General features: G+C 39.1%; 1 long non-coding RNA gene across 2 annotated transcripts; it reads right to left on the bottom strand.

Moving 5' to 3' along the window:
* Positions 1 to 39,076: 39,076 nt before the first annotated feature.
* LOC117974334 (uncharacterized) lies at positions 39,077 to 61,287 on the bottom strand. 2 transcript variants are annotated; one of them, XR_010110056.1, is made up of 6 exons: positions 60,753 to 61,266; positions 60,089 to 60,271; positions 58,503 to 58,572; positions 44,166 to 44,291; positions 43,327 to 43,384; positions 39,077 to 39,169 (listed from the first exon to the last, which is right to left on the bottom strand). It is a non-coding gene; the product is annotated as an uncharacterized LOC117974334 (long non-coding RNA). The 2 variants fall into 2 exon arrangements; XR_010110057.1 differs by lacking the exon at positions 60,089 to 60,271 and having other exon boundaries at positions 60,753 to 61,287.
* Positions 61,288 to 72,089: the final 10,802 nt, after the last annotated feature.

The following is a 72,089-nucleotide window of genomic DNA, read 5'->3' as shown; positions in this document are numbered from 1 at the left end:
ATCACAAAGACAAAAAACCAAACACCCGCATGTTCTCACTTATAGGTGGGAATTGAACAATGAGAACACGTGGACACAGGAAGGAGAACATCACACACCAGGGACGGTTGAGGGGTATGGGGATGGGGGAGGGATAGCATTAGGAGATATACCTGATGCTAAATGACGAGTTAATGGGTGCAGCACACCAACATGTCACGTGTTTACATATGTAACAAACCTGCACGTTGTGCACGTGTACTCTATAACTTAAAGTATAATAAAAAAAAGAAACAAGCAAAACAACTAATAAAAACTCTATACTGCCATTCTTTTCAACTTTTTGTTGTTTCTCTTCATTCCCTATTTTACAGTCTATGTATTGGAAATAAATACGTTGTAGTTATTATTTTTATTGGTTTATTGTTTACTCTTTCTATTTGAGATTTTTGCACCCCATAATTACCATATTATAATATTCAGTGTTTTTCCATGTGCTATTGCTAGTGAGTTGTGTACTTTCAGATGATTTCTTATTGCTCAGTAACTTGTTTTCTTTTAGGTTAAGATATCCCTTTTGCATTTCTTGTAGGACAGGTCTGGTGTTAATGAAATCCCTCAGTTTTTGTTTGTTGGAAAAAGTTCTTATTTTTCTGTCAAGTTTAAAGGACGTTTTTGCCAGATACATTATTCTAAAGTAAAAGTCTTTTTTTCCTTCAGTTTTTTAATATGTCATGTCAATCTCCAGCCTGTAAATTTTCCCCTGAAAAGTCTGCTGTCAGATGTATTGGAGTTCCGCTGAATGTTATTTGTTTCTCTTCTCTCGATGCTTTTAGAATCATTTCTTTATCCTTAACTTTTGGGAGTTCAGTTTAGTGCCTTGAGGTGGTCTTCTTTGGGTTAAACCTGCTTTATGTTCTGTAACTTTCTGTTACTCGAATGTTGATATCAAATGTTGAGGAATTATTTAATATTATTTAATATTATTTATTTAAATAAATATTCAACTCATCTCTTTTTCTATCTCCTCTTTAAGGCCAATAACTCTTAGATTTGCTATTTTGAGGCTATTTTTAAAATTCTATAGGCATGCTTTATTTTTTATTCCTTTTTGTCTCCTCTGACTTTGTATTTTTAAATAGTCTGGCTTCAAGTTCACTAAATCTATCTTCTCCTTGGTCAATTCTTTTAAGTAATTCTGATCCATTCTTCAGTATGACAATAGCATTTTAACCTCAGAATTTCTACTTTATTCTTTTTATTTCAATCTCATTGTTAAATTTATCTGATAGAATTTTGAATTCCTTCTCTGTGTTATATTGTACATTTCTTTGAATTACCTCAACCAGTTATTTTGGATTTCCTGTATGAAAGGTCACATATCTTTGTTTTTCCAGGATTTGTCCCTGGTACTTTATTTAGCTTATTTGGTGAGGTCATGTTTTCCTGGATGGCCTTGATACTTGTAGATATTCATCTGTATCTGGGCATTGAAGAATTCAGTCTTTATTGTAGTCTTCACAGTCTGGGCTTGTTAGTGCCCATTATCTTCGGGAACACTTTCCAGGTATTCAAAGAAACTTGGGTCCCAAACCCAATAGCACAGTAGTTTATGCAAACACGTAGAGGTACTGCCTTGGTGGCCTTGGATTAACATCAAGAAAAATTCTCTTGATTTATCAAGTAGAGAAGCTTGTTCTCTTCCCTTACTTTCTCTCAAATCAGCAGTCTCTCTTTCTGTGCTGAGACATGTGGAGCTGGGGTTGGGGTAACAGAAGAACTCCTGTGGCAGCCACCACTGAGACTGTGCTGGTTCACACCTGAAGTAGGCACAGAACTTGGTCTCACCCAAGGCCCACTGCAACCACTACTTGGCTACCATATAAGTTTATTCAAAGCCCTAGGACTCTGTGATTAATAGTTGGCAATGCCAGCCAGGTTTGTGTCTCTGCCTATAGGGTTGCAAGTTCCCCTAGCCATGAGTGGGTCCACAGATGCTATCTGGGAGCCAGAGATTAAAGCATAGAATCTTCAAAATTTAGCTGCTCTTCTATTTTATTGTAGCTAACCTGGCACTTAGGGAATAAGACAAAGTATTTTCTACTCTTCTTTCCCCTCTCTGCAGGCAGAAGAGCTTCTTCTATGACTGCCAACACTACTGGCCCATGGGAGGTTTCCACCAAATCATCATCACTTTCTCACTTAAAGCCCAAGGACTCTTTAGTTAGCTTGTGATAAATTCTGCAATGCCTGGGACTCGACCTTTGGCCCAGGGCAAGTGCAGAAATGCTGACCAAGAAGACCCTAGGCCTGGACTCAGGGACTCTAAGAATCTGCTTGGTGATCTACCCCACTGTGGTTGAGCTGGTATACCAGGTACAATGTAGAGTTCCCTTTACTTTCCCCCCTGCCTTTCTCAAACAGAAGTCTTTCACCATAGCTACCATGGCTAGAAATGTACTGGGTCACACCTGAACTTAGCACTTCTCAGAGCCCAATGCCCATGGTGTATTACCTGGTTGTCACTGTTTTTTATTCTGGGTACAGGGGTTCTTTAGTCAGCAGGTGATAAATTCTGCCAGGTCTTTACTGACATGGCAGCACTGAGTTTGATGTAAAGTCCTCCAGTCACTGTGCTCTCCCTCTCCCAAATTCACAGGTTTCTGTGTGTTGTGTGGCTGCTGCTAGGTGGGGGGTGGGGGAGTGGTGTTGTGAGCACTCCCTCAGCTGCTCTGGCTGCTGTCTCGGTAGACCCCATACTCCCCACCCTCCACATTCCACTGGCTCTGAGCCCAGCTCGGAATATGACTTGCCTAATAATTGAAGTCCCTGTGGCCTGCACTGCCCCTTAAGTTCTCTTAGAGTCCAATAGCACGTCAACTCATGATGGCAAGACTTGTAAAAACTCAAGCTCCCAACACTAGGATGGGAGGTTTTCCTCTTTCTAGGGCCAACACACATGCTCCTTCCATTGGCAGATGTCAGCTGAGTACAGTCTGGTTCTGCTTTTCACTGTGACAGGGTAGTACTGAGTTTATTGCAAAGCCTCACAAACTATGCGCTCCCTCTCCCAAACATACTATCTCTGCACGATGTAGCCACTAGTGGTGGTTGAAAAAGAGGTGGCATCCGTGCTTCTAGACCGTCTTTTATTTTTTTGTCTTCTCCAATGTCTGTTTCAGTGATATGAAGTTAATACCAGGTACTGTGATTGCTCACCCAATTTTTGGTCCCTTTGACAGTGCTTCTTGAATGTAGTTAGTTGTGAAAATTTGGTGTTTTTGTGTGATGGATGAGAATGTAGGCTTCTATTCTGCCCTCTTACTCTGTCTCTGCCTTAAATTTTTTAGATTCGGGGAATATATCTGCAGGTTTATTACATGGATATATTGTGTGATGCTGAGCAATGTGGGACATTATTGATCCCATCACCAAGGTAGTGAGCATATATTGTGGGATATAATTGATCCCATCACCTAGGCAGTAAGCATAGCACCTATGGTTTTTCACCCCCTGCCCTCCTCCTTCCCTCATTCATCTGGTAGTTCTCAGTGTCTATTGTTGTCGTCTTTATATTCATGAATACCCCATGTTTAGATCCTACTTATAGGCAAGAACATATGGTATTTGGTTTTCTGTTCCTGTATTAATTTCCTTATGATAATGGCCTCCAGACGTATGCATGTTACTGCACAGGACTTGATTGTATTCTTTTTAACGTGTGCATAGTGTTTTATGGTGTATATGTGGCACATATTTCTATCCAATTTATTGATTCACACATAAGTTAATTCCATGCCTTCCCTATTGTGAATAGCAATATGACGCATATACAAGTGCATGTGGGGTTTCTTTTTGTAGAATTCTTAATTTTCTTTTGGATATATACTCAGTAATGGAATTGCTGGTTGAATGGCACTTCTGTTTTAAATTCTTTGAAAAATCTCCAAACTGCTTTTCACAGTGGCTGAACTAATTTACATTCTCACCAACAGTGTATAAGCATTTCATTTTCTCTGAAGTCTAACCAGAATTTGTCATTTTTTTACTTTTTAATAGTAGCCATTCTGACTAATATGAGATGGTATCTCACATTGACTTGCATTTCTCTGATGATTAGTGATGTTGGACATTAGGAAAACAACCCCATTAAAACATTGACAAGGGACATAAGCAGACACTTCTCAAAAGAAGACGAGCCAGACACAGTGGCTCACGCCTGTAATCCCAGCACTTTGGGAGGCCAGGATGGGGGGATCACAGGGTCAGGAGATCGAGACCATCTTGGCTAACACGGTGAAACCCTGTCTCTACAAAAAATACAAAAAATTAGCCAGGCGTGGTGGTGGGCACCTGTAGTCCCAGCTACTCGGGAGGCTGAGGCAGGAGAATGGCGTCAACCCGGGAGGCAGAGCTTGCAGTGAGCCAAGATTGCAACACTGCACTCCAGCCTGGGCGACAGAGAGAGACTCCGTCTCAAAAAAAAAAAAAAAAAAGATACAGAAGTGGGATTCTTATTCTATCACATTAAGCTGCCTTTCCTTTGCAAATACAAAATCAAACCATTCGAAAAATCACTTTAATTGTAGAGATTGACAGTATCTTTCCCCTTCCCTATCTCCTTTCCTCTTTTGTGATTTTTTTTTTTTTTCTGATCACTATGAATCCACTCCACAGAGTAACCTCCTTTCTTAATCTGTGTGAATTGTGGTGATGAGCTAGTCAGCTCTCTTAAAACCACTAACAAAAAAGTTTTAAATTTCCTAGTTAGTAATACATTTTTAGCATGCCACAAGATACTCTTAGAACAAGGACTTCTGGTCCAGGCATTATGGATTATGATGATTAGTTCTCTGGATTTCTATAAGCTTTGAAATTATGAGGTAAAAATCTAAAATAAGTCAGACTTCATGCTATTTATACATTTATTGGGTTTGTTAATTATTCCATAGGAAAACAGATGAAAGACTTTTGTAGAATTCAATTCTGCTTCACTATACTTAGGGTTACAAGAAGGCAATTATATTGATGTAATTGACAGACTGAATTAACCTCAGTCATCACATGTGATTTTTCTAGAGTTTTTTTTAATGGTGCTGACATTCTCTTCAATATGTCCATGCTTAGCTTGGGTTTCTGGGGGACAGATGAGTAGCTAGTACTACCAATCTAAAACATAATGTTCATTAGTTTTAATAATGGTGTGATATGATAGTCTTCAAGGTGATGCCCTCAATTTCTTTCCTCCCTGCATGCACATGCTGCTGTTTACATTGACAGGTAGAGTCGAATCTCCCATTTCTTGAATCTGTGCTGGTCACAATGACTTGCTTTTCCAATAGGATGGAGCAGAAGTCGTATTCTAGGACCTCCAAGGCTAGGTCCTAAGAAGCTTTGTAGTATTTGCCTGTGTGTCTTGGGACAAACTACCACGTTGTGAGCACTCCAGGTAACATGGAGAGGTCAGATAGGCATCACACTCAGCAGCCAATACGCACTGCCAGCCATGTAAATGACCCGTCTAGACTCTTTAGCCTAATTGAGCTTTCAGGTGACTTCAGCAGCAGCCAACCAACCGCAACTGCAAGAAAGACTCCAAAAGACAACTTTTGTAGTGCCCATCAACCCACAAAACCATGAGAAATAACGTTATTAAAATTACTAAACAAATAATAACAATAAACAATATTAAACAGTAAATAATTCCTTAAGTTTTGGAATGGCTTACTATTCAGCAAGAGATGGCTAGAACAAGTACTAAATATTGCACAATACTGAATAAGTATAAGTTTATTTGTATAATATACTTCTATATTTCAAAGCCATTGACATTTCTGGAAAGAGTGCAAAAGTGAGCACTGGTTAAATGGTTCCCAAGAGAAGTTGTCTGTTGTGTCTCAATAGCATCATTTACCAATGGGAGCTGTATTTTGTTTTTGGAAAATATACATTTTAATGTTCATTTTAAAAAATATACTAACCATTGTTTAGAAAGGCATATGCTATTTTGAAAAAAATTTGAGCGAACCAGAGAAGTGTAAACTTTAAGGCTCTAATCATATTTATATGCTATTTAACACATAAGTCCAAAGTCTGATGACAAATATGTTTATGTAATACTGATATTTGGATAAATAAGTTAAACTAACAGCTTTCTTTTTAAATGATAGGCTTATAATTGGTATGATGTTGAGATGGCTGCAGTGGATGGGCTCATCACCAGAATAAAATTTTCTCTTTAATACTTTTTTAGAACATTAAGTGAGGACCAGAGAGTCTAAAACTGGGTTACACAGCAGCAATAAAATCAGAGTGACACTTACGTTGCAGCAGCAGGACTGGAATTCTTGCTGTTGGGGTTGGTGGCAGCAAACTCAATTATGGGTGTCTCCAGCTTCATGCTTAGATGATGTGTTGGAATATTTCCTGTTTAGAACTCTCTAACACTTCCTGACTAGAGCTGTTTAAAATAGAAACAAACTCCTCTGATTTTGAATTTAGCCTATTTATTGTTACAATTTGTTCATATGTTTCTACTTTTTAGACTGTGGCTTTCTTGTAGACAGAAGTTATATCTTATACCTCTTTTTCTTCAGCAGCAGTGTGCCTGGCACCTAGTTGAATTGTCAGGTTCGTTGAATGAGTAAAGCAAAATTATACTAGACTTAAATTATTAACTTTATCAATTTTACTCAGAAAATATATAGCTAAGTATGACATATGAATCAATTTACTCACTTATTCAACAAACTTTTTTAAGTGACTACAATATGTTATGAGCTAGGAATATGACAGTAAACAAATCTCACCTTGTCTCAAACTTCAGTGGATCCAGGAGTCTCTAGAAGCTTAATTCTTGCTCAATCAGCAATTCCATTTCACTGAAGACTTGACAAGAAGGTTTGAGAAGGCAAGAGTGTGTGAACTCAGCAGATGTTTGTGATGCACCTACCTACTGTGTGCCAGAAGCTGTAGTGTCACAGGCTCTGCCTGTGTCTCCTAGGAAAGGTGAAAACTAAGGACAATATTTTACACAACAAATAATGGCAAGTATGTCATGTGATGGAGAGGGAAAGTGCTGGCTCCCAAGAGTATAACAGGCACTGAGCCTAGCGTGGGGTCCAGGCGTCTCTGGCATGGTGCCCTCCTAGGTCCTGGTTGTCCCTCCTTGTTGCTTCTGCTGTCTTCTTCAGTTACATCTGCTTCTCTGCATTTCCTCATTTTACAGTATGTGGGATGCAGTCATCTCTGAACAGCAGTAGGCAACTGTGCACCTGTTACACCATGCTTGATGCTCTGCATTGACGTACACTGGGCCCAGGTTTCCCTGGTGGACTGCTTGGGCCATTCTTGTCATCTGGCTCTGAAGTCTTTGCTCACAGAGGTGCACTTGCCAGATGGGTAAGCCAGAGATCTGGGGTCCTCTGATGAGGCCACTCTCACCCTGCTTATATTCCCTGACATACATAACAGATGAAGCTCAGGTGGGCTATGCACCTCAGGCCACAGTGTGGACTGTTGTAACCAAGCGAGTTATAGAGGAACGCCACACTTTGAGACAAATAAAGGAGTCCTTTATTAGCCGGCAACCGAGAGGCATGTAATGCTCAAAATTCTCTTGGCCCCGAGGAAGGGGCTGGTTTTGTTTTTATACCGTGGTCTAAATAGGGGAGGGGGGAGTTTAGCTGAAACAAGTTTTACAGAAGCAGAGCTGGCAAATAGTTAAAAAATTAATTGGTTACAATAGCAGTTACAAAACAAATAAACAGTTCCAGGTGCAGGGGCTTAAACTATCACAAAGAGAGAAATGCAGAGGTTTTGCGTGACATTCACCGAGTGCGTACCCAGGAGCAGCTGGTGCAGCTTGCCTCAATATCTTATCAGTAAGTGCATTCCTGGACCTGCTTTGAGTCAGTTTACACTAGTTATGCAATTAAGGGTGGGAGGTAAAGGGGGCTGCACGTGAAGAAACTAAAATGGAGTCTGTCCGGCTCTCTCTCCGCTAGGAGAGAGTCACTCAGGTTAAAACAAGGCAGGGTATCACAGGACCATGTACAATTCTTCAAACTGCAGCTTCAACTCTCTTTCTTATTGCTGTCTTAGGACAGTATATTTAGATCAGAGTAAATGAAAGTAATGTTATTAGGAGATAAGATTAAAATTGATCCCATTTGTAAAAAGGGAAGTAGATTATTTGTGAACTGTAATACTTTTTTTTTAGTGAAGAATCACCTTAAAACTTGGAACCTGGATACAAGATAATTCCTTCATTCTGTAAAAGTTTAGTAGCAAACTATATGCCAGGACTGTGCTAGGTACTAGGGATACATGGTTGAATATATAGTATAAGATGCCTTGGAATGTCAGATAGTTTCATATAAATGGCTCATGCAGTATATAGACAGTGTGGTAAAAAGAGACTACTGAGATGCACAGAGGACAGACAATAAAGCGTCTTTGAATGGTAGATAAATGTGTTTGGACTTTTCACTCAGGGCTGTTGAAGTTTTTGAAGGTCAGTGGTCTCAGAGTTTTGGTGTTTTCAAGCCCTGCTAAGCACTTTCTTTCTAGCTGATGATTGGCCACCATTACTGATCATCTATTGGCTCTGTCTGATTCAGCAATCCCACCACTGAGTATTTATGCAAAGGAAAAGAAATCAATGTATCAGAAAGATAACTGTACTTGTGTATTTGTTGCAACACTATTCACAGTAGCACAGACGTAAAATGAAACTAAATACCCATCAACAAATGATTGGAGAAAGAAAATGTAGAAAATATACACAATGAAATACTATTCAGGCATAAGAAATAATAGAATCATAACTTTTGCAGACACATGGATGGAACTGGAGGCCATGGTTGTAAGTGAAGCAAGCCAGACACAGAGTAAACATCGTATTTTATCACTCATAAGCGGCTGCTAAAAGATGTGTAGATATTGACGTAGAGAGTGGGATGATAATGGAGACTCAGCAGGGTGAGGGGATGGAAGGGGTGAACAGTGAGAAATTACTTAATGGGTACAATGTGCATTATTCTGGTGATGGATACATAAAAGCCCTGACTTCACCACTATGCCATCCACGCTTACAGCAAAATTACACTTGGAACCCATAAATTTGTACACAAAAAAGTCTTAGACCTCTCTCTCTTCTCTCATAAGACTCAGAGCTCAGTGATCCCCTTGGATCCCCTCAGGCTGCTGAGTTTCGATTTTCCTACCTAAGGTGATTTTGGGCAGAGACAAGGGAGTGTTTCTGGAAGATGTTCTCGGGCACACGCTTCTAAAGAAACATTGGAGACTCTTCTACTGGCCTTTATCGAGTCACTGCTTTAAGCAAGGAATAAAACATCTGTGGCTAAAATTTGTAAAACTGTGTTTCCCACCCACCCTTCAGACCTGACAGAAGAGATTTTAGGATTTTAAGGGAACAGCTTTTTCCTGACTTAAAAGGGCACAGTAGTGCAAAGGCCAATGTCACGTAAGTACCTTTTCCCCATCTGTAAAATAACTTTCAGATACTATTCCCACAGCTGGAATCAGTACAGTGTTTTGACTGAGGTATTGGAAAAGCCTATGAGCTCATTATCATTTGAACATATGAGTAATGTAAAATTTAGGCAGAATTTTATTTGAAAGGATTATTTATGCAATTTTTAATTAACTGATTTATATTGCGGTTATTTCAAACAATAAAAATCAGGTCGTTGTGTTGTAAGCTAGAAATATTTACAATAACACATGGTCTTGATTATCTCACATGATGAAGACTAAAGCAAAATAATTTATCTTAGGGAATTCTGTGACAGTTTCTCTTTCACTTTGCTTTAATAATGACTTCAAACTGTTGTACATATATAGAGAACTCCTGACTAAAGAGAATATTTTGTCTATTGTGCTATGTTTCTGTAACTTTTTAAGATCTAGAGGAACATATATTTAGTCTCAGTTGGCCAACTAAATGTTATGGAGTCAGCTTCTGTGTTATGTGCTGAGAATTGAAGGAATGGTGGAGACAAGCCTGCTGCCCTCACAGAGTCTGCGGAGAAAACCTGATGGAGTGTGGCAGGGAACATGCTGGGAGCATCCCAGGATGCCAAAAGCACACACAGATGGAACACCTGCCTTAGAACAGGGGTGGGTCAGACAAGGAGAGGTGTCAGGAAAAACAAGGAAAGTTTAAAATGCAGGAATAGAAACGCACTTGAGAAATCCATGGGGAATGAAAAGAGAATGGCTGAGCAGCAGCAGATTTTCAAAAAGGAAATCAAGAAGGATCAGCCAAAGAGGTTGATGGAGAACCAGGAGAAAGAAGGTGACACTGAAGCCAAGGGAAGGAAAGTGTTTCAGCATTTCTGGGAAAAGATGACATGCTCTGTCTTAACCTTGCTGTTTTATGAGTCATATAGCCACATCCCAGGTTCTGAGAAGTCCAGCACTAAAGATGTTTCTTTTAGTTTGCTTAACCCAGCATTTGCCAGAATAATCTGGGCTTAGTGTGAGTGTGTGTCCGTGTGTGTGCCTGTGTGTTCTACTAATATCTCACTGAGGCTAGTGCTCTATACAACATAATTTTTAAAACACTGGTTTTATCCATCTTTTTGTTCAGCTGCAGCAACACTTACAAAGGGCAACTTTGATCATGTGTCTTCATTACTAAAAGAAACAAAACAAACTAATGAATAAAGCCCACCTGGCAGTGACTCCTCACTACCTGTATGATGGAGCCCACCTGGCTTGGCCTGGGTGCCCTGTGCTGATGAGGCCGTGCTGTCTTCTGCCTGCTGCTTTGCCTCCCCTTTCCTCCTGGAGAAGGTAGAGATGTTCTGAGCTTTGGCTCGTCTGGAACATGTGTCCTTCCGCTCATGTGGCCCATGTTTTCCTGAGTCCACTTTAATCTCGTTTAAGGGTATAGAACTTTCCTTAAAGCTTTTGGTCATGTCTCACTCTCTATGCTGTCTTCCTGCCACTTCTACAATGTACATACTTTACTGATACATTAATTATGCTATACTAGCCCAGGTTTTTACTTCTATATCATTTTATATCATCATCTTTTTTTCTTAGAGCTTAGTTCACTTATTTATTCAGTCTTTCCACAATATAATTGTATGTCATATAATTTCATATTGATTTTCATTGGTGTTTATATATCTTTTCTGCAAAAATGGAGGCTTTCTAAATAGATCTTCATTAATGTTGAAAGAACAAGGTTTTAGGTCTTGGTCTCAGCCAAAAGGAGTTCCCCGCATTACCAGGAGGGAAAGAAACACTTGAATTGTTGCATTAGATATTCTTACAGAGAAAGAGAACCACGTGTAATGGAAAATTGCTAACTTGGCCTCAGGGAGTCCAGGTTGATTCACTGAGAAAGTTTGAATTGGTTTAGAAAGCATAGTTCTGAGTTTTCTAGAAGAACAAAATTTAGAGTCGGGCACAAGAAGTAATGCCCATATCAAAAAATTAGAAATATCTCAAATTAACAACCTAACATCACAACTGAAAGAATTAGAGAAGCAAGGAGAACTCAACCACAAAGCTTATAGAAGACAAGAAATAACTAAAATCAGAGCTGAACTGAAAGAAATTGAGACATGAAAAACTGTTCAAAAGATCACTTAATCAAGGTTTTTTGAAAAAATTACTAAGATAGGGCACTAGCTAGATTAATAAAGAAGATGAGAGAAGATTCAAATAAAGAAAATTAGAAATGATGAAGGGAATGTTACCACTGACCCCAGAGAAATAAAAATAACAACCAGTAACTACTACGAGCACCTCTATACACACAAACTAGAAACCCTAGAAGAGATTAATAAATTCCTGGACACATATACTCTCTCAAGACTGAACCAGGAAGAAATTCAGTCTCTGAGCAGACCAATTATGAGCTCCAAAAATTGAATCCATAATAAATAGCCTACCAACCCCCCAAAAAGCCCAGGACCTGATAGATTAACAAATTTTAACAGATGTACAAAGAAGAGCCAGTACCAGTCCTACTGAAACTATTTCAAGAAATAGAGGAGGAGGGACTCTTCCCCAACTTGTTCTATGAGGCCAGAATCATTCTGATACCAAAGCCTGGCAGTGACAAAACAAAAAAAGAAAACTTCAGGCCAGTATCCTTGATGAACATCCATTCAATAATCCACAACAAAATACTTGCAAACTGAATCTAGCAACACATCAAAAGGCTAATTCACCATAGTGAAATAAGCTTCTTCCCTGGAATGGAAGGGTGGTCCATCATGGGCAAATCAATAAAATGTGATTCATAACATAAATAAAACTAAAGAACCACGTGATTGTCTCAACAGATGCAGAAAAGACTTTCAGTAAAATTCAACAAAACTTCATGTTAAAAATTCTCAATAAATGAGGTATCAAAGGAACATACCTCAAAATAATAAAGGCCACCTATGACAAACTCACAGCCAACATTATACTAAATGGGCAAAATCTGGAAGCATCCTCCTTGAAACCCGCACAAGACAAGGATGCCCTCTCTCACCACTCCTATTCAACATAGTATTAGAAGTCCTTTCTGGAGCAATCAGACAAGAGAAAGAAATAAAGCGTATTTAAATAGAAAGAGAAGTCCAACTACCTCTGTTTGCAGACAACATAATTCTGTATCTAAACCCTATACTTGTGACCCAAAATTCCTTAAGCTGATAAACAACTTCCACAAAGTTTCAGGACACAAAATCAATGTACAAAATTTGCTAGCATTCCTATACACCAAGAAGAGCCAAACTAAGAGCCAAATCAGAGAGGCAATTTTATTCACAATTTCCACGAAAAGAATAAAGTACATACGAATACAGCTAACCAGGGAGGTGAAAAATCTCTACAATGAAAATTACAAAACACCTCTCAAAGAAGTCAGAGAAGACACAAATAAATGAAAAATCATTCCATGTTAATGGAAAGAAAGAATTAATATCATTTAAATGGTTGTACTGTCCAAAGCTATTCCTATTAAACTACCAATGACATGCTTCACAGAAGTAGAAAAAAGCTATTTAAAAATTCATATAGAACCAAGAAAGAACCTAAGTAGCCAAGGCAATCCTAAGCAAAAAGAACAAAGTTTGAGGCATCACAGTACGCGACTTCAAACTAACCTGCAGCACCACAGTAACCAAAACAGCATGGTACTAGTACAAAAACAGACACATACACCAGTGGAACAGAATAGAGAGGTTAGAAGTAAGACCACATACCTACAACTATGTAATCTTTGACAAAGCTGGCAAAAACAATCAATGGGGAAAAGATTCCCTATTCAATAAATGGTGCTGGGATAACTGGCTAGCCATATGCAGAAGATTGAAGTTGGACTTCTTCCTTATACCATATACAAAAATCAACTCAAGATGGATTAAATACTTAAATGTAAAACCCAAAACTATAAAAACTCTGGAAGACAACCTAGACAATACCATCCTGGACATAGAAAGAGGCAAAGATTTCATGATAAAGACACCAAAAACAACAAATACAACTATTGACAAGTGGGATCTAATTAAACTTAAAAGCTTCTGCTCAGCAAAAGAAATTATCAATAGAGTGAACAACCTATAGAATGAGGAAAAAATATTTACAAACTATGTATCTTACAAAGATCTAATATTCAATATGAGGAACTTAAATTTACAAGAGAAAAACAAAAAACCCTATTAAAAAGTGGCCAAAGCCCTGACTTCTGAATAGCACTTCTGGACCCAGCCAGGGACTGAGGGATCTCACTGCCCTAAAGGAAAGAACACAGGCCTGTCTGGCTTTGCCACCTGCTAATTGTAGAGACCAAAGGCCTTGAGTGAACATAGGGAGTCGTCAGAAAGTGCATGCAGCAGGACTTGAGCAAGACCTGTGCTGTGATAGCTTCAGGTCTGATCCAGGGCAGTCATAGTGGTGGTGGCCAGAGGTGCTTGTGTCTTTCTTCTCCCAGCTTTAGGTGGCTTAGAACAGAGAGAAAGACTCTGTATCTTTGAGGGAAAATAAGGGTAGGGAAAGAGTCTGTGGCTAGTAATCCAGAAAATTCTCCTGGATCTTGTTGAAGGCTGTCAAGGTGGTACATCTCTGAGTCTGGAAGAATTACAGCATTATTGGGTATAAGGTGCCCCATAAAGCAGATATGGCTTAGATCACAACACCCAACTCTTTTCAAATATGTGAAAAGCCTTCCCAAGAAAGACAGCTACAAATAATCCCAGACAGTGAAGACTACAATGAATACTCACCTTTTCTCTCTTTAAATTTTATTTTTTAAACTTCTCATATGGTGCTGCATGCCCAAGATTTTAATGTCCAGACACTGAAGAACATCTACTAGCATCAACACCATCCAGGAAAACATGACCTCACCAAGTGAACTAAATAAGGCACTGGGGACAAATCCTGGAGAAAAAGAGATATGTGATGTTTCAGACAGAGAATTCAAAATAGCTGTATTAAAAAAAAAACTGAAAGAAATTTAAGATAACAAAGTAAGGAAATTCCAAATTTTATCAGCTAAACTCAACAAAGAGATTGAAATAGTTACAGTAAATTAAGCAGAAATTCTGAGCTGAAAAATGCAATTGGCATGCTGAAGAATGCATTACAGCCATGTAATAGCAGAATGGATCAAGCAGAAGAAATAGTGAGCTTGAAGACAGGCTCTTTGAAAATACATAGAAGAGACAAAAGAAAAAGAATAAAAACAACAAATCATGCCGACAGGATCTAGAAAATAGCCTCACAAAGACAGATCTAAGAGTTATTTGTTTTAAAGAAGATGTAAAGAAAGAGGCAGGGGAGGATCTAGAAAATAGCCTCACGAAGACAGATCTAAGAGTTATTGGTTTTAAAGAAGATGCAGAGAAAGAGGCAGTGGTAGAAAAATTTAGTCAAAGGGATAATAACAGAGAACTTTCCAAACCTAGAGAAAGACATCCATATCCAACTACAAAAATGTTATAGAACATTAAGCAGATTTAACCCAAAAAAGACTACTTCAAAGCATTCAATAGTCTTCCAAAGGTCAAAGATAAAAGTTCTTAAGGAAGAAAGAGAAAAGAAACAAATAACCTACTGGGGAGCTCCAACACGTCTGGCAGCAGACTTTACAGTGGAAACTCTACTGGCCAGGAGAGAGAAGCAATAAATATTTAAAGTACTAAAGGAAAGAAACTTTTACCTTAGAATAGAATATACAGTGAAAATGTTCTTCAAAAAAAAAAAAGAATACTGACTTTTTCAGACAAACAAAAGCTGAAGTATTTTATGAATACCATACCTGTCCTAAAGGAATGCTAAAGGGAGTACTTCAATCAGGAAGAAAAGGACATTAATGAGTAATAAATGATCACCTAAAGGTAAAAAAAATCCTCACTGCTAATAGGATACAAAACAAAACAGAATATTATAACACTATAGCTGTGTGGTGTGCAAACTACTCTTATTTAAAGTAGGAATACTAAATAATATCCAATCAAAAGTAATAGCTATAACAACATTTCAAGACATAGCACAATAAAATATAAATAGAAACAACAAAAAGTTAAAAAGTTAAGGGATGAGCACGACCCGTCCTGAGCCGGCAGATGTGGTGGAAGCCCCGGAGCTCCGGAGCTCCCGGAAGGACTGGAGCGTGGGCGGAAAGGAGGCCGCCCCTAGAGCCGGAAGCCTGCGCAGGGGACAGAGGCCTCCGGCGGCGCCCCCCAGCAACAGCAGGGCGGTGCCACATTGGTCCTGAGCCAGGCTTGGCCGCCGGTGACGGCGGGACTCTCTGGGGGGCCGGCGGTCCTCGGGTGTAGAGGGAGACAGCTGCCCGGGGGCACGGGCGAGCGCCTCTGGGGGTCCTGGATCCGAGACCCGCGGCCCCGGGGTGGCGGTGACGCCTGGAGTCATGCGGGCTTGGCTGGGCCGGGCTCTTGGGGCAGCCAGGCGCCACTGCTGGCGTCTAGGCCACACCACCCTGAACGCGCCCGCTCGCCTCTGATCTGTTGAAGCTAAGCAGGGTCGGGACTCGTTAGTACTTGGATGGGATTCCGCCTGGTAATAGCGGTACCATAGGCTTTTGGCTTCCCGCTCCCTCCTTCTTTCCCCCTTTTGTCTCCGTGCTTCCCAACTGCCCCCCGCCTCTGCTCCCCGTTGACCGCCCCCGTGCCCGAGCCGAAGCCCAGGACCTCCTCCTGAAGATCCGCCGCTGCAGCACCGCCAGGCAGCAGCATCCCACCTCTTCCGACTCGCGGCAGCCCCACCCAACCCGGGCGGGACGGGACCGACCCCGAGGGTGCAGGCGCGGGTTCCCTGAGGTCCCGGGTGTCTTCACGCTCCCCGGACTCCCAGGCAATTGTATTCACTCATTCAGCGTCACTGCAACCGTCCAAGCCGGTGGAAGGGGCGAGCAGGGGCAGCGGGTGCCACAGACCCCAGCCAAGACCTCAGCTCCAGAACCCGAGGGCTGCTTTCTCCAGAGGAAGGACATTTTCTTCGCCAGCCACGAGGAAATCCGTCCCTGTGCACCCTGTTTCCCAATGCCACTGACTTCGTGTAAACTCCAGTCCGGAGGACAGGAGAGAGACCCAGGCCTCGCCCCGTGGACAGGCTCGGCGCCACGGCTCCCGCCAGACACACGAGCACACTCTACAAATCTCGGGGCCCACCGCATCAAGGAGACAGAAAGAAGCAAACAAAGGAAGGACCTTATGAAACGCACCCCCAAAGCAACCAACCAATCGAAGAAAAAAAAAACACGTCTCAGGGCTCCATTGGTTTTCCTGGGTGGGGGGCCCTGATCCCCTGTTCTAGCCCGGCCCAGGAACCCTCCACCCCACCCCGGCCTGCTGAAAGGTGCCCTGTCTACCTGAGCAGAGCCTCCCTCTCCAAGGCTCTGTCGCTGTCACTCCACAACTCCCTCACCCTCTCCCTTTCTCTACTTCCCCCTCCACCTCGCGCTCTACTGTGGTGCTCTCTCTTCCCCCCTCTCTCTCTCCTCCCCCTTTTTCTGTCTCTCTCTCTCTCTCTATCGCTGTCTCTCTCTCTGCCTCTGGTTCTATTTCTCCATCCCTCTCTCCCTTGCTCTCCTTCTGCAGCAGGAGGAGCTGCAGACAGAATCCCTCGGACACCAAGTTGTAGAAAGAGGGGCTTTATTCAGCTGGGAGCATCCGCAGACTCATGTCTCCAAAAACCGAGCTCTCCGAGTGAGCAATTCCTGTCCCTCTTAAGGGCTTACAACTCTAAGGGGGTCCACGTGAGAGGGTCGTGATGGATTGAGGAAGCAGAGGGTACGTGACTAGGGGCTGCATGCACAGGTAATTAGATCAGAACAAAACAGGACAGGGATTTTCACAGTGCTTTTCTATACAATGTCTGTAATCTATAACATAACCGAGTAGGTCAGGGGTCGATCTTTAACTACCAGGCCCAGGGTGTGGCGCAGGGCTGTCTGCCTGTGAATTTCATTTCTGCCTTTTAGATTTTACTTCTTCTTTCTTTGGAGGCAGAAATTGGGCATAACACAATATGAGGGGTGGTCTCCCTTCAAGCGCTCTGTGTCTGTGTCTTTGTGTGTCTGTGTGTGTGTGCCCGGGTGTGGGGTGTGTGTGTGTGTGTGTCTGCGTGCATGCACCCGTGTGTATCCGTGTGTGTCAGGGTGGATTTGCTCGTGGTAGTGGTGGGGTGTGTCTGGGTGTCCGTCAGCCCCTCTTTCCCGGGATGAGGCTGCCGGGGCTCTAGTGCCAGGGCGGGGCAAAGCAGAGCCTTCTTGCCCCTTTGGCCATGGCGGGTCCTCATCAGAACAAGCGACGATGGTGTGAGCATTGTGAGAAAAAGGGCCCGTGGGGCTGGGCCGGCTGTTCGCCCCTGGGCAGCCCTGGCGGCTCTGGGTGTGTGGGGCAAGAGGGGGCCTTGCAGGAGGGGCGGCGAGGAATCCAAAATAAATTTTCCGCGGCAAGGCGGAGGACCGGAGGGGACCCCAGGACCGTGGGCCCCGGGCCCTGACGCCTCGGAGCACACCCCGTCCTAAGCGGGCCCCAGGTGTTGGAAGCTCGGGAGCTCAAGAGCATAGAGAAGGCCTGGAGTCTCAGCGAGAGGGTGGCTGCCTGGAGAGTCCAGAGCCCTGACAGGGGATGGAGGCCTCTGGCGCCTGGGCTGTCTCGCGCATGGTCTGGCCGCCGGCGACATCGGGACGCTCTGGGAGGTCGGCGGAAAGCGCAGCGCGGCGATGGTGGTGCTTGGGCGTAGAGGGGGAGAGCAGCCCAGCCACAGGCAAGCGGCTCCGGGGTGCCTGATCCCAGCCTCGCGGCCCCCCGGGTTGGTGGTGAGGCCTGGAATCAGGCAGGCGCAGCTGGACTGGGCTCTTGGGCCAGCCAGGCGCCACTGCCATTGTCTACGGCCATACCACCCGGAAAACGAGAGAGACCCAAGCCGCGGCCCGTGGGCACGCTCAGCGCCACTGCTCCTGCCACAGTGAGGGGCGCACTCTACAACTTTCAGGGCCCACAGCACCAAGAGGACAGGGAGGAGCCCTTGCTGCCTGGCTCACGAAAGCCCCTTGTGGGAGAGCCCCAGGAGCGCAGGGCATGTGGGGTGCAGGAAGCACCTTTCCCCAAGCCCCGGTGTAGGTGAACTCAATAGAGGAGGGAGGAGGGTGACACCCACCAGGGGTGCTAATTAGTAACCACAGTGGCCTCAAAGAACTCAAATGAAAGGAAGACTTGCAAGTCTCTCACTTTAAGTCCAGAGCTAGAAATGATTAAGCTTAGTGAAGATGTAGAATTTTCATAGCTAGAGAGAAGTCAACGCTTGGCTTCAAAACTTCAAAGGATGGGCTGACTCTCTTTGAGGAGCACAGCAGCTGGTGACTTTAAGTTACAGCCAGTGCTCATTGACCACTCTGAAAATCTCAGGGCCCTTAAGAATTATGCAAAATCTATTCTTTCTGTGCTCTAGAAATGGAACATCACTGTCTGGGTGACAGCACATCTGTTAATAGCATGGTTTACTGAATATTTTAATCCCACTATTGAGACCTACTGCTCAGAAAAAAAAACCCGATTCTTTTAAAAAGATTGTTGGTTGGCCAGGCATAGTGGCTCATACTTGTAATCCCTGCACTTTGGGAGGCCGAGGATCACCTGAGGTCAGGAGTTCAAGACCAGCCCAGCCAAAATGATGAAACCCCATCTCTAATAAAAATACAAAAAAATTAGCCAGGCATGGTGGTAGTACCTGTAATTTCAGCTACTCGGGAGGCTGAGGCAGAAGAATGGCTTGAACCCTGGAGGCAGAGGTTGCAGTGAGCCGAGACCGCACCACTGTACTCCAGCCTGGGCAACAAGAGCAAAACTACGTCAAAAAAAAAAAAAAAAGAAAAGAAAAGAAAAGAAAGAAAAAGAAAAAATAAAAGGAAAGAAAAGGAAAAAAGAAAAAAAGATTGCTGCTTATTGACAATTCACCTAGCCACCCAGAAGCTTAGATGGAGATGTACTTGGAAATTAATGTTATTTTCATGGTTGCTAGTACAATATTTACCTTCAGCCTGTGGATCAAGGAGTGGTTTTGACTTTCAAGTGTTTTTATTAATTAATAATTGCATTTTGTAAAGGTATAGCTGTCATAGATAGTGATTTCTTTGATGAATCTGGATAAACTGAATTGAAAACCTTTTGGAAAGGATTCACCATTAATCCTTTCATGATATTTGAACATCCTCCCGTGAATCACAAATGTCCTTAATAGCAATCCTTAAATGCCATTAAGGACATTTGTGATTGATGTGAGGAGGATGAAATATTAACATTAACAGGAGTTTGGAAGAAGTTGATTCCAGCCCTCATGGATGACTTTGAGGGCTCAGGATGTCAGTGGAGGAAGTCCCTGCAGATGTGGTAGAAATCACAAGACAACTAGAATTAGAATTAGGGCCTTAAGGTGAGATGAAATTGCTGTAAACTCATGATGAAACTTGAACAAATAGGGAGTTGCTTCTTATGGACGAGCAAAGAAAATATTTTCTTGAGATGGAATCTAATCCAGGTGGAGATGCTATCAACATTGTTGAAATGACAACAAAGGATTTAGAATATTCCATAAACCTAGTTGATAAAGCAGCAGCAGGGTTTGAGAGGGTTTACTCCAATTTTGAAAGAAGTTCTACTGTTGATAAAATGCTGTCAAACAGCATCACATGCTACAGGGAAATCTTCTGTGAAAGGAACAAACTTCATTGTTTTAAAAAATCGACACATGCTTCCAACCTTCAGCAGCCCCCACACTGATTAGCCAGCAGTCATCATATAGAGGCAAGACTCTCACCAGCAAAAAGATTATGACTTGGTAAGGCTCAGATATTCATTAGCATTTTTTAGCACTGACGTATTTTAACTTAAGGTATGTACACAGTTTTTTAGACATGCTATTAATTACTAATTAATAATTATTAAATACTCATTAGACTACAATATAGTTTAAGCATAACTTTTTTAAGCACTGGGAAATAAAATGTTTATGCAACTAACTTGATTGTAACATTTGCCTTATTGAAGTGGTCTGGAACAAAACCCACACTATCTCTGAGGTGTGCTTGTAGGTTTTTGTTTGTAACATTTGCTTTACTGCAGTTGTCTGGAACCAAACCCACACTATCTCTGAGGTGTGCTTCTAGGTTTTTGGTTGTTCTTTGTTTTGAGATGCGGTTTCGCTCTGTCGCCTAGGCCAGAGTGCAGTGGCATGATCATAGCTCACTGCAGCCTCAAACTGCTGGGTCAAGTGATTTTTCTACCACAGCCTCCTGAGTAGCTGGGACTACAGGCATGCAGCACTATGCCTGGCTATGTTTTTTTAATACTTTTTTTGTAGAGACGGGATCTCACTATGTTGCCCACCTGGTCTTGAACTCTGGGGCTCAGGCAATCCAGCCACTTCAGCCTCCCAAAATGCAGCCATTACAGGCTTGAGCCACTGCACCCAGCTTGTCTGCAGTTCTTAAAACAAAAATGGCCAGGTGCGGTGTCTGACACCTGTAATCCCAGCACTTTGGGAGGCCAAGGCAGGTGAATCACAAGGTTAGGAGTTCAAGACCAGCCTGGCCAAGATGGTGAACACAGTCTCTACTAAAAATACAAAAATTAGCCAGGCGCAGTGGCGGGCACCTGTAGTCCCAGCTACTCGGGAGGCCGAGGCAGGAGACTCGCTTGAACCCGGGAGGTGGAGGTTGCAGTAAGCCGAGATCATGCCACTGCACTCCTGCCTTGCGACAAAGCAAGACTCCATAAAAAAAAAATGTAATTTAAAAGATTAAAAGTTACGATAGATTTTTACAAATGTATATATCTACCATTATAGTATCATACAGAATGCTTTTACTGCCGTGAAGATTCTCTGTGCTCTGTGTATCCATCTCTTCCTTCCCCTTGGTCCATGGCAACCACTGATCTTTCTACTGATCCCATAGTTTCACCGTTTCCAGAACGTCATATAACTGGAATCGAACAGTACGTAGACTTTTCGGATTGGCTTCTTCTTTTAGCAATATGCATTTAAGTTTCCTCCATGTATTTTTTTTTGTGGCTTGATAGTTCATCTCCTGTTAGCAGTGAATAACATCCTGTTGCCATTATACTTTTGTCAAGACTCAGAACGTACAACGTGAAGAGTAAACGTGAATGTGCACTGTAAGCTTTGAGTGATAATGAAGGATCAAGGTAGGTTCCTGGTTGTCACAGATGTGCTCCTGTGAGGCAGGAAGCTGTAGTGCGGAGGCTATGTGTGGGGAAAGGGACATATGAGAAGTCTGTACTCTCTGCTCCGTTTAGCTGTGAACCTGCACTTCTCTAAAAAATAAAATTAGTTAAAATTAAAAGCAAAAAATTAGAAAAATTAAACATTACAATGTGTCATATAGTTTTCAAATCACAAGACAGAAAAAGACATAATAAAAGAAACTATAGAAAACAACAAGGATAGGAATAAAACATCAGTGATAGAAGGCAGAAGACAGAAACGTGGAGCCAAACACATTAATTTATTTTAATCATTAATTATACTCATTTATACTAATTTATATTGATTTAACATATTAATTCTGACTAAATGGCATTAAAAGAGGTCTGAGGAATTTGCATGTCACATTCTGGATGACAGGACTCGATAATATTAACTCTTTAGTTTGCTGTAAATCATTTAAAAATATACTCAAATTCCAATAAAAATTCCAAGAAAAATATTTTCGAACAAGAACATGTGATTTTAAATCCATATATTGAACACACATATACAATGAGAGCCATTATTATAAAATTTACTATATTTAAGATTATTATCACTATCCAAAATTAAACAAATTTGAAATGGCACAAAAATAAACACATTAATGAAAGAGAATTAAAAACACAGAAATTGAGTGTAATTTTATCTAGTAACAGGGTAACATTTTAAACCCACAAAACAGAGAGATTTTTCCATTTGTGGTATTAAAATATTGGGTAATAATTTGAGAATATAAAATGACAGAATTGAATCATGGTCCTACATCTTACATAAAAGTTAATTCCAGTATTAAATATAAAAAAAAAAAGACAGAGAAAAAAGAAAATTAGATGTGTGTGTGTTTTATGACTTTGAGAATGAATGTCTTCTAAAATAAAAATTTCAAACAGAAACCATATAAAAAGGAATAAACCTAACGTACCTAAAATGTAAATTCTTATACATTTTAACACCAGGTAAATAGCACAAAACAAACTGGGGAAACTTTTACAGCAATTATGTTACATGAAAGTTAAAATCCTTATGACATATACAATGTATAAAACAGTATGATTACTGCTATTATTAATAGCATTATGATTACCTGGTCTTCCCGCGCACCAGTCCTCTTCTGGTGCCCTGTGGTGAAGCAGAGCCCTCCCTCTCTGGCCACAGTGAGGGATCCAGCAGGAACCTGTGCCTAAACCCACAGAGGGTGTGAGCCAAGCCAGGACATCACATTCCCTCCTGCGAAATGATGCAGATACCCACTCACGACAGAGATTTGGTCCCTCACTGGAAAAGCTGTGTAACAATTATTGCAGAAACTTGTTTCTTATGTTTCCAGACACATGGAGAAAGCTGGTCTGGAAGACTGATGTCCACATGCTAAGAGAAGCAGTCACTCATAACACACACACTGCACACACCACACCGTGTGCACATGCACACACACCCCACACACAGACACCACACAAACAGCACACACACCATGTGCACATGCACACACACCCCTCACACCCACTGCCCACACCCCACAAACACACCTACTGCACACACACCATGTGCACATGCACACACCCCACACAGACACCACACACACTGCACACACACCACACATAGACACCACACACACTGCACACACACTATGTGCACACACCCCACACACACCACACTGCATACACACCATGTGCACACACACACCACAGACACCACACACACTGCACACACACCATACGCACATGCACACACTGCACACAAACACACTGCACACACACCATGTGCACACACACACCAGACACACATACACCACACACAGTGCACACACCATGTGCACATGCACACACCCCACACAGACACCACACACACTGCACACACACCTTGTGCATATGCACAACCCAGACATCACACACACTACACACACCACTTCATGTGCACACACGCACCCCAGACACCACACACACTGCACACACACACCATGTGCACACACACACCCCATACACCACACACATACACCACACGCCATGTGCACATGCACACCCCAGACACCACACACAGCAGACACCACACTACACACACGCCATGTGCACACGCATACACCCACATACACACCACACTGCACACACCACGTCATGTGCACATGCACACCCCACATGCAGAAGCCACACACACGGCACACACACCATGTACACATGCACACACACCACACACCATGCACGTGCACACACACACCCCTCAGACACATTGCACACACAACCAAGACACCACACGCACTGCACACACCCCACACACTGCACACACACCATGTGCACACGTACACATACACCACACACTGCACACACACCATGTACACATGCACACACCCCACAGACACCACCCAGACACCACACACACTGTACACAGCACACCATGTATACACACACACTGCACACACACCATGTACACATGCACACACACCCTGCACACAGACACCACACTGCACACACCACACCATGTGCACACGCACACACACCCTAGACACCAGACACCACACACTGCACACACACCATGTATACATGCACACACCATGCACACACACCATGTGCACTTGCACACACACCCCAGACACCACAGACACCACACTGCACCCACACCATGTATACATGCACACACCCCACACACTGTACACACACCATGTGCACACATGCACACCTCTGACACCTCACACACTGTGTACACACCATGTGCACACACACTCCGCACAGACATCACACACACCACACAGTATGTGCACATGTGCACACACCCCCACACCACACACATGAATCTACTACACATACACCACAAACATACAGCACCACACACATCACACACCCCATACATACTCCCCACACACCACACACACCACACATACTCCCCACACACTGCACACGTACATACAGTGCCACACACATAGAGCAAACACATACCTCACATACATACACCACACCACACACACATTCTACAAACACATCAAGCACACATCAAACACTACACACACCTCACACACACAGCACCATACACACACAAAACACACACATCACATACACCACACACATATCACATGCACACACCACACATAGTACAGATACACACCAAACACACATACACCACAAACACAGCACATATACACACCATGCACCACCCACATACTACACGCAGTATACACACATAACACCCACAATACACTCCACACACACATATACATACCCCATGTACCTACTACACACACAGACCACACACACATATCATGCATACACCTGCACACACCTCACAGAATACATACAATCCTCACTTTTAGAAATTAATTTGGCTTTTAAGGAGCCTGGATAGTAAAGTATTTTATTGGCATTTGAGTGAGCCAAGAAAATGCGTATAAATACACATGCATAACTATGAGGGCACAAGCAGCACTTTCGAAATCACAACATTAGATTAAACCGTGTAAATTTTTTATTGTTTTTAAAAAGTCAACTCTTTCTCATTTTACTAGAAACTATTTACCAGAGTAAACTAATGAGATTCTTCCTGAGGTCAAAAGACTTTCTGGAAAAACTTCTCCTTGATGAAATTGCACTTAAAACATGACTTCCATAGTGAAGTATTTCTTTAAGATGTTCTTGGTCCTTTTCCTGTTATGTGGAATCGTCAATTCAAATTTTAAAAGTGACTATGAGATGTTTTTTATCTATTATTTAAAAAATGTTGAAGGGCTTTTTAATTCTGCCTTCAGCAGAGATCGACACACTCTGATTATGATGTAAAACTGAATACGTTACTCTGACAGGCTTTCTCCTCTGCAGCGCCGCTACCATCATTATTAATAATGATTGAATGCTTTTACTCCATGCACAATCTATATTCCCTGCTTTATAAAGAATCGAAATCTAATTCTCACTATGAAGGCAGATAAAAGTAATCCCTTCAATCTACAGATGACTGAATCATTTACCAATGCACTCAGACTTTAAATATAATTTATCAAATGTGTCTATATTTCTATGCATATAATTAATATAAAGAACATGTAGTTTAAATCATTGCACATTTTATGCTTTTAATCAGTTGTGATGGTCATTAGTATTTTTATCACATTTCCCCAAAGGTAGGCTAATTACTGTTATTATTTTCAGCTAGAAATATAAAAGGTATTTTCTATTTTTGATGACTTTGAAACATAACCCTTGGAATATAGTATCTGTGTATAATATCTGTGGAAAGCATGAAAGTAATATTCAAACAGTATGCATTTTTTCCAGAATGAAAATTTCCTCTACAATAACATTCATCCTTTTTTCCTGATGGACACATAAAAGTCAACATTTCTAACATTGCTGGACGTTATTTACATTAAACTTGCCTCAGCTTCAGTTGTTGCAGAAACTGGGCAAGAGGCCACAAGGTACACAATACACACGCACAAAAAAAACTTGTATTATTATACTTACCTAAGTGTCTAAAGAGGTGGATAAATATATTAGATTGCTCCAGAACAAGGATTTTTATGGGGCCTATTGGAAAGTATGACTGCAGTTTGAGTGAGATGCCTGTAAGAGATTCAATTTGGCCACTATTTATTGAGTATCCAATTTTAAAAGTACTGACAGAAGGCTCATGAGATAGAAATTTTCACCTAAGTCTACTGGAAATGTGCTACTGGATGCTGTAGTAAACAGTGGTGTGGTAATTGTAAAACACATCTGATATCTAAACCTTTGTTTGTTTTTTACCTGAAATCTTTATGGGGGTGATTGTGTATGTCAATTTGAATCTTCCCATCAACAAGATAAATAAATAGCCAGCCTACCTCGATAAATTAGTTCACCTTTTCGGCGTGCTTCTCCTCCTTTGACAGCCACAAGATTCGCCCGGGGATCTCCTTAAAATGCAAAACCATAGACCACACTTTGACTAGCTTGGATAAGGGGCCAGAGCATTGAAATGAGTGTGTAGGTGACTGTGCTAAGATTCTCCTGCTCATTTGGGAACTGGCTCACCATATAAATACAGCTTAGGACCTCTAGTCCTTGCTGGAAAAGAAATACACATACATAGGATGTGACTGTGCATATGGAATATCTGTTGTGTTCTGGACATTGTGCTAGACAACAGAGATAAGGAGTCAAATAATCCCTTGTCTGTATCTGAAAAGAGCTTCCGACACAGTGGCTTCTGAGGTCTTTGAAACGAGATTCACTTTCAGATTTGATTATTTCATTTATGATTTGATATTTTCATTGAACCCCATGATATGATAAAGTTTTCCAGAACCTGCTAGAACAATTGACTTTGCTTTCAGCATTATGAAGCCACTGGGGCATATAAGTAGTTCATTTATGTTTGTATTTAACCAGACAGGAACAAGTTGAGCTACTTTTCTGGCCACCTTTGTTTAGACCTGTTTTTTTTAGTTATTTTTGTTTGTTTGTTTTTGAAACGGGTCTCACTCTGTCACCTAGGCTGGAATGCAGTGGCATGATCAGAGCTCACTGCAGCCTCTACCTTCTAGGCTCAAGCAATCCTCTCACCTCAGCCTCCTGAAAAGCTGCGACCACAGGCTCATACCACCATACCCAGCTAATTAAAAATATATTTTTTTGTACAGACAGGGTTTTTCCATGTTTCCCAGACTTGTCTCCAACTCCTGAGCTCAAGCAATCTGCCTGCCTCAGCCTCCTAAAGTGTAGAGCTGTGTTTTTAGTCTTTTTTGAGCTGTTTTACAATGCAGTTTTGAATTGATAAGTTTGGATTCATTCTGATATTTACAGATTTAACATCCTACTTCACAAGATGCTCATAGCCTTGATCCATTACAGTAGCCACCTTGTCCATCTCTGCTCATAGCCTAAACTAACAGAAGCCAGAGGGAAGAAATGGAAGCCAACAAGAGTCCAGAACACACATTTTATAAGAGCATAAGAAATTTAAAAATAGCAAAGTATATCATGAAGTTTTTAATAGATATGCGTGGCTAAAATTTATTCTTAATCAATATATTCTATAAACTGGGAGAAAATATTAAACACATGAAAAGTAAGGAACTTGGGCTGGGCGCGGTGACTCACGCCTGTAATCCCAGCACTTTGGGAGGCTGAGGTGGGCGGATCACAAAGTCAGGAGATCAAGACCATCCTGGCTAACACGGTGAAACCCTGTCTCTACTAAAAATACAAAAAATTAGCCAGGCATGGTGGCGGGTGCCTGTAGTCCCAGCTACTTGGGAGGCTGAGGCAGGAGAATGCTGTCAACCTGGGAGGCGGAGCTTGCAGTGAACCAAGATCGCGCCACTGCACTCCAGCCTGGGTGACAGAGCAAGACTCCATCTCAAAAAAAAAAAGAAAGAAAGAAAAGTAAGGAACTTTTATCATTATTATATAACTAATATTGGTAAGCTATTGATTATTGCCACAATTTCAGATCCTGTTATTGGTCTATTCAGAAATTCAACTTCTTCCTGGTTTCGTCTTGGGAGAGGGTACGTGTCAAGGAATTTATCCATTTCTTCTAGATTTTCTAGTTGATTTGTGTAGAGGTGTTTGTAGTATTCTCTGATGGTAGTTTGTATTTCTGTGGGATTGGTGGTGATATCCCCTTTATCATTTTTTATTGCGTCTATTTGATTCTTCTCTCTTTTTTTCTTTATTAGTCTTGCTAGCGGTCTATCAATTTTGTTGATCCTTTCAAAAAACCAGCTCCTGGATTCATTAATTTTTTGAAGGGCTTTTTGTGTCTCTATTTCCTTCAGTTCTGCTCTGATTTTAGTTTTTCTTGCCTTCTGCTAGCTTTTGAAGGTGTTTGCTCTTGCTTTTCTAGTTCTTTTAATTGTGATGATAGGGTGTCGATTTTGGATCTTTCTTGCTTTCTCTTGTGGGCATTTAGTGCTATATATTTCCCTCTACACACTGCTTTGAATGCATCCCAGAGATTCTGGTATGTTGTGTCTTTGATCTCGTTGGTTTCAAAGAACATCTTTATTTCTGCCTTCATTTCGTTATGCAACTAGTAGTCATTCAGGAGCAGGTTGTTCAGTTTCCATGTAGTTGAGCGGTTTTGAGTGAGATTCTTAATCCTGAGTTCTAGTTTGATTGCACTGTGGTCTGAGAGATAGTTTGTTATCATTTCCGTTCTTTTACATTTGCTGAGGAGAGCTTTACTTCCAAGTATGTGGTCAATTTTGGAATAGATGTGGTGTGGTGCTGAAAAAAATGTATATTCTGTTGATTTGGGGTGGAGAGTTCTGTAGATGTCTATTAGGTCCGCTTGATGCAGAGCTGAGTTCAATTCCTGGGTATCCTTGTTGACTTTCTGTCTCATTGATCTGTCTAATTTTGACAGTGGGGTGTTAAAGTGTCCAATTATTAATGTGTGGGAGTCTAAGTCTCTTTGTAGGTCACTCAGGACTTGCTTTATGAATCTTGGTGCTCCTGTATTGGGTGCATATATATTTATATAACTAATATGACGAGAATGTGGCTTATGTTTTTATCTTTGCAAGATTTAGGAACATTTAGTGCAAAGAGGAAGAATTTATAATCATGGGGAGCATGTATGATACTGGAGGGACACTTCTGACAAGGGGGAAATGGCATCACGAGATATGCTATGGTCATAGCTTTGTGGGAGCACAGCTAGCTATGATCTCCCTCATCAAACCCATTGGGCAGTGTTCAGTTACCAACATTGAGATAGAGCTCACCCACCCAGGACAGAAGAGAACATATACACTGCAGTCAGAAGCCACTGAGTAGGAAGCTCCTTTCAGATAGAGGCAAGGGATATTTGACTTTTTATCTCTAGTGTCTAGTGCAATGTCCAGAACACAACAGACATTCCATATGCACAGTCACATCCTATGTATCTGTATTTCTTTTCCAGCCAGGACTGGAGGTCCTAAGCTTCGTTAATATGGCGAGCCAGTGCCCACATGAACAGTAGCATCTTAGCACTGTCACCAAGACATCCATTTAAATGCTCCTATCTTAGCTAGTCAAAGTGTGGTCTATGAGTTTCCATTTTAATAAGATCCACGAGTGAATCTTGTGCATGTTACAGAGGAAGCACTGTCCTACATCATATGTGACAGGCTGTCATAGTCACCATCATCACGGGAATCTTCTGCATGTTACAGGGAAGCACTGTCCTACATCGTATGTGACAGGCTTTCATAGTCACCATCATCACGGGAATCTTGCGCATGTTACAGAGGAAGCAGTGGGGCCCTACATCATATGTGACAGGCTCTCATAGTCACCATCATCACGGGAATCTTGTGCATGTTACAGAGGAAGCACTGTCCTACATCATATGTGAAAGGCCCATAGTCACCATCATCATGGGAATCTTGCGCATGTTACAGAGGAAGCAGTGGGGCCCTACATCATATGTGACAGGCTCTCATAGTCACCATCATCACGGGAATCTTGTGCATGTTACAGAGGAAGCACTGTCCTACATCATATGTGAAAGGCCCATAGTCACCATCATCATGGGAATCTTGCGCATGTTACAGAGGAAGCAGTGGGGCCCTACATCATATGTGACAGGCTCTCATAGTCACCATCATCACGGGAATCTTGTGCATGTTACAGAGGAAGCACTGTCCTACATCATATGTGAAAGGCCCATAGTCACCATCATCATGGGAATCTTGCGCATGTTACAGGGAAGCACTGTCCTACATCGTATGTGACAGGCTTTCATAGTCACCGACATCACGGGAATCTTGCACATGTTACAGGGAAGCACTGGGGTCCTACATCATATGTGACAGGCTCTCATAGTCACCATCACCATGGGAAGCTGCATTTAGAGCATTTTAACTATATGGGCTCTGAAATCAGATGACTTAGGTTTAGACTTCCTTCTACTTCTTACTAAGCAGAGAACTCTGGGGTGAAAACTTTACGAGGCCCAGTTTTATCATGTGCAAATTGGAGGTATAGGGAAATTATAGCATTTTGCATGGAATATTGTTTTAAGTATAAAATGAAATAGTACATAGGAAGCTTCTGCCATACCTTAACTACACAATAAATATTAGTTAATATTAACTCATTTAATCCTAAGAAGAGGTCTATAAATTTGTACACAATAATTTTTTGTGGCTACTCAAATTTTCATAATTAATCTAGATTTAAAATCAAGGAATATTCTTACTTGTAGTTGGCAATCAATATGACATGCCAAAATTATATGTAAGTATTTTATTGTTGGTGAGGATATAAGAAATTTACCATCAAAAGAGAGACGATAATCTATGCTTGCAGACTCCGGAAAGCTGTCTCTCACATAAGAATTTGCAATTTCTGGGGGAAAAGAAAAAGTTGATTGTGCAAATAAAGATTACCATGGAGTCTTCTCTATAGCAACATCAAAAATGAAAGCTGATTCTCATCTTCCTAACAATCTGCAAAGACGAGTGAAACACAACCTACTGAGCATCAAGTTAAAGAAGGAGAGAATTTGAGTGGCACAGGAGGAAATCATGTCACCGCTAGCGAAATCAATATGACGAGTGCTCCTCTGCCCTCCTCCGAGGCTAAGGATGGGTTAAATATCAGTGGCTGACCTCAGGTAATGGAATGAGCAAAAAAGCTATAAAAATGCATGCATTACATAATTAAGAGCGTGGGAAGGGATTTTTTTAAAAAGGCAATTCCTACTTGGGTTCCTTCCTGTTCACCCCGTTGGCAAAGAAGCTAGTCTTGCCCTAGAATTCTGGGAATGGCTGCAGACAAAACAAACACTGAGCAGATGAAATTCCCAGTAATTTAAACAAAACTCATGATATCCTTGTGTACAAGATGGAAGAAGAGTGAACCAGATGACAGTATTTAGATGCAGTCATTCTTAACCCCCGTTGCTCTCCCAGTGGTCTAGCTGGGGTTTGTATAAAGTGGAATGGGAGGAATAGGGAAGGAGCCCCCACCTACCCTCTCTCCTTGTCCACTTGTCCTCCTTCACTAGTGGATAAAGTCCACGGGAACAGGCAAGTTATTTTAAATCTGTATCTTCTGTTGTCAAGATCTGTAATCAGTTCTGCTTGCTGGACTGGGGACAGGAACCAAGGGAACATGAGGGTGAACGGGTTGACATGGAGCCCAGGAACACACTGTGCCTACATGTAGAATGTTTGTGTCAGGAAAGCCAGTCAGCAGGCAGATGGTCTCAGATACCAAGCTAGTGTTGGGAAGCAAGATTCAGTCTCTTGAAGGTGGTGTTCCTCATCCTGTGGTTTGTATCACTTGCTTCAGAATGACCTGGAGTACTTGTTAAAATGCAAATTTTGAGCCCAATCCTAGACCTCCTAAGCCTGCATCTCTACGGATGGGTCTCAGTAGTCAATATTGGAAACGTGCAGGTCCCTAGGAGATGCTTATGCATATAGATTTGAACTGTTGTGTTTAAGGGTTAGGGAGCTGGCAAAAACAAGGAATAGACCAAGCCCTCGGGTGGGAAGGCTCCATAACCTTGGCACTGTTAGCATTCTGGGCAGAACAGGATTCTGCCACATGCTTCACAGCATCCCTAGCCTCTACTCTCTAAGACCGTATTCCAGTTGTGAAAACGAAAATGTCCCCTGGGAGGCAAAATAGTCACCAGTTGGGAACTGGAACCACTGCTTTGTGAGATCAGAGTGGTTACTTTGTTCCCAATCCAAGGATCAGAACACACGATGAGAGAAAGTCAAGCTATTGGAACTGGAGTGCCAAGTTGGAGCTAGACCTACAACAAAAGCTCCAAAAGCTCCTTTATAGAGCTGATCCCATGCCTCAGCTACCTAGCTTGTACAGATGCCATGTAACTCTAGATTTGGTGACAGAAGGAATTTAAAGGCTAGAACTAGATAGGGTCTTTCAGGTTAGGCCAGCACACAACGTGGAATTTTGACATCATCCAGATGCTTGAACCAACCTCAGTCCTGAGGCAGAATTTCCCGTGGCATCTGATACACAGCCTGGATTTGGAGCACTCACTGGGATTAGATGCCACGGGAATATTGTGTTTAGGAACTCTGAAAGAGGCTTCAACAAAGCAGACCTAAGCAACACGTAGCGTCTGAACTTCTTTATCAGCTTCCATTCCAGCCCATGAGGACAAAAGCATCACATACATATCCACTGTGACAAACCTGTCCTCAGTAGGGAGTTTCCCCAGTATTACTCTCCCCTCTGTTCTGAGCCTACTTGCTCCTTTGTAATGTTTCCACTTTCTGTCCCACTCCCTAATAGATGATTTGTCCTCTCTGCCCAGCCCCCTAGTTCTGATATTTGGATTGTCTGTGATCTGGATAGTACTTAGGAGGTAGAATCAAAGCCTTGTTGATTGGATTGGGAGTTTCTAACTTCCTATTAAAGGCACTGATTAAGCATCTATTGTATAAAGTAAAGTAAGATTATGATCCAGTAAGAAAGATTCCACAAGTAGCGCAGGAAGAATTGGTTTCTAGTACACTTCATGCTTCAGGACCAGAAATCCAGAAAAAAATTCTGTGGTACGTTAAGTGTTTACTGTAAGTTTCATTTCCATGTGAAAAACTGTAGTTAGCTAAAAAGTACATCCATGAAGAATCCTGATTAAACTTGTTTAATCCTGGTTAAACTAGCTACCAGCTAAACAATAAGTTCACAACAACTCAAGAACTCTGTAAAAGCATTTCTTCTGAATATTTTATTCAGAAAAAAAAACACAAAAAGACAAGGCAGAAACAAAAATCCCAGTCATTTGCAGTATCTGTCAGCTTTCAATTTGGTTCTCTTTTTTAAATAAAGAAAAATAGTAAAATTAATCTATGTAAAACATGTCATATATATTCAACTGCTACTAAATATAAAAAGCTTTAAAACTGTGTGTTCAATTTTGGTTAGTGTATTACCACAACACTTATATTAAAATATGTATACTTTTAAATTTGGTTTCTATAAAAAATGGATTCTAATCTTATAAAAGTTATTTCCTAATATTCAATAAATGTTGCCTAAGGGCTTTTTCAATCCAAATAGCAATTTTAATTATTCTGGAATTTAAGGGTGCTCTAAATTTCCATTTAACAGGGTGAGAATGCTGTATTATTACAAGTGAAAAAAGTTACAGGACATAGAACTTATTCCATTTTAGACTCCACATCCTGATTATATTTTATATCCTCTTCTTGATTTCTTACAACTAGATACATACTCATTTGCTCAGCTGGAAAAAGTTCTTAATGTTATTTACTGACTTTAGGTATGAACTCTACCAGCTAGTTAACAGGAAATATGTAATTAAACATTGCCTTTATCAAGTAATGTAAAAAAAGGGTAAGAGTAACTTTCCAACATAGGACTTGAATGAGCGGCTGGTGATTATCAAAATCTGGCACTTAATTGATTTATACTTATACACTCACAGCTAAACGTCTCTACCTGTTTTTCTATGTTGTAAATCTAGGACATCACTTATCTACATAGGAAAAGTAATAAATATTAATAATGTGCTATGATAAACATCCTGCACTCTTCCAAATCTTACAATAAAACTGCTTCAATTTCACTTGTTTAGCTTTTATACTTAGTTTTTTAGTTGATCTATGCTTATTTTAAGGAACCTGAACTACTCTAACAGAATCCACATAATTTTGATATTAGTCAAATTGCTTCTTTCTAACTCTGGTTCTAATAGTTATAAAAAGATAATGATAAATTTATGAAGTAGATACAGTCAAACCTGAATTTCTTAAAGTATATGCTTAGAATCGGTTATAATTTTTAGATATTCTTTCTTGAAAGTCTTTTCTCAAACTCATGATGTCCTCTCTAGGTAATATTGCCACACTCATAAATTAGAAATAAAGACAAAAATGTGAAAACTACAGTAATTTAAGAGAATGTAGGTTTTCTGTACGCCATTTCTATTGGCTACTGAAAATAGTGGAAATAAGTAAATAAATAGCTACCTGTCCAGAAGCGTCTCATGCAAAAATCCATCTTTCTGTGTCTTTTTAAGAATTTTACTGCTTCTTTACTTATTTTAAGTTTGTGGTCTTGGAAGCTCTGAAATTTCTTTCTGCAAAGAAAATGCCTTCATTGAAAAAACCTCAAACTCTGATTATACATATTTACTATTAAATTTATAAATACTGTTAATTTCTTTTTCACTTATTAAAAAAGTCTAATTGTAGGCCAGGCACAGTGGCTCATGCCTGCAATCCCAGCACTTTGGGAGGCCAAGGCAGGCAGATCACTTGAGGTCAGGAGTTCGAGAACAGCCTGGCCAATATGGTGAAACCCCGTCTCTACTAAAGATACAAAAATTAGCCGAGCGTAGTGGCGTGTGCCTGTAGTCCCAGCTACTCGGGAGGCTGAGGCAGGAGAATCACATGAACCTGGGAGGTGGAGGTTGCGATGAGCCGAGATCATGGCACTGCAGTCCAGTCTGGGGGACAGAGCGAGACTCCGTCTTGGGGGAGAAAAAAAAAGTCTAATTATATTTTTTTAAATAAGCTGGAGCTTTTGAACAACAAAGATGACCTTCATGGCCTCTCAAGAGGAGGGCCACTCATTGACTGGGTAGCACAAGGCCCCATTTCTATTAGGGCATGCTGGCTGGAGTCCCCTGTGTCCTGGCCATAGCACAGCCTTTGACTGGCATCACTCCCATTGTATGAATGAATAGAGAGATTGACTAACCCGACTGACTAGTTTTGGGAGCTGGTAGGATGATTAGGAAAACTGAACCCTCAAGAAAAGAAAAGCATTTAGCTCAGTGCTCTGTCCCAAAGGGTACATTGCGTTGCCTCTTCTTGTCCATCAGTTTTCATTTTTTCAGACGGGGTCTTGCTCTGTCACCCAGGCTGGAATGCAGTGGTGATCAGAGCTCACTGCAGCCTTGAACTCCTGGGCTCAAACAATCCTCCTGTCTCAGCCTCCCGAGTAGCTGGGCCTACATGCATGCACCACCATCCCCAGCTAATTAGGTAATTTATTTTGAAAGCACTTTGAGAAGCACTTCACTGTCAAATCTGTAGGTCTAAAAGGAAAAGCATACATACACATAATTGATTTCACATTGTGTTACATTTCCTTTGTCTTCTTCTGGAATGTCATCTTTTTTCTTGGTTTCTCTTTCAGCACAGGATCTAATCTAGATATCGGAAAAGAGAATCCAATGGGTTATATGTTTATCTTCCACCTTCCCCACTTTACGTATCACATAAGAACATTCGAGATGATTTCTTATGCAGAAGAAAAAATTAACTGAGCAACTATATTCAGAAAAAGACAGGTTCTGGCTATGTGTTTTTACTTCATATATATAATCTATATGAGTAAGTGCTATCACATGCTTCCTCCACAGCCCTTGTGTCAGAAACACTACAGACAAAATTATTTCAGAAACATTTTACACATCAGATCCTGTTAGGCAGTAAAGCAATCATTAACTAATTTAATTTTGTCCTCCAAGTCAATACACTAGGATCAAATTATCCCTAGTAGACAAGTGTTCATTTGATCAGATTGAAAGCTTAATAGCTATTTTAGATTGCACAGACTATTACCAAAGTATTAAAACTTTTAACATTATACAACTTGTTTTTAATTAATTGGAACCCACCTCTTTTACTAGCTTCTTATATCCTCCTAAGTTTGGATAGATGTTTACTATCACATGTCATAAGTTAATTGATCTGCATTCAACAATTAGGATCGCCCACAGAACAGGCAATTGGCAATGGTAAGGACTCATGTCTCCTAAGGGATCTCTGTGGCCAGAGTCTAGTTCCAGGGCTGCTTAGAAAGTGATGACAAATAACGTGTTTGTGCCAATGACATCTTTGTGACAGTTTTGATTAGAGGGGTCCCAGACCTGAAAACATTCCCTGCTAGGGCCTGTAGCACAATGCTACCTTTAGTAAGAGGGATCTGTGTTCTGGTAGATAAGGCAAGGTCATAAAGGTGAAGGGCTGACAGAGATTAGGAGAGCCTGCAATTAAATGGTACGAAAAGAGTCCTAAATAATCACTGTTCAGAGCTTCCAAGTACTTGACTAACCAAAGAGACCCAGAAAACTTTGTATTTCATCTGAAAATTGCTTTAAATAGTGAAAAATGCAATCTTTGTGTAAGTATCTTTGTATCTTTGTATAAGTGCAAAGCACTGCACATATATTTGCAATTGTTGCCTTCAATAACACTTTTGTGATGATATCCAGATGAAAAATAATTTGAACATGATACAATAAAATATAAATAAATAAAATTAAATGTAAGTCACAAACCCATCTGCATTTCCTCCATGACCTGTTTCCTGAGAAGCAATTGAAATGCTATGAAATACTGAGACTGGCCTCTGGAGTCAGCTGGGCCTGGGTACACATCCTGCCTTACCACACCTTGAAATCACTGTGATTTCCATGAACTGACTGACAAAAACCACGAGGATGTAAGGAGGGTCAGAGGCTGTCTTACTGTCTGTAAGGCTGAGCTCACATCCACCTCACAGGAGCATTATGGAAATTCAAGACTGCAACGCATGTGCTGGATGCATGCAACGAAAAAATATAACACTTCACTTCTCTAATTGTAAGAAAATACCTACATTTTACATTGAAATTGTTTGAGCTTTAGATTTGAAATTATCTGAAATCAAGACTATTCTAAAAAGAAAATCAAACATATGACCGGAAATCTAACATGAAGCACATACAGAGAATTGATAGATGCTTTTAAATTACACTGGTAGTAGAGAAAAATGTAACATAAATTTTTATGCTCTGATTATAAGAACAAAGGGCATTTTAGAAAAGGCATTTGCCCCCTCTCTTAGAGCCTTCCACTCTGGCCCCCACAATGCCTGACAGAGCAAATCTGGGTCAGACTGGATGCAACCTGTGATTCCCAAAAGAGACAAACAAAACAAGGTTCAGGATGCTCAGTACTGCGATGGAATGCCAAGACACAGAAAAGCCATGTGTCAAGAAGGGGGGAGTTATTCTTTAGACACATCCTGATATATGTTTATCATTAAAGATCAGTGGCTTTTGTGAGTCTAAAAAATTAAGCCTTAAATGTTTTCATCAAATTCCAGTTAACTACCTGATTTATCTAGGTTATATTAACAGTATTATTTAGAATTTCACCTTGATATGAAGATGTCTGTGTAACTTTTACAATGATGTAAAACAAAGAGTAGGATTAGGGAGGGCACAGGCCACTGGTGCAATGGATAACGCATCTGACTATGGATGAAGGAATTTAGCCTGGAATAAGGAACTTTTATTTCCAGCTTAGTGATGCACACAAATTTTAAAAATAAAATAAAAACCATGTTTTATGTGATTCATGTTTCTCCTAATGCAAAGAAGACGGGTACTATTAATAAAAATATTTTTTAAATGTGAGGGCTAAGGCCCCAGAAGTTCTGCTATGATTTTTAATGTTTCATAGAGTGATTATCATCACAGAAGCTCAAGCATTACATAAATACGAACGCGTATACCCCGACCTGGTAATTCTGCTTCTTGAAATTTATCTTCAGGTCCACCCGCACATCTACAAATTGATGCATATTCAATGTTATGTACTGCAGCACTGTTTATAAGAGCAAAAGACTGGAAACAGCCTAAATTTCCATCTATAAAAGACTAAATAAATAAAGGTACATCCCTAAAATGGAATATTATGTGGCCGTTAAAAAAGAGAGAGAGAGAAAGAGAGGAGAAGCAAGAAAAAGAGAAAACTTTCAAACTAAAAGTAGAAAACTCTCCAAGATACAATTTTAAAGAAAAAAAAATCAAAGTCAAGAAAACTATAGAGGAGGCTGCCTTTAGTGTAAGACAGTTGAAAATTATAAATATATTCATATGTTTATAAAGAAATTTTAGGAGGCTATAAAAAAACAAAACAAAGGGAAAGAGGAACAGGAGCTGGGACACAGGTGAGCAAGATGCATGGCAGGCATACGTCTTCATCTTCATATGCTTTTATTTAAAAATGTTGGACCACGTGTACGTGTTATCTATTTTAAAATTTAGATTTTAAAATACAAGCAAGAAAACAAGAAAATGAAAGCATAAAAAGAGCATGTGGAACTACCAGTAAAAGATACTAATCCATGGAGATAATGGCAAGGTAGCTCCTAGATGCGCTGATTTCTCTATCACATTGTATAAACAAGCCATCAACTATGGGATTTGTAATTAAAAATGAGTCTATTTGAAACACCACATTATAAAAAGCTATTAAGTAAATCTTTAAAGTTACAGTAAATGATGACTTAACATTTTAAAGAGATACAGTCACGTCGCATGTGTAAATGCAGTCATCTGTATAAAATGTCATCATTACCTTCATTTCTTCTTCTCCTGCTGTTTTACTTTTTGCTTCTATGTCCCCTGCTTCATTGCATCTAATAAAGCAGCTATTTGAGGCCAACAAAGCCATTTTCCCCTAAGTGAAACAAAATAACAAAATCGCCATGAGGATACTTCTTGTAGAAGAAACAGTAAGTGTTGAGACTGAATTAATTTTTCCTCCCTGATTTAAAAATCACAGAAAAGAACTTAGAGAAAAACCTGAAAAATATAATACAAGAACATATAGAAAAGGAAACCAAAATCACCTTTCATTTTGCTATTCAAAGATTGCCACAATAAATATTTGTAGTGTATCTTCCTAGTAGGACTAAACTCTAATTAGATGAGGTAGGATTGCTTCCTTTCTAAAAGATCTACTGAAGATAAAACTGATTTAGTTCTGTTTGAAAAATTAACTTTAAAGACAAGAACATAATTATGAATGCATACTTTATTCAAATATTAGCATTTTAAGTAAAATTTATTTTCTTCACAATTAGAAAACATGAAAAGGCATATACAATGCCTTTGGTGTTTTGAATTTAAGAATCAATGTCTGAGGGACTTTTGTGTGTGAAAATAAATATTCATACCCATTTTTCGTTGTTTAATGTTTGATGTATTACACTGCTTTCTATTAAACAAAACTTTAAAAACTGATTTTCTTGTGTATCTAAATCTGGGTTATAAATTTGGTTAGCTTAACTCCCCTAACAAATATAATGTTTATTTATAACTTGTATTTGGTTGATTCTTTTGGAAAACTTGGAATACAATAACATTTAGACAAAATATCTATAAATACAATGATTACAAAATATGTTAACCTTATATCACATCCAGTTAAAAACGTGCTGATAATATGGATTTAATTTCTTAGTCAAGTCACAAGGGCTGGGTGGTCTCTCATCTCGATGGCTCCCGGTGAGCCCTGGAACATGGCGGTGTGGTCCAAGGCGATTTAAACCTGTGCCACAGATTATTCAGCTGAGTCCTTTTTGCAATAGAGTTTTAAGACCCTCTTTCATTTAAATTTAAATTTTTGAAACTTAGTTTCCTTCCTAAAAATAAAATGAAATGAACTTTCCTAAAGTGTTGTAATATTAGTACTATCTAAGTCATCATCCTGGCCTTATGAAATATTGGCATTTTCTACTGGTGTAACTTTTATTAGAAGCATTCATCATAACTAGTAGGATCATCTCAAAGGGGTTGCAACACATTAGCAGGTAATGAAATCAATGTAGTGTTTCCTGAATGGTATCGGGTGGGTGGGGGGGAAAAAGAATACACACAGACACACAGAGGAAGGCGAAAAAGAGAATGAGAAATATCAAGATGCATAACACACGGATAAGTAAGTATTGTTAAGTACAACTCTTGCTTCAGTTATACATATGTGTGTGCTGGGCTGCAATGTAAAAATGCATTTCTCAATGGATTGGGTCAAAATAGTTTTCAAGTCACTGACTTAAGATTTTATCCTAGGGGATGAGGAAATTAGTCTAAGTGATTACCTCTTTCTGGTGGGATGTTTGTTTAATCTGTCATCTTAGAAAACACTGCTGAGTTCCTATTTTCAGTTCATTGTTGTATACTACAAAAGCTGCTACTCAAAGGCTGAGCTTATCTTCTATTTGCTTGTTCTGCATGGTGCCCACTGGTCCTTACTCTTTTTGATATAGTTATCTACTTTTTAAAGACAGTTTAGCACTCACATATTTTTGTTCAATCTTTACTTCTCACACAAACAGAAAAAGGAAATTATGTATTCTGTATCAACAAAGATTTAACAAACCATCCATACACTACAACTGTCTACTTACTAAAATTAAGAATTAGTATATTATCTTTTTTCTTCTTATATTAAAACTATCTTTTCATACACTATTTTAAGCTTATGAACTGAAAGTCTTTTAGAGATAATTTACTTCAATGAACTATTATTATTTATATTTTATAAGCAAATTGTCACAACTTGGTCTTAGCTAGCTCTACTGTTCGCTTACAGTCTCTAAAGTTTCTGAAAGCATCCATGACTTCTGCTACAAAGAAGATACTTAGGAATGATTCTGTTTTCCTACTCTGTGACCTAAAATTGACTGGTTCTTCAATGGAAATGAGATCCATATCGGGCACTAAGGGTATACAGAAATAATTGTGGGCAAAAGTACTAAAGCTATTTTTGTTGCACTATATTTTGAGATCTCTTTAAGGCTCTGTGTTCTTACTGATTTATTCCAATTTAATGTATTATACTTTTGCATCCTACTTTTTCTTTTTAAATATATTATTATTGACTGCTACAGACTTTGTGTTAAACTGACAGGAAGTTTTTATAAACAATAACAGCACTTACATTTTGAAAGACTGCTTCCCATTGTTCTCTTGGTCCAATTGCATCTGAACGCCAACACGTTCATCTGAATTTATACTAAGATATTTTCCATAGCCAGGTTTCAGGGTGATTCTGTACATTAATAAGATAGATAAAAGTTAAAAACTGAGAGAAAATTAATTATAGGACATCAAAACAGGACATGTGTATGTGTGTGGGTGTGTACATATCTAAAATTCCAGACTGGACATATTCCAAGTGTTCAAAAGATGCATGTGGCTGAGTGGTGACTCACTCCTGTAATCTCTGTGCTTTGGGAAGCCAATGGGAGAAGTGCTTGAGGCAAGAAGTTCAAGATCAGCCTGGACAACATAGTGAGACCCCATCTTTACAAAAAATTTGAAAAGTTAGCTGGGCATGGTGGTGTGCACATATAATACCAGCTACTTGGGAGGCTGACGCAGGAGGAGTGCTTGAGCTCAGAAATTTGAGGTTATAGTGAGCTATGATCACACCACTGCCCTCCAGCCTGGGTGACAGATTGAGACTCTGTGCCTTCAAAAAAAAAAAAAAAAGCTACATGTGACTAGTTGTTGCCATATTGGACAGTACAGTTTTAAATTTAGTTTTATATTTTGCTTTTTTAATATAAACATTGTACCTTATATATTACATAATATTTTCAAAATTCATCATGCTTCAATTATACCTCTTTAGTTATAAACTTCAATAATAAATTACTAAAACTTTATGTCATCAAACAGTTTTCCAGAAAATGCTGCTTCCATTTACATTCTTACCTCAAATTAACAGAGTATGTTTTGTATCATGGATTTTTTTTTAAATGTTATGACTCTAAAAAAAACTTGAAAACCTGATACGAAAAAAACAGTATCCTATTAATTTGCATTTTAGTAGTTAACTAGAATAACAATTGTTTTCTTTTCCTTTCCTTTTTAGTTTTTAGATTATCTGGTAATGCCCCTTGTCCATTTTTCTATTCAGATCTGATTGTTCGCAATTTTTCTACTGGGGTCTTCAGTGCTATGAATTCTATACAAGATACATATGAAGAGTAAGAACTCACTGCCTATTAAGATTGTTGCAAGTATGTTCTCATTTGTCAGTTTTCTTTATAATCCTTCTTTGTTTATAATTGTAAAGCCATTTAAAACTATTGAATTTTTCTTCCTCTGCTTTTATTCTTTTTCACCCTACTTATCAGACTTTCAAAGAAAGTATAGAAATAATCATCTTAATGTGATTTTTTAAAATTATGATTTCTTTTACCTTACCAAGAATCTCCTCAGATGCCAGAATTGACTTGTACTCCTTTATACATTAATGATTATATAACAGAAATCATTATCATGTTGATGTAACCAATTACTAAAATATGTAAATTCACTTTCAGTATCTTTTACCCAAAGAATCATTCTATACTTCTGCACAAGGTGAGAATAAAAAAGGTTACTTTATAAAATGACTGTAAAAATATTGAGTAAAAATATTCTTTTGGTCGTTATGATGCTGTAACATTCTCTGCTGGTTTCAACAATATTCCTTTTTTTTTAGTCTTCTTGTTTGTCTGTGGACTTCCAAACAGTGAGTTAAAATATCATAGCAACAGTGAACCAGGTTTTGTACTATTTGATTTATTTTTTAATCTATCTTATTTGGTGTATGAAATTATTAATCTTCATCTTTTAACTTGCATATCTTTTTTCCAGCCTAGCATTATATATTGATAGGAAATCCACTAAAAGTAGATCACAAAATCTACTTTTCAAAAAAGCTATTTCATTTTTTATATCAAAATTACCATGGGCTTAAGACAGATACTAAAATTTTTAATGAATACAATTAAATTTTTAAAATAACTGGTTACTAATTATATTACAATATAAGTTCACCTGGAATCAGATAATTTGACAGCCATAAACTGCTCTGGAGGACTAGGGCCCTCATCAACTATTGGAGAAAAAACTTTTGAAAATAAATTTGACATATGCTATAAATATAAAGACATTATTTTGCTTTAAAAAATGTGGCTATTTTCTTCTGCAATTAAATGTAAGAATATTCAGATACACTGATGTCACTGTAATACTGTATCTTTGGAATCAAGATCTATTTTATCTTCTTTTAACTACAGTGCTAATTTTATACACTGAGTAAGACAGGGTGATATAATGCTTATTTAATAACTTTCGAGATAGCTTCTCTTTATATTTTAAAATACAGTCAGAAATAAGCACTTATTTAAAAAAGCTAAATGCCTTCATTTATTCAATGGATGGCCTTGCTGATGAAATGATACTGCTTTTTATCTTCTAATTACTTCATATCTCATTAGTGCTTCCTCTAATGGGCTAAAGAAACTGTGGAAACTTCAAACTGTTAAATGCACCCAGGTTAGTTTTGGTAATAGGTCTGAATAAAAAAGAAATTCAAATATGTTTGACTCAAATAGGTTTTCTTTTTTCTTTCCACTTACTATTTTAATTATTCATATTGTTTTGATTTCCAAAGATACTCTTATGGAACTATACGGAATGTTTTCAAATGCTTATATTAGAAAGAGGGACTTGCCAATGGCTGGTAAATATTAAGGAATTTTAAAAAATGGAAGAGTCAAATGCAATGGTTCCATTCCTTTGGAAAATGTTTGAGACTAGTTAGAGTTTGGCCTGAGTGAATGAATGTCCTAAAATCTACACTTGTGGCAGGATCTTCCGTTCCAGACACAAACCTTCTTTGTGTGGAGCTCCCAGGGTAAAAAGACCATTGTCGAGTGCATGTATATAGGTTCCCTCATCCATTTCAATGGCTATGGTTCCTGAAATTTCACCAAAGTTTGTTACTGTTCACCAGATTCCTAAAAAATAAAATTGATATTTCAACTTTATATTTTAGTTTTGACACAGAGTTCTTTGTTATTATAACTTAGTTTTAAAAACTTTTTATTTTGCAGTCGTAAGAAATACTACAAAGATCTCACATATCCTTTACTCACTTTGTCTCAGTGATAACATCTTGCATAAGTATCATACATTGTTAGAATCAGGAAACTGACATTGATATAATCCATGAAGCTTATTCAGATTTCACCAGTTGTACATGTACTTGTTTGCATGTATGTGCACAGATTCATGCGACTACCAGCACAGTTAGGATTAGGTTTTTAAAATACACAATAGCAACATACAGCCAGGCATGGGGGTGCATGCCTGTAATCCCAGCTACTCGGGGAGCTGTGAAAGAGGATCACTTGAGCCCAGGAGTTCAAGGTCATAGTGAGCTATGATCATGCCACTGCACTCTAGCCTGAGTGACAGAGCAAGGTCCTGTCTCAGAAAAAGACCAAAACAAAACAAAAGGCAACATGTGAAGGTACAAAGTGATATATGGAGAACGGTCTCTCTCATGATAGACCCCAGCCATCTATTCATGCCTGCTTTCCAGAGGCAATGCCTATCATAATGCTTCTTAAAAATGCCTCTACAGGAAGACTTTCTAGCATAGTAATTTTTTTTTTTTTTTGAGATGGAGTCTCGCTCTGTCGCCCAGGCTGAAGTGCAGTGACGCGATCTTGGCTCACTGCAACCTCCACCTCCTGGGTTCAAACAATTCTCTGCCTCAGCTTCCTGAGTAGCTGGGGTTACAAGAGCCTGCCACCATGCCCAAATAATTTTTTTTTGTATTTTTTGTAGAGACGGGGTTTCACCACATTGGCCAGGCTGGTCTTGAACTCCTGACCTCGTGATCCACCCGCCTCTGCCTCCCAAAGTGCTGGGATTACAGGTGTGAGCCACCGCACCCAGCCAGTAATCTTAACTATGATTTTAGATTGAAAGCAAAATGAGCAGAATCTATGTCTATGTATACTAATGTCCAATTTGCCAATATAAATGTTAGACTCTAGCAACAATTATTTTAGAACTTGTTATAAAAGTTTATATCTTAATGTTAAAAAATATTCTCAAACCTCCTCCTAAATTGTACCTTAACTAGAGTAGAAATGAGTCAATCATTAACTGGATATGACATATTAAGGAATTCTTGTTAATTTTACAAGGTCCGATAATGACATAGTATAATGTATAAAAGTAAAGAACAAAAGAGGTGATGAGAGAAAGACATACCACGTTAAGAAATGTACATTTATTTTTTTCAAAGTTTTCAACTTCTTTGACTTTGGTTTGAATGTCCTCCCATAGCTCAGAGTAATTTGATCGTCTGAAGCCTTCTTCTCTCAGCTCGTCAAAGTCATTCTCCGTCCAGCTTTGTTTTGTTGCTGGTGAGGAGCTGCGTTCCTTTGGAGGAGGAGAGGCGCTCTGATTTTTAGAGTTTCCAGTTTTTCTGCTCTGTTTTTTCCCCATCTTTGTGGTTTTATCTACTTTTGGTCTTTGATGATGGTGATGTACAGAAGGGTTTTTGGTGTGTGGATGTCCTTTCTGTTTGTTAGTTTTCCTTCTAACAGACAGGACCCTCAGCTGTAGGTCTGTTGGAGTACCCTGTAGTGTGAGGTGTCAGTGTGCACCTCCTGGAGGGTGCCTCCCAGTTAGAATAACCAATATAGAGAAGTGCTTAAAGGAGCTGATGGAGCTGAAAACCAAGGCTCGAGAACTACGTGAAGAATGCAGAAGCCTCAGGAGCCAACGCGATCAACTAGAAGAAAGGGTATCAGCAATGGAAGATGAAATGAATGAAATGAAGTGAGAAGGAAAGTTTAGAGAAAAAAGAATAAAAAGAAATGAGCAAAGCCTCCAAGAAATATGGGACTATGTGAAAAGACCAAATCTACGTCTGACTGGTGTACCTGAAAGTGATGGGGAGAATGGAACCAAGTTGGAAAACACTCTGCAGGATATTATCCAGGAGAATTTCCCCAATCTAGCAAGGCAGGCCAACGTTCAGATTCAGGAAATACAGAGAATGCCACAAAGATATTCCTCGAGAAGAGCAACTCCAAGACACATAATTGTCAGATTCACCAAAGCTGAAATGAAGGAAAAAATGTTAAGGGCAGTCAGAGAGAAAGGTCGGGTTACCCTCAAAGGGAAGCCCATCAGACTAACAGTGGATTTCTCGGCAGAAACGCTGCAAGCCAGAAGAGAGTGGAGGCCAATATTCAACATTCTTAAAGAAAGGAATTTTCAACCCAGAATTTCATATCCAGCCAAACTAAGCTTCATAAGTGAAGGAGAAATAAAATACTTTACAGACAAGCAAATGCTGAGAGATTTTGTCACCACCAGGCCTGCCCTAAAAGAGCTTCTGAAGGAAGCGCTAAACATGGAAAGGAACAACCGGTACCAGCTGCTGCAAAATCATGCCAAAATGTAACGACCATCGAGACTAGGAAGAAACAGCATCAACTAACGAGCAAAATCACCAGCTAACATCATAATGACAGGATCAAATTCACACATAACACTATTAACTTTAAATGTAAATGGACTAAATGCTCCAATTAAAAGACACAGACTGGCAAATTGGATAAAGAGTCAAGACCCATCAGTGTGCTGTATTCAGGAAACCCATCTCACGTGCAGAGACACACATAGGCTCAACATAAAAGGATGGAGGAAGATCTACCAAGCAAATGGAAAACAAAAAAAGGCAGGGGTTGCAATCCTAGTCTCTGATAAAACAGACTTTAAACCAACAAAGATCAAAAGAAACAAAGAAGGCCATTACATAATGGTAAAGGGATCAATTCAACAAGAAGAGCTCACTATCCTAAATATATATGCACCCAATACAGGAGCACCAAGATTCATAAAGCAAGCCTGAGTGACCTACAAAGAGACTTAGACTCCCACACATTAATTATGGGAGACTTTAACACCCCACTGTCAACATTAGACAGATCAACGAGACAGAAAGTCAACAAGGATACCCAGGAATTGAACTCAGCTCTGCACCAAGCGGACCTAATAGACATCTCAGAACTCTCCACCCCAAATCAACAGAATATACATTTTTTTCAGCACCACACCACAGCTATTCCAAAATTGACCACATACTTGGAAGTAAAGCTCTCCTCAGCAAATGTAAAAGAACAGAAATTATAACAAACTGTCTCTCAGACCACAGTGCAATCAAACTAGAACTCAGGATTAAGAATCTCACTCAAAACCGCTCAACTACATGGAAACTGAACAACCTGCTCCTGAATGACTACTGGGTACATAACGAAATGAAGGCAGAAATAAAGATGTTCTTTGAAACCAATGAGAACAAAGATACAACATACCAGAATCTCTGGGACGCATTCAAAGCAGTGTGTAGAGGGAAATTTATAGCACTAAATGCCCACAGAGAAAGCAGGAAAGATCCAAAATTCACACCCTAAAATCACAATTAAAAGAACTAGAAAAGCAAGAGCAAACACCTTCAAAAGCTAGCAGAAAGCAAGAAATAACTAAAATCAGAGCAGAACTGAAGGAAATAGAGACACAAAAAACCCTTCAAAAAATTAATGAATCCAGGAGCTGGTTTTTTGAAAGGATCAACAAAATTGATAGACCACTAGCAAGACTAATAAAGAAGAAAAGAGAGAAGAATCAAACAGATGCAAAAAAATGATAAAGGGGATACCACCACCAATCCCACAGAAATACAAACTACCATCAGTGAATACTATGAACAACTCTACGCAAATCAACTAGAAAATCTAGAAGAAATGGATAAATTCCTTGACACATACACTCTCCCAAGACTAAACCAGGAAGAAGTTGAATCTCTGAATAGACCAATAACAGGATCTGAAATTGTGGCAATAATCAATACCTTACCAACCAAAAAGAGTCCAGGACCAGATGGATTCACAGTGGAATTCTAACAGAGGTAGAAGGAGGAACTGGTACCATTCCTTCTGAAACTATTCCAATCAATAGAAAAAGAGGGAATCCTCCCTAACTCATTTTATGAGGCCAGCATCATTTTGATACCAAAGCCAGGCAGAGACACAACCAAAAAAGAGAATTTTAGACCAATATCCTTGATGAACATTGATGCAAAAATCCTCAATAAAATACTGGCAAAATGAATCCAGCAGCACATCAAAAAGCTTATCCACCATGATCAAGTGGGCTTCATCCCTGGGATGCAAGGCTGGTTCAATATATGCAAATCAATAAATGTAATCCAGCATATAAACAGAGCCAAAGACAAAAACTACATGATTATCTCAATAGATGCAGAACAGGCCTTTGACAAAATTCAACAACCCTTCATGCTAAAAACTCCCAATAAATTAGGTATTGATGGGACATATTTCAAAATACTAAGAGCTATCTATGACAAACCCACAGCCAATATCATACTGAATGGGCAAAAACTGGAAGCATTCCCTTTGAAAACTGGCACAAGACAGGGATGCCCTCTCTCACCACTCCTATTCAACATAGTGTTGGAAGTTCTGGCCAGGGCAATTAGGCAGGAGAAGGAAATAAACGGTATTCAATTAGGAAAAGAGGAAGTCAAATTGTCCCTGTTTGCAGATGACATGATTGTATATCTAGAAAACCCCATTGTCTCAGCCCAAAATCTCCTTAAACTGATAAGCAACTTCAGCAAAGTCTCAGGATACAAAATCAATGTACAAAAATCACAAGCATTCTTATACACCTACAACAGACAAACAGAGAGCCAAATCATGAGTGAACTCCCACTCACAATTGCTTCAAAGAGAATAAAATACCTAGGAATCCAACTTACAAGGGATGTGAAGGACCTCTTCAAGGAGAACTACAAACCGCTGCTCAAGGAAATAAAAGAGGATACAAACAAATGGAAGAACATCCCATCCCCATGGGTAGGAAGAATCAATATCATGAAAATGGCCATACTGCCCAAGGTAATTTACAGATTCAATGCCATCCCCATCAAGCTACCAATGTCTTTCTTCACAGAATTGGAAAAAACTACTTTAAAGTTCATATGGAACCAAAACAGAGCCCGCGTCACCAAGTCAATCCTAAGCCAAAAGAACAAAGCTGGAGGTATCACACTACCTGACTTCAAACTATACTACAAGGCTACAGTAACCAAAACAGCATGGTACTGGTACCAAAACAGAGATATAGATCAATGGAACAGAACAGAGCCCTCAGAAATAACGCCACATATCTACAACTATCTGATCTTTGACAAACCTGAGAAAAACAAGCAATGGGGAAAGGATTCCCTATTTAATAAATGGTGCTGGGAAAACTGGCTAGCCATATGTAGAAAGCTGAAACTGGATCCCTTCCTTACACCTTATACAAAAATCAATTCAAGATGGATTAAAGACTTAAACGTTAGACCTAAAACCATAAAAACCCTAGAAGAAAACCTAGGCATTACCATTCAGGACATAGGCATGGGCAAGGACTTCATGGCTAAAACACCAAAAGCAATGGCAACAAAAGACAAAATTGACAAATGGGATGTAATTAAACTAAAGAGCTTCTGCACAGCAAAAGAAACTATCATCAGAGTGAACAGGCAACCTACAAAATGGGAGAAAATTTTTGCAACCTACTCATCTGACAAAGGGCTAATATCCAGAATCTACAGTGAACACAAACAAATTTACAAGAAAAAACCAACAACCCCATCAAAAAGTGGGCAAAGGACATGAACAGACACTTTTCAAAAGAAGACATTTATGCAGCCAAAAAACACATGAAAAAATGCTCACCATCACTGGCCATCAGAGAAATGCAAATCAAAACCACAATGAGATACCATCTCACACCAGTTAGAATGGCGATCATTAAAAAGTCAGGAAACAACAGGTGCTGGAGAGGATGTGGAGAAATAGGAACACTTTTACACTGTTGGTGGGACTGTAAACTAGTTCAACCATTGTGGAAGTCAGTGTGGCGATTCCTCAGGGATCTAGAACTAGAAATGCCATTTGACTCAGCCATCCCATTACTGGGTATATACCCAAAGGACTATAAATCATGCTGCTATAAAGACACATGCACACGTATGTTTATTGTGGCATTATTCGCAATAGCAAAGACTTGGAACCAACCCAAATGTCCAACAATGATAGACTGGATTAAGAAAATGTGGCACATATACACCATGGAATACTATGCAGCCATAAAAAATGATGAGTACATGTCCTTTGTAGGGACATGGATGAAATTGGAAATCATCATTCTCAGTAAACTATCGCAAGAACAAAAAACCAAACACCGCATATTCTCACTCATAGGTGGGAATTGAACAATGAGATCACATGGACACAGGAAGGGAAACATCACACTCTGGGGACTGTTGTTGGGTGGGGGGAGGGGGGAGGGATAGCATTGGGAGATATACCTAATGCTAGATGACGAGTTAGTGGGTGCAGCACACCAGCATGTCACATGTATACGTATGTAATTAACCTGCTCAATGTGCACATGTACCCTAAAACTTAAAGTATAATAATAAAAATAAATTAAAAAAAAGAAATGTACATTTATGTACTTATGGATAAAATGATGTAATATCTGTGATTTTACTTAAAATTTTCTAGGAAAAAACGTGTGTGGGGGTGTGTATGTAAATGAAACGAAATTGGCAAAATATTGATAATTAATGCTGGGGCCTGGGCACATGGGGGACTCATTATATTCTTATATGTATGGATTAGTTTGGATATTTCCATAATAAAAAGGTTTTAAAGATTCAGTTAATTCCACTGCACAAAATTTTCTATTCAACTAAACATTTCATGCTTTTCATAATCAATTTTAAAATACATAAAATTTTAGCTAAAATGAAGTTGGACCCTTATGTAATACCAAATACAAAAAGTAACTTAAAATAGACCAAAGACCTAAATGTAAGAGCTAAAGTTAGAAAACTTTTAGAAGAAAATGGGAAAAGCTTCACGACAATGAATTTGGCAATGATTTCTTATATAGAACATCAAAGGCACAGGCAACAAAAGAAAACACAGACAAAATGGACTTCATCAGAATTAAAAACTTTTGTGCATCAAGAACCACTGTCAACAGAATAAAAGGCAACCCAGAGAATGGAGAAAATATGTGTAAACTATGTACATTATAAGGAATTAATATCCAGACTATATAGAGAACTCCAAAAAGACAAATACCACAATTCAAAACTGGGCAAAGGATATATACAGACATTGCACCAAAGATGATATACAAATGGCCAATAAGCACTCGAAAAGTCGCTCGACATCACTAGTCACTAGAGAAATATAAATCAAAACCATAATGCAATACCACTTCATACCCATTAGAATGCTATTATCAAAACAAATAAAAAACAGAAATCAAGAAAACCAGAAAAACAAATGTTGGGCAGGATGTGGAGAAACTGAAACCCTGTGCAATGCTGGTGGGAAGGTAAAATGGTGCATGTATTTAAATGCCACTGAAGTGTACACGTAAAAATAGAAAAACTGGCAAATTCTATATTCTGTATATTTTACCTCCACAAACACACGAAGCCAATGGAGAAAAAGAAAATTAATCAAAATAGACAATTAAAAAGAAATAAAACTAATAAGCAATTTAGATGATTGAGTTATAGCTACAATTGTTTTCAGGAAAATAAATAATGCTTTATTCAGAATCATTATCAACAGTGTTATGATTAGCAAGTCTTTCTTATAAATGTAATAGTTAATAATTTTAAATTAGTTTTATTTTGTATGTTCTATGCCACGTTCACCAAGTACACTTAATATTAAATAAAATTATTTAAATATAATATCTCATTAATGTTTTGTAAATGAAGAAGAAATTTCTGGCAGACAAGCTCCTCAAAATTTTCACACTCTGTCCAAGTAGGGAAATGATACAATAACATTACTTATAATATTGTCAACTGAAAAAGAAATTACTTTGAACAGATGCCAGTATTTCTTCTCAAAGAGATTTCAAAGAATAAGAAAGCTAAACACAGTATTATCAAGAATTAAATGTGAGCATTCTGCCTACTTTCTGCAAGTGGCCTACATTCAACCTTTGGAGGTATGCTTATACGTTTAACGACTAAAGTAACATAACATAATACTTAACAGTGCCACTCAGGGGTTTTAGCTGTGAAAAAGCAGTGGATCCTAAGAACAGTGGGCACTGAAGTTGCCTGTCTCTATGTCAGGTTACAGCTCAAGCTGTGTATATGCTGCAGACGCCCAAGCTGAATTTAAGAGAATCCGCTCTAAAACATTACTTGCTATTTAGACACATGCTTAAAGTTATTTCCTTTTAAACCTTAGGCAGATGGTGAAATATTCCCACTGTATTGTCTCACAATGCATAACAAAGCTTTTCACGTATTTTCAGATAGTTGAGAATGTTTCCATATGTCTGGCATGCCTGTAATCCAGCACTTTGAGAGGTGGAAGCAGGACAATCACTTAAGCCCAGGAGTTCAAAATCAGCCTAGGCAACAAAAGGAGACCCCTATCTCTACAAAAATATTAAGAAATTAGCTGTGTATGGTGACAAGACAGTGGTCCCAGCTACTCGGGAGTTCGAGGTGAGAGGATTGCTTGAGCCTACGAGGTCAAGGGTGCGCTGAGCCATGATCATGTCACTGCACTCCAGCCAGAGCAACAAAGCAACAGCCTGTCTCAAAACAAAAAAACAAAAAAACAAAAAAACAAAAAAAAAACCGGCCCGATGCACCAGTGTCATGGCTGATAAGATACTCCCAGGGCACCCTCATTCTAGCATCAAGGCTGTGTGACAGCTCACCTCACCTTCTGACTAACCCAGTGCTTCTGTGCTAAGGGCCCCCTTAAACCTCTACCTTCATTATGTTCTTGGCACAAAGGAATGATATATCTTAGATTTGGAAATGGAATTTTCTTCCCCAATCTTACTGTAGTCTAAGTACCCTTCACAGACCTTCTGTTAACCCATAGCTTACTCAGCTTTAGTTCCTGGGTAAATCAAATCTGTGTTTTGCAAACTACGATGTTGTAAGTTCAATTGCTTCTGAATCTAGCAGAGCTCAGTGAAACTCTTTGCTTACAGACATGCTCATTTTTATTAATGTCACACACGGTATTCTCCATGTGAAAGACAGAATTTCTTTCATCCTATTTACTAATCCCTTCAGATCCTTGTGAGTAACCAACAGAACAGCTTTAAAAAATTAAAAGGGTTTTTTCTTTCCCTTCACAAATAGGCACATGCTTACTTATACGACAAGTTTAGAAAATCCACAATGCAAAAGAAGGTGGAAGGACAAGGAGAAAAAGACGCAGAAGGACTTCCTCTTCCAGCCAAGATGGACTTGCCCTCCCACCATGACCAACGAGAAAACTGAAGCTGGATAGAATATTTGAGAAAACTGTTTTCGGGGATTGGAACACAGGCAGAACAGGACTGTGATATTTGAGAACAGGAAAACACAGGAGGTAAATCTCACACACGCTTCTGTTTTCTGTCCAATGGCAGTTTCTCGACCACACAGAGAGAGGTAGAGACCTCCAAAAATGAGGCAATGTCACTGTCACTAAGCTGAGAGTCTTGCAGTGCTAACATGTTTGGAGTTTATAGAATAAGGTACTGGAGAAGAGGGAACTACATACAGGTGAGGCCTCAAAAGAGAATGCAAAAGTTCTCTGCAGGTCTGGGGCCAAGGGCTGGGGGGAGTGCATACAGCAGGCAGGCTCCACAAGGCCTCTGCAGAGTGGCTGGCACTTCTGAGGGCTGACTGGAAATGCCAGAGAGCACACAAATTTGGGACATAGCAGAGTGGAGAGAACTCATCAAGTATACCTAGAACATGTGGCTGAGGGCCATGAGGATGAACCTTTCCTAGAGTAAGAGTCACTATCTAAGTCTACAGGCAAAAACCTAATAAATAAGCACAAACTAACAAAGGCCCAGGCTTGACTGGAGCAAAAGGGTGGTCAAATAATATAACTAGGCATCAAGACATTTAACAGAAATAAAGGTTAAAATGTTATGAAAATGAAAGACTGAATTTATAAGGAAGACTTAACAATCCTAAATGCGTACACATGACAGCTTCAAAATACTTTAAGCAAAAACTGCTCAAGTAGACAGATCTAGAATTACAGTTGGAGATTTTAACATAACTCTCAATACATTGTAGGATGAGTAAAAAATCAGTAAGGACACAGAAGATGTGCATAGTCACAAGCTCCACCAGTTGATCTAACTGACATCTAAAGAACACTGAACCACCGGGCGCCACGGCTCATGCCCGTAATCCAAGCACTTTGGGAGGCCGAGGCGGGCGGATCGCCTGAGGTCAGGAGTTTGAGACCAGCTTGGCCAACGTGGTGAAACCCCGCCTCTATTAAAAATATAAAAAAAATTAGCCAGGCGTGGTGGCAGGTGCCTGTAATTCCAGCTCCTCCAGAGGTTGAGGCAGAAGAATCACTTGAACCTGGGAGGCGGAGGCTGCAGTAAGCCGAGATCGTTCCACTGCACTCCAGCCTGCTGGGCAACAGAGTGCGACTTCATCTCCAAAAAAATAAAAAAATAAAAAATAAAAAACAACCCTGAACCAACATCTACATAATACACATTCTTTTTAAGTGTACATGGAAATTCACTAAGAATGTATGTTCTCCAACTATACTATAAATGAATTAGAAATCAGCAACAATAACATACCTATAATATCTCTATGTAGTAGAAATTAAAAAACAATACACTTTTAAATAACTCAAGTGTCCATGAAAAGAAAAATCACAAGGAAAACTAGATGATATTTTGAATGGAATGAAAATGAAAGCAAAATGTGTTGACTATAACTAAAACTAACGTGAAATGAAGAGATCTAACTCTCTTCTTAAGAAGCAATAAAACAAGAGCAAAGTAAACTGAAAATAAGTTAAAGGGAGGACAAAAAAAGACTGAAAATAAATGAAATAAAAAATGAAAAAAAGAGAAAATAAGTAATACTGAAACCGGCTTGTCCAACCTGAGGGCTGCATGTGGCCCAGGCCAGGTTTGAATGCAGCCCAACACAAATTCATAAACTTTCTTGAAACATTATGAGATTTTTTTCCTTTTTTTTTTTTTTTTGGCTTATCAGCTTATCGTTAATGTATTCTATGTGTGGCCCAAGACAATTCTTCTCCTTCCGTTGTGGCCCAGGGAAGCTAAAAGAGTGAATAACCCTGTACTAAAAGATCATTAATGATCTAAAATAAGTGATCTTATAAAGAATTGATAAACCTCCAGCTAGACTGACTGATCCAGGAAAAAATAGAAAAAACACAAATTACCAATATGAAGAGACTGCAATACAGATTAGATTCTACAGACATTAAAAGGATATTAAAGGAATATTCTGAACAATTTTATGCCAATAAATCCAACAACTTGGATGAAATGAAATTTTCCTAAAAGACAAAAATTACCAAAACTGACAACAGAAAAATCTGAAAATATCTCTTAAAAAATCTTAATTCTCCCACAAAAAACTAAAACCAAACCAAACAAAACCCTCTAGGTTCAGATGACTTCACTTGTAAATCCTATCAAACATGTAAAGAAGAAATCATACCTATCTTACACAGCTATTTCCAAAAACAGGGAAGGAGACAGCACTTCCCATCTAATTTTATGACACCCAATATCACCTTGACACCAAAATCAAACAAAGACATTACAAGAAAAGGATACAAAAGTCCAATATCTCCATCAACACCAATATAGAAATCTTAAAAAAAAAAAAAAAAACCTAGAAATCAACTCTAGCAATATTCCAAAGGACAATGCACCACAACCAAGTGGGGTTTATCTCAGGGATGTAAAGTTAGTTTAAAAGTTGAAAATGAAACCAATGTAATTCATTGGCAGAATGAAGAAAGTTGTATAATCATCTCAACAGATACAGAAAGAGACATTTGACAGCATTAAACATCGTTATGATAAAAACTGCCAAGAAACAAAATTTAAAAGGAATGTCCTCATTTTGATAAAGGTTTTCTCTGTAGATCATACAGACATCATACCATATGGTGCACTACTGAAAGCTTTCTGCCTAAGCTTGGAAACAATGCAATTATGCCCATTCTCGTGACTTCTGTTCAACACTATGAAAGTCCTGGACAGTAAAATAAACCAATAAAAAGCAAGACAAGACATAAAGATTAGAAAGAAAGAAGTAAAATGATAGTCACAGGAAACATAATTGCAAATTTCTTAGTTTTCTATGTAAACAAACCACTAGAAGTAATAAGTGAAACAGACTTATCAGACTATAAAGTCACTATACAAAAATCAATTGTATATCTACATACTGACAGCAAACAACTGGAAAGTCAAATTCAAAAGTTCTACTGACAGTAATGTAAAAGTATAAAATACTTAAGAATAAATTTTTAAACAGGCATGCAAGACTGCTACATTGAAAATTATGAAATATTGAGGCCCAATATTAAGATGTTGATTCTCCCCCAAATGATCTGGACTCAATACAACTCTCCGAGAAAATCCAACAGGCTTCACTGTAGAAATTAATAAACTAATAGTAAGTACAAAGTTGGAGGACACACACTACCTGATCTCAAGACTTCATGAAATTATAGCAATCAAGAGAAATATACCAAAAGAAAAACAGACAATCGATAGAACAGAGTCCAGAAATAGACCAATACATAGAAAGTTAATTGACTTTTTATGAAGATATGAAACTGGATTAATGGAAAAAGGAAACACCAGTGGTGCTGGCACAAATGGCTATCAAGATGATAAAAAAAAAAAAAAAGTAAATCTTGAAACCAAACTCACACCATGCCAAAAATTAATTTGAGATTAATGACAGATTTAATGTAAAAACTAAAACTATGATGCCTCTAAAAGACAATGTAGAATATTTTCCTGACTTTGGGGTAAGCAAAGATCTCTTAGATCAAAGAGATAAGGCAGTAACCATAAAAGAAAAAAATAAACTAAGCTTTATAAAAATTAAAAGCTTCTGACCATCCTGGCTAACATGGTGAAACCCTGTCACTACTAAAAACTCAAAAAATTAGCTGGGCGTGGTGGCAAGTGCCTGTAGTCCCAGCTACTTGGGAGGCTAAGGCAGGAGAATGGCGTGAACCTGGGAGGTGGACCTAGCAGTGAACGAAGATCGCACCACTGCCCTCCAGCCTGGGTGACAGAGCGAGACTCCATCTCAAAAAAAAAAAAAAGCTGTCCATCCAAAAACCACCATTAAGAAACTGAAAAGGTAAAACTCAGACTGGGAGAAAAGACTGATTACACCATCAACTCTTGGCAAGGATGTAACTGGAGAACTAATTCATTCTTGGTGGGAGGATAAAATAGCACAACCACTTTAGAAAATTTTTGACAGTTTCTTATATAGTTAAACATTCACCTATCCTTTGACACAGCAATTCCACATCTACATGTCTACCCTAGATATTTACCCTAATTTTAGAATTGTTGATTTGCCATTTCAAAAGCAATGATTCTTCCAGAACATTAGCTTTACACCATTCCATATTTTATATATTTTTTAAGCTACCATAATTTATGAAGATTCAAAATGCAACTTGCCAAGTTTTAAAAGAGAAAAAAAAGTATGGAAACAGCTAAACGGAAAACAGGCTGGTTAAGTGTGTTTGGGTCAGTTTATTTCTAGTATCATTTACAGGCTACCCTGATATTGTATTTAAATTTTTCATTCATTTCAGAGTTCACAAAATAATGATTTTTCCTGTGAAGATACCTCGTTTAAGAGACAACTGACTTCTACAACTAAAATGTACACATGTTCAAAGAAAATAGCTTGTAAAATATATTTGGTTGAATAACATTTACATTAAGCCTTTAAAATTATGTATCAGAATCTCCGGCTATTAAGCAGTCTAATGGTGCCTACTAAGTCAGAGAGTTGTAATTCTTCTCTCCTGTGCTCTGTTCTGATAATGAAGTAAAGGCGTCAGTAGCATCTACTGTGCTAAAGAATAAATGGAATTTACAACTGTAGGTAATATTTAAGCACTTTAAGAAAAATATGAATACATCATAAATTTCTAACTAGGAAAATATTTTCAATGAGATGTCAAGAAATGTTAACTTTTTTCAGAATAAAGCACTGAAAACTGACTCACCAACATATCAAGCTGGGTTTCTTCATCTTATTCTCTTTTTCTCTTCTTATCTTTGCTCTTTTTCTTCTTACTACAGGAAATAATTTATATAGATGAGTTTAAGTATATTGATTTGTGTGATAAATAAATATCATAAGATTGAAACTTGGAAGTCTTTTAAGTTGTTTCATTTATAAATTATTGATTTAGGAAGACTTACATTGCTATGCCCTCTTAAATACAGTACTGAGAATTTGCTTCAGGCTTTGTACATATTATGTTAAAGTTCAAAGCAGATTGTAGAGCCACACCACCAGATTTTAAATCCCGATTCTGTCACTTCTTAGCTCTGCAATTTTTGGAAAAGGTACTGAATCTCTCTGTGAGTCAGTTTCCCCACTTAAAAAATTAGGATAACAACTTAACTCTTTTTTTTTTTTTTTTTTTTTGAGACGGAGTCTCGCTCTGTCGCCCAGGCTGGAGTGCAGTGGCGCGATCTCGGCTCACTGCAAGTTCCGCCTCCCGGGTTCACGCCATTCTCCTGCCTCAGCCTCCCGAGTAGCTGGGACCACAGGCGCCCGCTACCACGCCCGGCTAATTTTTTGTATTTTTAGTAGAGACGGGGTTTCACCGTGTTAGCCAGGATGGTCTGGATCTCCTGACCTCGTGATCCGCCCGCCTCGGCCCCCCAAAGTGCTGGGATTACAGGCGTGAGCCACCGCGCCCGGCCAACAACTTAACTCTTAAGGCTATTGTGAGGATTAAGAGGTAATATGTATCTTCACACATTGCTGGTGGAAATGTAAAATGGTGCAGCATCTACAGGAAACAGTTTGGGGTTCCTCAAAAAGTTAAAGAGTTACCATATGACCCAGCAATTTTACGCCTAACTATGTATACCCAAGGGAAATGAAAACATACACCCACAAAAATACTTACATAAGAATATTCACACTAGCATTAGTCACAATAGTCAAAAAGGGGAAACAATCTAAATGTTCATCAACTGATGAATGGATGAACAAAATATTACATCCATACAATGGACTACACTACGCAGCCATAAAAAGGAACAAGTGCTACAACAATGATGGACCTAAAGAATGTTGTAAGTGAAAGAAGCCAGATACAAAAGGCCACATGTTACATGATTTCTTAGGAAATATTCAGAATAGGCAATTTCACATAGATAGCAGACTAGTGGTTGCCAAGGACTAGGAGAGGGGGAAGATGGGATGTGACAGCTTTAATGGGTAGGAAGAGATTTCCTTCTGAGATGACAAAAATGCTGAGCAACTAGACAGTGGTGAACCTCTTGGATATATACTAAAAACCACTGACTGTACAAAAGGGTGAATTTTATAATTATGAATTGCATCGCAATAAAAAAATAAAAACCCAAGAGGGATTTGAAAAAAGTTAATGTGCAAAATGCCTACAACAATTTCTTGGCGCATTGAAAGTGCTATATAAGCATTAATTATGATTATTACGATAATCTTAAGACACTCTTGTCTGCATTTTCATCATAAAGTTTTCAGAAGATAACTCACCACTCCTCACAGGAAATTCACAGAGTAAAAATCTCACATTCATTCAAGATATACCTGCCATTTATTCTGGCATCTTCATGAGGCCACACTCCTCGAGAGGGTTCTCAAGGGCAGTGGCTTCAGCTCACTCCTTGATACTTTCTTTCCATCTCGCCTAACAATATCAAAACTTCTGTTTATCACGGGGGCCAGGAAGAAATGCTCAATATTTGTATGTACAGTCAACCTCAGGCAAATCTGCCAGTTAAAAAAGAAGCGGGGATATGAATGCACAGGTATTTTTCTCCTAAAGAGCTAATAAATTACCATTACAACCTCCTCCTCACATTTGGCTCAATTTATTTACTGCATGTATGTTCTCTCATTTAATCCTCACAGTCTTCTAAAGGTATAAAAAATGGTCTGAAAGTATAAATGTGTAAACGGAGGTTCAAAGATACTTGATCTCTTAATGAGTAAATGGAAGTTCAGACATATTAACCAATTTGCCACAAATTACAAAATTAGTAAATGACAGAGTGCAGGTTCCAGCCCATATCCCTATCAAAGTCCATATACACCTCAACCACTGTGTGATTCATCCTGGTTTCACTCTACATATTAGCTTAGAAAAAAATTAATCAATAATTTTTCCAGGAAGAGACAATGGAGAAAAGAATAATCCCTAATAAAGGAAGTTATTATAATGAACTACAAGATCAGACTAAGGCAGACCCACCAGGTAGAGGCCTGGAGAGATGCCTCAGGGGACCCAAACTCGTGAGTACGGGGCCACGGGTCACCCGCCCGTCTATCCTGTTTCCAGGGTCGTCCGCGCAGGAGGCTGCCCCTCTCTGCACAGGTGCCAGGAAGGGCGGTCCGGCCTCCGTCCAGCCCAGACAGGGTCAGAGCAAAAGAAGCCTGGGAGGCCACGAAGCCGGCTCTCCGCATCACGGCTTCCACCGGATTCGCGGGGGTGGAGTGCATCCAAAAAGAACTGAGGAGGCTCCCGCCGGAGCTGCAGGACCCAGCTCTTCACCTCGGTTCCCTTGGGCACAAGCTTGGTAGACTTCACATAAGAGTACTAGGCCATGGCTGCGGGAGACTTCTGCGCGGAGAGGCTGAAGCCAGCTCAGGAAGAGTATGTGACCTGGAGCAGCACCAGGGCGAGGAGAAACAGAAGTGGAGGCGAAGTAAACACTCCCTGACAACGTAGGTCTGTCCAGAACCCGCCTCCGTCTTCACCCAAACGCTGAATGGCTGAGATTTCCACTTCCGGGTTTCTGCCGGGGGAGCTACGGCGGCTGCAGAGGGCCGAAAGGTGTCCGCACGCATCTGCTCCCTGGCGCCCTCTCGAGGAGCCCCTGAGGATTCGTGACTCCAAGAGGTGGGGAAAGCCCGCCGGAGGCGCCGGTGCTGACGGTGGCGGGGCTGCCGGGCACGCTGTGGAACTGCCTCCCGCTAGAGCTGCGGGCTGGCGACGGTCCCGTGAGGGCGGGAAGCGGCTCAGGCTGCCCTCGCCGGCCTGTGGCGGCGCGTCTGGGAGCGCGGGCCACTCGTGCACGGGTGTGCCTCGCGGGACTGTGTGTGCAGGAAACAAGCAGCAAATACCCTAAAATGGAATGAAGCGCCATCTTGAGGGCCGCGGACGTCGCGAGTGCTGTGGGAATGTGGGCCGAGGTGGAGAGTTATGGTGGCGCGTGTTACAGGGTCAGGGGTCAGGAGGAAGCCTAATCGTGGAGCCGGCATCTGAGGAGGGTCTTGAACGCTGGGCAGGCTTTTGCCCGATAGAGATGGAGGAAGCTAGTCCTGTCTGATGGAGGAAACAGGGCAGAGGCGTGGAGGGAGATGCGCAGTGCTGGTGTGAGGAGCTGCGAGCAGGCCAGGCCTGTAAAGCAGCGTGATGGGAACCAGGCTACAGAAGGCAAGTCGGGGTCCTGTGGTCGCTGAAGAATTTGAATGAAATCAGTAAACAGGTGAGAGGGATCCATCGCAAGAGCATGGGATGAAACGAGCAGTAGTCCACGGTGATTCCTCTGCAGCGGTGGGTATTATTAATCGCGTATGTGACACCAAAACGGTGGGTATTATTGATAGCGTATGTGACACCAAAACGGTGGGTATTATTGATAGCGTATGTGACACCAAAACGGTGGGTATTATTGATAGCGTATGTGACACCAAAACCACCCCATTTAAGCTGTGGCTCTTTCCCTAAAGTAGAAAACAGAGACCAGTTGGGTTCCAAGCATCCACGAAGATCTTATTAAATTCGTGATCCCTGGTGGCACCATGGAGTCAGGATTGGCTCATCTCAAACCTAACTCAGAAACAAAACCATCTCAATGGGTGGAGATGAGCGTCCTTACCCGCTATCATAACGTATTTTCTGGTGTTTTCACAGTGCTGCGCTTCCTAATCCCCATTCTAGGGCAATCCACATGCCATGATGCCCAGAGGCATTAACAAAGGAGACACACAGGGGCTCCTCACGTTGGCTTTCCATGGTTTTGATGAAAATCTGTTTCCTCATCTCATACAATGTGGTTCGTAATAATATCATTTAGGGTTGAAGAATTAAATGGTACAAATTATATAGGGTAAACTACATGGAAAATGCCTAGGATATGTTAGCTATGCTCATCACCAACATCGTTATATGATGGTAATAATCAGATAGTCAGGAAGGCCGACACCAAGAAAATGGATACATGCTCTGAGGGAATGAATGTGGAGAGATCAGAAGGTCAAGAACAAAGCTGTACAACATGTCTGCAGTAAAGGGATAGAGAAAAGAAAGACTATAAAAGAAGGAATGAAACAGTTAGAGTAAAATTATAAAATCAAAGCTAAGGAGAATTTCCAGAAAGGGTAATATCATTTAATATCATAGAAGTTTAGGAACACAAGATGGAAAAAAGGCCTCTGGGTAACTGACATTGAGGCAGTCTTTAGGGAAGCTCCATTTCTGATAGAGAAGTAGACACCAAGTCAGCTTGAAGCAGGGACAAGGTGAAGAAGCTGTTGGCTGGTCGCATGTGGAAATAAATAAGGGATGGCATATGCCATATTTCTGGATTTCTTTCTTTCTTGCCTAGCCTCTATATATGCATAGAGTTTGGTGAAAACTTACAAAAAATAAAAATGAAACCAATTTTGTTTGTTGACTCAAATACAATGCTTTGTGTTAGAATCAAGATAAATTCATGCCTCTCCCTTCTATTGTCACCGTCAGTTTTGAAATTAAACATCAGCTTTTCTTCTTCATTAAAATCATTTTCAACTCCTCCCAGGTGTTGGTGGTTTGGGAGCGTTACATAAGCAGTCAGGTCTTGATGAGTAGAGGAGGAGGGAACAAACACTTTCAGCAAAGGCAGAATTCTGAAATTCTGCTCGTATTTTTCTCCAGTAACTTTCCTATGTTTGTGAGGTTATTCAGTCATAATGATCCTAGTGAAATTTTTTTCAAGCTTGACTAATCATAATCACTGGGACGTTTGTTTAAAATGTGTATTCCCGGGCCTCTCTCCTGCTGATTCTGATTCAGGAGATCACGGATGGAACTCAGAATACATGTGTTTGACAAATACCACAAGTGGTTCTTATGGTCAGGGAAATTTGGGAATCTAACCAGAAATTTATGTTTTTATGACTGGCAGCTAGAAAAGATTCCTAGAGTCTTTGCTTTTAGAAAATAAAATATTTCTTTTTTAAAAGGAAAATTGTATGACTAGATACAACATTTATACATGTGGCACATGTACTATACTGTGTGCTTTTGTCATATTTACAGTTGAAGATGTGTAAGAACACTCTGAGAAAAATTATCTATTAAATGCAAAGAGGGGTAAGTCAGGGTGGGGGAGAAATAGGAAGGGTGTGCTTATTGTTGCTAAAAGGTGGAAAAGCCAGAATGATAGCATCTAAGGTTGCAAATAGCACATTGTAAGTTGAGGGAGCTTCACAATCATGTCTGAAACCTTCTTTGATATACTGAGTTGTAAACAGTGGCTTTGGACAAGATTTGAGGGAGAAACCAACTATGCTTTAAAGTGTTCATTTAAAAGGCTTTAATTAAAGGAAAGTCTTTATATTTACTTGAGCTAATTTAACTTCAGGACTTTAACAATTTACTAGCCCTTAACCTCTTAAAAATTGTCTTTCATTTCAAATGAAAGTTTAAGGTGGCCTTTATGTTCGATTGGTATACTTATGTGAAGACTTAACAGCAAAGTACTGTACATTTCTAAATGTTTACTTCTTAATTTTGCTGGAAGAAATATACTACTCAATTGATTATTTTTAAAGCAAAGTAAAACAATTTATTTTGACAAGTGACACTGTATTTTCCCAGTTTTCTGGTGGCAAAGATTAGGCTTAACATCACTAATCATCAGAGAAATGCAAATCAAAACCAAAACGAGATACCATCCTACACCAGTCAGAATAGCTACTATTAAAAAATCGAAAAACAGCAGATCTTGGGAGGCTGTGGAGAAAAGGGAACATTTACACATAATTGGTGCGAATGTAAATTAGTTCAACCACTGTTGAAAGCAGTTTGGAAATTTCTCAGAGAATTTAAAATAGAAATTCCTTTCAAGCCAACAACTCCATTACTGGTATATGACCCAAAGAAAGTCAGTTATTCTACCAAAAAGACATATGCACTTGCATGTTCATCGCAACACTATTCACAATAGCAAAGACATGGAGTCAGCCTAGGTGCCCATCAACAGTGGATTGGATCAATAAAATGTGGTACATCCACACAGTATTATTAGGCCATTCTTGCATTGCTATGAAGAAATACCTGAGACTGGGTAATTTGTAAGGAAAAGAGATTTAATTGGCTCATAGCTCTGCAGGCTGTACAGGAAGCATGGTGATGGCATCTGCCTGGCACCTGTGGAGTCTCCAGGGAGCTTTTACTCATGATGGAAGGCCAAGAGGGAGTAGGTACATCACATGGCCAGAGCAGGAGCAAGAGAGAATGGGAGTGGGGGTAAGTACCACACACCCTTACACAACCAGATCTTGAAAGAATTCACTATCACAAGGATGGCATCAGGCCATAAGAGATCCACCCCCATGACCCAAACACCTCCTACCAGGCCCCACCTCCAACACTGAGGATTACATTTCACCATGAGATTTATAGGGGCCACCTTCCAAACCATTTCACACACCATGGAATACTATGCAGCCATAAAAATAACAAAATCATGTCCTTTGAAGCAACTTGGATGCAGCTGAAAGCCATTATCCTAAGTAAATTAATGCAGGAATACAAAATGAAATACCACATGATCTCACCTATAAGTGGGAACTAAACACTGGGTACTCATGGACATAAAGATGGAAAGAATAAACACCGGGACTACTAGAGGGAGAAGGAGGAAGGCAAAGTTTGACAAACTATTGGGTACTATGCTCATGTATTAATCTGTTCTCACACTGCTATATAGAACTACCTGAGGCTGGGTAATTTATAAAGAAAAGAGGTTTAACTGACTCACAGTTCCACAGGCTGTACAGGAAGCATGGCTGGGAGGCTTCAGGAAACTTATAATCATGGCAGAAGGTGAAGGGGGAAGCAAGGCACGTTCTACCATGGTGGCAGGAGAGCAAGTGAGCCAGGGGGGATGTGCCATGTGTTTAAACCATCAGATCTCATGAGAACTCACTTACCACCTAAGAACAGCAAGCGGGAAATCTGCCCTCATGAGCTAATAACCTCCCACCAGGTCATTCCCCCTACTTTGGGAATTACAAATTCAACATGAGATTTTTGTGGGGACACAGAGTCAAACCATACCAAATCAGCATCTGGATGATGGGATCATTCATACCCCAAAACTCAGCAATATGAGATATACCCATGTAACAAACTGGCACATGTACCCCTGAATGTAAAATACAAGTTAAAATTATTTTCAAAATAAATTAATTAATGAATAAATAAATATGATTAAATGAAATTAAAATTTTGAATTAAAAAATTTGAGAGTGATTTCAGCTTGACAGTTATGTAAGTTATGTAAATTGAAACAGTGAGTTCTGTAGGGTTTGGATCAATTGCATTATCTGTACTAAGTTGATGACCAGTTGTTTGGATGAAAAGAAAAGAGGTGAAACATATAGATCTAACAGGAAAAAAATGGACCAGTTTTTATGATAGCAAAAAGAAGAATGGAGGAAATAGGACTGAGGTTATAGTGATTGATAGATATTAATAGACGACTAAGTCAAAAGCCATTGGTTGCAGAAAATATTGATTAAATTTTTTATTCCAGTCAGACAAAAAAATCCTATAGCCTGCCTCTAGAGAAAACCCTTTTAGCCCTATAATTATCTTTATTCCAAGCACCATTCCATTCATTAAGTAGTGTATAGGGTGATTAATAAGTGAATTATTCACAGAATTAAGACAAAATTTTTGAGTATTACAGGATATTAATAGTATAGCCAATGAACTAAAATAAAATTTGACTAGAGGTGTGATCACCATGAATGCCATGTTGGTCTCTTGTTAGATTTGGCAACCTAAAGTTGACAAATTTATTAATAAATAAACATTCCTTGATGATTAATTTACATTTAGTAGACATGCTCTTTCTTCTTCCTTCCCTTTCTTATTCATTCATTCATTCATTCCTACAGAGCAGTGACTTTCATTCTAAGATTCCCAGAATCCTAAGGAATTCTTGAATGTCATCATAAGGAGCCAGGTGTGAGGATTCCTAAAAGTTGTACTTAATACTTGAAAAATCTTGAAAAGTTATATATTTACACCAGAAAAATCTATACAGGTTTAAAGTTATATGTATATAGTTGAATACTTTTTATTTCTATCCAGTACTAAGTCATTAGAGTTAATAATGTTGATTATTTCATACTGACCTAATGGGTAACCTTTATATATCATTGATTACTTATTAGTAAAATAAGAAGCCCCCCAAAATTACAAAATAAATATATTTTGTGGGTTTTTCTTAAGGCTTTTGAAACATAAAATCAGAGGAGAGGATTAAAAGTAATCCTTGATTATTAAAAAGGCAGGGAACTACTAACTTAGAAAATTGTATGAAAACAGCAAGATATATACATGGCCCTCAGGCCAGCTGCCTGTTTTAATAAAGTTTTATTGGAGCACATCCATGGATCTATGGTGCTTTCCTGCTACAATGGTAGAGTTGAATGGTTGCTATAGAGACCGTATGGTTTGCAAAGCCTAAAATATTTTTCATCTGGTCCTTTATAGCAAAAGTGAACCCAGTTTTAGAACATTCACTTTACAAATTAAGATACAGTGGATGCTGCCTTAACTGACCTCCACTTAACTGATTTACGATCAGCACTTTCTTGTACCCCTGTACAACTTATTGACTGATGTCCACTGCAAACGGAAAGCCTTTGAGCTACTTTTAATGCCCGTACATTTCTCCTTCCATCACAGAAATTGTACAGTTTCTAAGAGGAAGCTGTGTTCATTCCTAAATATGTTTACACCATTTGTTCTTGTTCTTGTAGTTATGCAATTTAATTAAATATGATGTTGAGAGGCTGAGACGGGCGGATCACTAGGTCAGGAGATTGAGACCATCCTGGCTAACTCGGTGAAACCCCGTCTCTACTGAAAATACAAAAAAAATTGCTGTGCGTGGTGGCGGGTGCCTGTACTCCCAGCTACTGGGGAGGCTGAGGCAGGAGAATGGCAAGAACCCGGGAGGCGGAGCTTGCAGTGAGCAGACATCGCACTACTGCACTCCAGCCTGGGTGACAGAGCGAGACTCCATCTCAAAATAAATAAATAAATAAATAAATATTACGTAAACTGAGAAAATGAGTATAACAAGAGTAGTATTGTTGTTTCTCTGAGAAATAAACTAAATATGTTGGAAAAATTAGAAACTCAACAGTTGCTGTCAGCTTAACTGTTGGCAAGACAACTAGAAACAAATGGGAAAAATTGTGTAATCTAGGATTTCAGATTGCTTTACCCCAGTTGTCTTCACAGAAAGTGAAGAAGAAATCAATGACAACATATCATTGGCATAGTTTCCACAAGAAACTCCACTCTGAATCCGTGCAAGGGTTTGACCTTGTCATCAAAATTCTGGCAAATTTATTTACACATGTCTTTTAAATTAAAGTTAAGTTTTAAGGACTTACATCTAATACTTCTTATGATTCCTCCAACTAACTTAAATTTGTGATTAATCTGTTTATTACTGGTCCCAATCTGATTGAATAAGGGGATCTCTACCGTTTTTGCTAACCAAAAGTTTACTTTGATGAAGATGGAATTATAAATACAATAATTCAAGTTTAAAAAATTAGAATGGTAATGGTTAATACAATTTAGTATGCCTAAAAATCACTTGAAAAGCTTACTAACAATGTAAATTCTTGTGCCTTAGGCCTGAGATTTTGATTCAGTAGGTCTAGCATGGGGCATAGGAATCTGTATTTTTAGGAATGATAAAGGAAAATTGCTTAAAATGGGGTAAATTATGACTTACAAATATAAAATGAACACTTGTCTAAGATTTTTGTTTAACTCATTTGTTTAATGAGGGAGCCAGTAAGATGTTATACTGAGTTTTATGGAAAATTAAAAGAGCCACACATATCTAGGCACTAAGGAACTCTGAAATACATTTGCTTGATAGGTTCAAAACTGAATTCTTGATGGAAGGTGGGAAAAGGAAAATTAATTATACTTCCCCCAAAATCAATCATTTGCCTGTCTATAAACATGAATATTTGCATTACTATCAGTAATCTACAACTAACAGAATTGCAAATAACAAAGAAAACAAAAGGCACAGAGACCCCATAGAAACAGATAACTCAGGTTATTCTAGACAAGGCTGAGATTTCCATTAAAGACACTCAGTGGTAATTTCGTTGGTCCATCTTAAAATCTTTCCATTTCCTCCTGAAACAAATTGCTCAAGCAATTCAAATACAACGAATGTGGTCAGTGGGTCAAACCTGGAGAAATCATTTTCTAACCTGTAATCAAGACTGCTGAATTACTCCCTTCACTGGAAAGAATAAAATATTACCACATAAATTCGTATTATGATAATGGCCCACTATGAATGCTTTGGTGTTCTTAATTTTCTTAAGATTTATTAATATTTCTGAAGTAACTACTAAATGCCAAGCAATATATTTTCTAATTTAATCTTTCATTGACTTTTACTTTCACTTCAATTGAGCTACTCACTTTCATGGCTATAAACTTAACTTTTCAATCACTTAAAAATTGATTTCTAATGTGATAAACTTTCATGTTCCACTCTGTGACCTGCTCTTTCAGACTCTCTCTTCCTTACTGCCAATTCACCTTCTCTTCTATCTCTTCCAGTGCCTCAGTATCTTGACTCTTCCATTTTCTTTTTTCTTTGCTTTTATTAAGTGGATACATGATAATTTCACATGTTGATGGGGTACAATGTGGTATTTTGATACATGACACATTGTTAAAACCTCTCCTCCCTATCTTTCCCAGTCTGGTAACCACTCTTCTACTCTTTATTAGATCAGTGTTTTTAGATTTCACATATAAATGAGATCATGTGATATTTGTCTTACCATGGTTAGCTTATTTCACTTACCACAATGTCGTCTATGCTCATTCATGTTGTCACAAGTGACACGATTTTACCCTTTATTATGGCCAAATGTGCATATGATATAGTTTGGATATTTGTCCTGACCCATATCTCATGTTATATTGTAATCCCCACTGTTAGAGATGGGGCCTGGTAGGGGGTGTTTGGGTCATGGAGGTGGATCCCTCATGGCTTGGTGCTATCCTCATGATAGTGAATGAGTTCCCAAGCTTCCTGACTAGTCAAGCAGATGTTGGCATTATGCTCCCTGTACAGCCCATGGAACCAGGAGCCAATTATGTCTCTCTTCTTATAAATTATCCAATCTCAGGTATTTCTTTATTCTTGCAATGCAAGAATGACCAAATACAGCATATATGCCACATTTTCTTTCTCCATTCATTCATTGATGGACACTTAGGTTGATTCTAGGCTATTGTGAATATTGCTGTAATAAACATGAGAGTCCAGAAATCTCTTTGACATACTGATTTAATATTCTTTGAATATATACCCAGTAGTGGGATTGCTGGATTATGTGATAAGTCTATTTTTAATGTTTTTGGAAGTTATATTGTATTCCATAACAATTGCTCTAATTTACATTTCCACCAACAGTGTATGAACATTCCCATTTCTTCACATCCTTGCCAGCATTTGTTATTTTTTGACTTTTTCATAAAAAGCATTCTAAGCAGGGTGAGATGATATCTCACTGCGGATTTGGCTTGCATTTCTCTGATTATTAGTGATGGTGAGCATTTTTTCATATACCTGTTGGTGATTTTTTTGTCTTATTTGGAGAAATGTCTATTCAGCTATCTTGACTATTTTCTAATCCAATTATTTGTATTTTTGCTATTGAGTTATTTGAGTTTTCTATAAATTTGGGGTATTAACCCCTTATGAAGTGAATGGTTTGCAGATATTTTCTCCCATTTTGTAGGTTGTCTCTTCACTCTCATGATTGTTTCCTATGCAGTGCAGAAGTTTTTATTTGGTGTAATCCCATTTGTTTATTTTTGCTTTTGTTGTGCATGTCTTTTGATGTCTTTTCTAAAAAGTCCTTGCCCAGACTAATGACATATAACATTTCACCTATGTTTTCTTCTACTAGTTTCATAAGTTTGGGGTCTTACATTTAAATATTTAATTTATTTTGAGTTGATTTTTTATATGATGAGAGATAGGGGTCTACTTTCATTCTTTTGTATGTGGATATGCACTTTTCCCAGCACCATTTGTTGAAAAGACTGTATTTTCCCAAATGAATGTTTGCACCTTTGTCAAAATTAAGTTGCATGTAAATATGTGGATTTATGCCTGAGCTCTCTATTTTTGTTCCACTGGTCTACATGCCTGTTTTTATGCCAATACCATGCTGTTTTAGTTAGGATAGCTTTGTAATATATTTTGAAATTAGATAGTGTAATACCTCTAGCATTGCTCTTTTTGCTTAAGATTTATTTGGCTATTTGGGGTGTTTTGTAGTTTCACATGGATTTTAAGATATTTTTTAATATCTGTGAAGAATGAAGTTGGAAATTTGATAGAGATTATATTGGATTTATAGATTGATTTGAGTAGTATGGTCATTTCAACAATATTAATTCTTCTAGTCCATGAACATGGGATATCTTTCTATTTATTTTAATTTTTTAAATTGCTTTTATCAGTGTTTAATAATTTTCATCTTTCTGTGGCTTAATTTACTTATAGGTATTTTGTTTTTTTATAGCTATTTTAAATGGGATTATTTTCTTGATTCCTTTTTCAGATAGTCTGCTATTGGTGTAGAGATGTTACTGATTTTTTATGTAGCTTTTGTATCCTGAAACCTTATTGTATTCATTTACTATTTCTGATTCTCATTGGTGTATTTAGGGTTTTTTACGTATATGATCATGTCATCTGCAAAGAGGGACAATTTGACTTTTTTTCCAATTTGGATGCCTTTTATTTCTTTCTCTTACATAATTGTTATGACTAGGACTTCCAGTACTATGTTGAAAAAAGTGATTAAAGTGAACATCCTTGTCTTGTTCCAGATCCTAGAGGCAAAGCTTTCAAGTTTTCACCATTCAGTATAATGTTGTCTGTGGGTTATCACATATGGTCTTTATTTTATTATGTTCTTTTATAACTAATTTGTTAAAAAGTTTGATCATAAAAGGATGTCTAATTTTGTCAAATGCTTTTTCTGCATCTATTGAAATGATTATATGTTTTTTATCCTTCTTTGTTTAATGCGATGTATCACATTTTATTGATTTACATGTATTAGACTATCCTTACCTCCCCGGGTAAATACCACTTGATTATGGTGAATAATCTTTTTAATGTGCTTTTGAATTATCATTGCTAGAACTGCTGGTTTTGAATGTTTGCATCTATGTTTATCAATGATATTGGCCTGGAGTTTTCGAAGAGTTCCCTCCTTTTCATTTTTT

This window comes from Pan paniscus, chromosome 16 (genome assembly GCF_029289425.2).
Source record: "Pan paniscus chromosome 16, NHGRI_mPanPan1-v2.0_pri, whole genome shotgun sequence".
NCBI classification, from domain to species: Eukaryota; Metazoa; Chordata; class Mammalia; order Primates; family Hominidae; genus Pan; species Pan paniscus.
Note: the sequence above shows the minus strand (reverse complement) of the source record. Positions and strands in the feature narration are given on the sequence as shown.